The sequence below is a fragment of the Chiloscyllium punctatum genome, chromosome 22 (genome assembly GCF_047496795.1).
Source record: "Chiloscyllium punctatum isolate Juve2018m chromosome 22, sChiPun1.3, whole genome shotgun sequence".
Lineage (NCBI taxonomy): Eukaryota > Metazoa > Chordata > Chondrichthyes > Orectolobiformes > Hemiscylliidae > Chiloscyllium > Chiloscyllium punctatum.
Genome location: NC_092760.1, coordinates 11435033 through 11507121, shown reverse-complemented (window position 1 = coordinate 11507121; position 72089 = coordinate 11435033).

Genomic DNA, 72089 nt, shown 5'->3' with positions numbered 1-72089 from the left:
CAGACACACACACTCACACTCACACTCACACTCACACACACACTCACACACACTCACTCTCACACACACTCACACACAGACACTCACACACAGACACTCACACACAGACACTCACACACACTCACGCTCACACACACTCACACACACACTCAAAGTCACACACACACTCACTCACACACTCACACTCACACAGACATAGACACTCACAAACACACTCACACACACTCACACAGACACATACACACATACTCACTCACACATACACACACACTTACTCACACACACACTCACACACACTCTCACACTCTCACACACTCATACTTACACACACTCACACACTCACTCTCACTCACACACAGTCACACTCACACACACACTCCTACTCACACACATTCACACTCACACACACACATACTCACACTTGCACACACACTCACACTCTCACACACACTCACACACAGACACGCACGCCTACACTCACACACACACTCACACACTCACACACACATACTTACACTCACACACTCACTCACTCTCACACACACAGACACACACACTCACACATACTCACACTCACACACACACAAACTCTCACACACACTCACACACAGACACACACACTCGCACAAACACACACACACTCACACACTCACACACAGACACACACACTCACACTCACACACACACGCGCACACACACACTCACAAACATACTCACACTTAAACACTCTCACACACTCATACTTACACACACTCACACACTCTCACACACAGTCACACTCACACACACACTCATACTCACACACATTCACACTCACACACACATACTCACACTTGCACACACACTCACACTCTCACACACACTCACACAGAGACACGAACGCCTACACTCACACACACACTCACACACTCACACACACTCACACACATACTCACACTCACACACACACACTCACACTCACACTATCACACACACTCACACTCACACACACACTCACACTCACACACACTCACTCTCACACACACTCACACACAGACACTCACACACAGACACTCACACACACTCACGCTCACACACACTCACACACACACTCAAAGTCACACACACACTCACTCACACACACACTCACACTCACACAGACATAGACACTCACAAACACACTCACACACACTCACACAGACACATACACACGCTCACACTCACACACACACACTCACACACTGGCACACATGCACACACCCACACACTCACACTCACACATACACTCACACTAACATACAGTAACACTCACACACACTCACACAGACTCATACACACACACTCACTCTCACATGCACACACACTTACTCACACATAAACTCACACACACTCACACTCACACACACTCAGACTCACCCTCACACACACTCATGCTCACACTCATAAAAACACACACAACTTACACTCACACACTCACACTCACTCACAGACACACACACACTCACAATCACACTCACACACACTCACTTACACACAGACACACACTCACACTGACACGCACAGACACACACACACTCACACTCACTCACACACACAGACACACACACACAAACACATCACACTCACACTCACACACACATTCTCACTCACACACACACACTCACACTCACACTATCACACACACTCACACTCACACACACACTCACACTCACACACACTCACTCTCACACACACTCACACACAGACACTCACACACAGACACTCACACACACTCACGCTCACACACACTCACACACACACTCACTCTCACACACACAGACACACACACTCACACATACTCACACTCACACACACACAAACTCTCACACACACTCACACACAGACACACACACTCGCACAGACATAGACACTCACAAACACATACACACGCTCACACACACAGACACAGACACACTCACACTCACACACTCACACACATGCACACACCCACACACTTACACTCACTCTCACACTCACACTAACACACAGTAACACTCACACACACTCACACAGACTCATACACACACACTTACTCGCACATAAACTCACACATACTCACACACTCACACACACTCACACACAGACACAAACGCCTACACTCACACACACACACTCACACACACTCACAAACAAACTCACACTCACACTCATACTATCACATATCACTCACACTCACACACACACTCACACACACACTCTCTCACATACACACTCACACACAGATGCACACACTCACACACACACTAACACACACACTCTCACGCACACACACTCATGCACACTCACACTCACACACACAGAGACACTCACACTCACAGACACACACACTCGCACGCACACTCACACACACACATACTCACACAAACACACAGACACTCACACTCACAGACACACACACCCGCGCACACACACACTTACTCACACACACACTCAAACCTTCTCACTCACACTCACTCACATAAACACACACTCACACTCACACACCCTCACTCACTCTCACACACACACTCACACACTCACACTCTCTCACACACTCACACAGACTCACACACATTCACACTCGCATACAAACTCACAGACTCACTCTCACACACAAACTCACACACACACTCATACTTACACACACTCACACACTCACTCTCACTCATACAGTCACACTCATACACACACTCATACTCACACACATTCACACTCACACACACATACTCATACTCACACACACACTCACTCTCACACACACAGACACACACACTCACACATACTCACACTCACACACACACAAACTCTCACACACACTCACACACAGACACACACACTCGCACAGACATAGACACTCACAAACACATACACACGCTCACACACACAGATACAGACACACTCACACTCACACACTCACACACATGCACACACCCACACACTTACACTCACTCTCACACTCACACTAACACACAGTAACACTCACACACACTCACACAGACTCATACACACACACTTACTCGCACATAAACTCACACATACTCACACACTCACACACACTCACACACAGACACAAACGCCTACACTCACACACACACACTCACACACACTCACAAACAAACTCACACTCACACTCATACTATCACATATCACTCACACTCACACACACACTCACACACACACTCTCTCACATACACACTCACACACAGATGCACACACTCACACACACACTAACACACATACTCACACTCACACACACTCATGCACACTCACACTCACACACACAGAGACACTCACACTCACAGACACACACACTCGCACGCACACTCACACACACACATACTCACACAAACACACAGACACTCACACTCACAGACACACACACCCGCGCACACACACACTTACTCATACACACACTCAAACCTTCTCACTCACACTCACTCACATAAACACACACTCACACTCACACACCCTCACTCACTCTCACACACACACTCACACACTCACACTCTCTCACACACTCACACAGACTCACACACATTCACACTCGCATACAAACTCACAGACTCACTCTCACACACAAACTCACACACACACTCATACTTACACACACTCACACACTCACTCTCACTCATACAGTCACACTCATACACACACTCATACTCACACACATTCACACTCACACACACATACTCATACTCACACACACACTCACTCTCACACACACTCACACTCAGACACACACACTCACACTCACAAACACACTAACACACACAATCTCACACACACTCACACACAGACACACACACTCACACTCACACACACACTAACACACACACACTCACAAGCACACACGATCACACACGCACTCAAAGTCACACACACTCACACAGACATAGACACTCACAAACACATACACACGCTCACACACACAGACACAGACACACTCACACTCACACACTCACACACATGCACACACCCACACACTCACACTCACGCATACACTCACACTAACACACAGTAACACTCACACACACTCACACAGACCGTGCACACACACTTACTCACACATAAACTCACACATACTCACACACTCACACACACTCACACACAGAAACACACGCCTACACTCACACACACACACACACACACTCACAAACACACTCACACTCACACACACGCACTCACACTCACACTCATACTATCACATACACACTCACACTCACACACACACTCACACACACTCTCTCACATACACACTCACACACAGACGCACACACTCACACACACTAACACACACACTCTCACGCACACACACTCACACACACATTCTCTCACATACACACTCACACACAGACACACACACTCACACTCACACTCACACACACACTCACACTCAAACATTCTCACACACTCTCATACTTACACACACTCACACACTCACTCTCACTCACACACAGTCACACTCACACACACACTCCTACTCACACACATTCACACTCACACACACACATACTCACACTCACACACACACTCACTCTCACACACACAGACACACACACTCACACATACTCACACTCACACACACACAAACTCTCACACACACTCACACACAGACACACACACTCGCACAGACATAGACACTCACAAACACATACACACGCTCACACACACAGACACAGACACACTCACACTCACACACTCACACACATGCACACACCCACACACTTACACTCACTCTCACACTCACACTAACACACAGTAACACTCACACACACTCACACAGACTCATACACACACACTTACTCGCACATAAACTCACACATACTCACACACTCACACACACTCACACACAGACACAAACGCCTACACTCACACACACACACTCACACACACTCACAAACAAACTCACACTCACACTCATACTATCACATATCACTCACACTCACACACAAACACACACACACTCTCTCACATACACACTCACACACAGATGCACACACTCACACACACACTAACACACACACTCTCACGCACACACACTCACACACACACACTCACACACACTCACACTCAAACATTCTCACACACTCTCATACTTACACACACTCACACACTCACTCTCACTCACACACACACTCACACACACTCACACACACACACACTCACACACACTCACACTCAAACATTCTCACACACTCTCATACTTACACACACTCACACACTCACTCTCACTCACACACAGTCACACTCACACACACACTCCTACTCACACACATTCACACTCACACACACACTTACTTACACTCACACACACACACACTCACACACACTCACACTCAAACATTCTCACACACTCTCATACTTACACACACTCACACACTCACTCTCACTCACACACAGTCACACTCACACACACACTCCTACTCACACACATTCACACTCACACACACACTTACTTACACTCACACACACACTCACTCTCACACACACAGACACACACACTCACACATACTCACACTCACACACACACAAACTCTCACACACACTCACACACAGACACACACACTCGCACAAACACACACACACTCACACACTCACACATACTCACACACAGACACACACACTCACACTCACACACACACTCGCACACTCACACACACTCACACTTACACTCACACACAGACACACACACTCACACATGCACTCGCACACTCACACACACTCACAAACACACTCACACTTAAACACTCTCACACACTCATACTTACACACACTCACACACTCTCACACACAGTCACACTCACACACACACTCATACTCACACACATTCACACTCACACACACACATACTCACACTTGCACACACACTCACACTCTCACACACACCCACACACAGACACCCACGCCTACACTCACACACACACTCACACACATACTCACACTCACACACACACACTCACACTCACACTATCACACACACTCACACTCACACACACACACTCACACACACTCACACACAGACACTCGCACACACAGACACTCACACACACACTCACACCCACACACACTGACACACAGACACTCACACACACACACACACTCACACACACTCACACTCAAACATTCTCACACACTCTCATACTTACACACACTCACACACTCACTCTCACTCACACACAGTCACACTCACACACACACTCCTACTCACACACATTCACACTCACACACACACTTACTTACACTCACACACACACTCACTCTCACACACACAGACACACACACTCACACATACTCACACTCACACACACACAAACTCTCACACACACTCACACACAGACACACACACTCGCACAAACACACACACACTCACACACTAAAACACACTCACACACAGACACACACACTCACACTCACACACACACTCGCACACTCACACACACTCACAAACACACTCACACTTACACACACTCACACACAGACACACACACTCACACATGCACTCGCACACTCACACACACTCACAAACACACTCACACTTAAACACTCTCACACACAGTCACACTCACACACACACTCATACTCACACACATTCACACTCACACACACATACTCACACTTGCACACACACTCACACTCTCACACACACCCACACACAGACACCCACGCCTACACTCACACACACACTCACACACACTCACACACATACTCACACTCACACACACACTCACACTCACACTATCACACACACACTCACACTCACACACACACACTCACACACACTCACACACAGACACTCGCACACACAGACACTCACACACACACTCACACCCACACACACTGACACACAGACACACACACTCACACATACTCACTCACACTCAAAGACAAACTCACACACTCACACACACACTCACAAGCACACACGATCACACACGCACTCAAAGTCACACACACTCTCACAGACATAGACACTCACAAACACATACACAGGCTCACACACACAGACACAGACACACTCACACTCACACACTCACACACATGCACACACCCACACACTCACACTCACACATACACTCACACCAACACACAGTAACACTCACACACACTCACACAGACTCGTACACACACACTTACTCACACATAAACTCACACATACTCACACACTCACACACACTCACACACAGAAACACACGCCTACACTCACACACACACACACACTCACACACACTCACAAACACACTCACACTCATACTATCGCATACACACTCACACTCACACACACACACACACACACTCTCTCACATACACACTCACACACAGACGCACACACTCACACACACACTAACACACACACTCTCACGCACACACACTCACACACACTCTCTCACATACACACTCACACTCACACTCACACACACACACACTCACACACACTCACACTCAAACATTCTCACACACTCTCATACTTACACACACTCACACACTCACTCTCACTCACACACAGTCACACTCACACACACACTCCTACTCACACACATTCACACTCACACACACACATACTCACACTTGCACACACACTCACACTCTCACACACACTCACACACAGACACGCACGCCTACACTCACACACACACTCACACACTCACAGACATACTCACACTCACACACACACATACTTACACTCACACACTCACTCACTCTCACACACACAGACACACACACTCACACATACTCACACTCACACACACACAAACTCTCACACACACTCACACACAGACACACACACTCGCACAAACACACACACACTCACACACTCACACACACTCACACACAGACACACACACTCACACTCACACACACACGCGCACACACACACTCACAAACACACACACATAAACACTCTCACACACTCATACTTACACACACTCACACACACTCACACACATATACTCACGCTCACACACACACACTCACACTCACACTATCACACACACACTCACACTCACACACACACTCACACTCACACACACTCACACACAGACACTCACACACACAGACACTCACACACACACTCACACCCACACACACTGACACACAGACACACACACTCACACACACTCACTCACACTCAAAGACAAACTCACACACTCACACACACACTCACAAGCACACACGATCACACACGCACTCAAAGTCACACACACTCTCACAGACATAGACACTCACAAACACATACACACGCTCACACACACAGACACAGACACACTCACACTCACACACTCACACACATGCACACACCCACACACTCACACTCACACATACACTCACTCTAACACACAGTAACACTCAAACACACTCACACAGACTCGTACACACGCACTTACTCACACATAAACTCACATATACTCACACACTCACACACAGACACACACGCCTACACTCACACACACTCACAAACACACTCACACTCACACACACGCACTCACACTCACACTCATACTATCACATACACACTCACACTCACACACACACTCACACACACACTCTCTCACATACACACTCACACACAGACGCACACACTCACACACACACTAACACACACACTCTCACGCACACACACTCACACACACATTCTCTCACATACACACTCACACACAGACACACACACACTCACACTCACACTCACACACACACACACACTCACACACACTCACACTCAAACATTCTCACACACTCTCATACTTACACACACTCACACACTCACTCTCACTCACACAGTCACACTCATACACACACTCCTACTCACACACATTCACACTCACACACAAACATACTCACACTTGCACACACACTCACACTCTCACACTCACTCACACACAGACACGCACGCCTACACTCACACACACACTCACACACTCACACACACTCACACACATACTCACACTCACACACACACATACTTACACTCACACACACACTCACTCTCACACACACAGACACACACACTCACACATACTCACACTCACACACACACAAACTCTCACACACACTCGCACACTCACACACACTCACAAACACACTCACACGCACACACACTCACACACAGACACACACACTCACACTCACACATGCACTCGCACACTCACACACACTCACAAACACACTCACACTTAAACACTCTCACACACTCATACTTACACATACTCACACACTCTCACACACAGTCACACTCACACACACACTCATACTCACACACATTCACACTCACACACACACATACTCACACTTGCACACACACTCACACTCTCACACACACCCACACACAGACACCCACGCCTACACTCACACACACACTCACACACACTCACACACATACTCACACTCACACACACACACTCACACACTGGCACACATGCACACACCCACACACTCACACTCACACATACACTCACACTAACATACAGTAACACTCACACACACTCACACAGACTCATACACACACACTCACTCTCACATGCACACACACTTACTCACACATAAACTCACACACACTCACACTCACACACACTCAGACTCACCCTCACACACACTCATGCTCACACTCATAAAAACACACACAACTTACACTCACACACTCACACTCACTCACAGACACACACACACTCACAATCACACTCACACACACTCACTTACACACAGACAAACACTCACACTGACACGCACAGACACACACACACTCACGCTCACTCACACACACAGACACACACACACAAACACATCACACTCACACACACATTCTCACTCACACACACACGCACATATTCACACTCACACACACTCATGCACACTCACACTCACACACACAGAGACACTCACACTCACAGACACACACACTCGCACGCACACTCACACACACACATACTCACACTCACACTCACACAAACACACAGACACTCACACTCACAGACACACACACCCGCGCACACACACACACTTACTCACACACACACTCAAACCTTCTCACTCACACTCACTCACATAAACACACACTCACACTCACACACCCTCACTCACTCTCACACACACACTCACACACTCACACTCTCTCACACACTCACACAGACTCACACACATTCACACTCGCATACAAACTCACAGACTCACTCTCACACACAAACTCACACACACACACTCATACTTACACACACTCACACACTCACTCTCACTCACACAGTCACACTCATACACACACTCATACTCACACACATTCACACTCACACACACATACTCATACTCACACACACACTCACTCTCACACACACTCACACACAGACACACACACTCACACTCACAAACACACTAACACACACAATCTCACACACACTCACACACAGACACACACACTCACACTCACACACACACTAACACACACACACTCACAAGCACACACGATCACACACGCACTCAAAGTCACACACACTCACACAGACATAGACACTAACAAACACATACACATGCTCACACACACAGACACAGACACACTCACACACATGCACACACCCACACACTCACACTCACACATACACTCACACTAACACACAGTAACACTCACACACACTCACACAGACTCGTACACACACACTTACTCACACATAAACTCACACATACTCACACACTCACACACATTCACACACAGAAACACACGCCTACACTCACACACACACACACACTCACACACACTCACAAACACACTCACACTCACACACACGCACTCACACTCACACTCATACTATCACATACACACTCACACTCACACACACACTCACACACACTCACACACATACTCACACTCACACACACACACTCACACTCACTATCACACACACTCTCACACTCACACACACACTCACACTCACACACACTCACACACAGACACTCGCACACACAGACACTCACACACACACTCACACGCACACACACTGACACACAGACACACACACTCACACACACTCACTCACACTCAAAGACAAACTCACACACTCACACACACACTCACAAGCACACACGATCACACACGCACTCAATGTCACACACACTCACACAGACATAGACACTCACAAACACATACACAGGCTCACACACACAGACACAGACACACTCACACTCACACACTCACACACATGCACACACCCACACACTCGCACTCACACATACACTCACACTAACACACAGTAACACTCACACACACTCACACAGACTCGTACACACACACTTACTCACACATAAACTCACACATACTCACACACTCACACACAGACACACACGCCTACACTCACACACACACACACACTCACACACACTCACAAACACACTCACACTCACACACACGCACTCACACTCATACTATCACATACACACACACTCACACACACACTCACACACACATTCTCTCACATACACACTCACACACAGACGCACACACTCACACACACACTAACACACACACTCTCACGCACACACACTCACACACACATTCTCTCACATACACACTCACACACAGACACACACACACTCACATTCACACTCACACACACACACACACTCACACACACTCACACTCAAACATTCTCACACACTCTCATACTTACTCACACTCACACACTCACTCTCACTCACACACAGTCACACTCACACACACACTCCTACTCACACACATTCACACTCACACACACACATACTCACAATCACACACACACTCATTCTCACACACAGACACACACACTCACACATACTCACACTCTCACACACACACACACTCTCACACACACTCACACACAGACACACACACTCGCACAAACACACACACACTCGCACACTCACACACACTCACAAACACACTCACACTTACACACACTCACACACTCACACACACACTCTCTCACATACACACTCACACACAGACACACACACACTCACACTCACACACACACTCGCACACTCACACACACTCACAAACACACTCACACTTACACACTCTTACACACTCATACTTACTCACACTCACACACAGTCACACTCACACACACACTCATACTCACACACATTCACACTCACACACACACATACTCACACTCACACACACACTCACTCTCACACACACACACAGACACACACACTCACACACTCTCTCACATACACTCTCACATACTAACACACACTCACACACAAACACACTCACGCACACACTCTCTCACATACACACTCACACACAGACACACACACACTCACACTCTCACACACACACTCAAACTCTCACACACACTCACACAAACTCACACTCACACTCACACACCCTCACCCTCACACTCTCACTCACACACACTCACTCACTCTCACACACACACTCACACACTCACACTCTCACATACTCACACACTCACACACACACTCACACAGACTCACACACATTCACACTCGCACACAAACTCACAGACTCACACTCACACACACACTCACACACTCACACACTCATACTTACACACTCACACACTCACTCTTACTCACACACAGTCACACTCATACACACACTCATACTCACACACATTCACACTCACACACACATACTCACACTCACACACACACTCACACATACTCACAAACACACTCACACTTACACTCACCCACACACTCACACACACACTCTCTCACATACACACTCACACACAGACACACACACTCACACTCACACACACACTCGCACACTCACACACACTCACAAACACACTCACACTTACACACTCTCACACACTCATACTTACACACACTCACACACTCTCACACACACAAACACTCACAGTCACACACACAGTCACACTCACACTTACACACACACACACTCACACACAGTCACACTCACACACACATTCACATTCACACATACACACACAAACACACACACACACACACTCACACACACACACAAACACACACACTCACACTCACACACACACTAACACACACACTCACACTCACACACACTCACACTCACACACACTCACACACAGACACTCACACACAGACACACACACACAGACACTCACACACAGACACTCACACACACTCACGCTCACACACACTCACACACACACTCAAAGTCACACACACACTCACTCACACACACACTCACACTCACACAGACATAGACACTCACAAACACACTCACACACACTCACACAGACACATACACATGCTCACACTCACACTCACACACACACACTCACACACTGGCACACATTCACACACCCACACACTCACACTCACACATACACTCACACTAACATACAGTAACACTCACACACACTCATACACACACACTCACTCTCACATGCACACACACTTACTCACACATAAACTCACACACACTCACACTCACACACTCAGACTCATCCTCACACACACTCATGCTCACACTCATAAAAACACACACAACTTACACTCACACACTCACACTCACTCACAGACACACACACACTCACAATCACACTCACACACACTCACTTACACACAGACACACACTCACACTGACACGCACAGACACACACACACTCACACTCACTCACACACAGACTCACACACACTCACACACACACAAACACATCACACTCACACTCACACACACATTCTCACTCACTCACACACGCACATACTCCCACTCACACTCACACACACTCATGCACACTCACACTCACACACACAGAGACACTCACACTCACAGACACACACACTCGCACGCACACTCACACACACACACATACTCACACTCACACTCACACAAACACACAGACACTCACACTCACAGACACACACACCCGCACACACACACACACACACTTACTCACACACACACTCAAACCTTCTCACTCACACTCACTCACATAAACACACACTCACACTCACACACCCTCACTCACTCTCACACACACACTCACACTCTCTCACACACTCACACAGACTCACACACATTCACACTCGCATACAAACTCACAGACCCACTCTCACACACAAACTCACACACTCACACACTCATACTTACACACACTCACACACTCACTCTCACTCACACAGTCACACTCATACACACACTCATACTCACACACATTCACACTCACACACAAATACTCATACTCACACACACACTCACTCTCACACACAGACACACACACTCACACTCACACACACACTAACACATAAATCTCACACACACTCACACACAGACACACACACTCACACTCACACACACACAATAACACACACACACTCACAAGCACACACGATCACACACGCACTCACACTCACACTCATACTATCACATACACACTCACACTCACACACACACTCACACACACTCTCTCACATACACACTCACACACAGACGCACACACTCACACACACACTAACACACACACTCTCACGCACACACACTCACACACGCATTCTCTCACATACACACTCACACACAGACACACACACACTCACACTCACACTCACACACACTCACACACACTCACACTCAAACATTCTCACACACTCTCATACTTACACACACTCACACACTCACTCTCACTCACACACAGTCACACTCACACACACACTCCTACTCACACACATTCACACTCACACACACACATACTCACACTCACACACACACTCACTCTCACACACACAGACACACACACTCACACATACTCACACTCACACACACACAAACTCTCACACACACTCACACACAGACACACACACTCACACAGACATAGACACTCACAAACACATACACACGCTCACACACACAGACACAGACACACTCACACTCACACACTCACACACATGCACACACCCACACACTTACACTCACTCTTACACTCATACTAACACACAGTAACACTCACACACACTCACACAGACTCATACACACACACTTACTCACACATAAACTCACACATACTCACACACTCACACACAGACACACACGCCTACACTCACACACACACACTCACAAACACACTCACACTCACACACACACTCACACACACTCTCTCACATACACACTCACACACAGGCACACACACTCACACACACACTAACACACACACTCTCACGCAGACACACTCACACACACACTCTCTCACATACACACTCACACACAGACACACACACACTCACACTCACACTCACACTCACACACACACATACTCTCACACACGCACACTCACACACACTCTCACACTCACACACACAGACACACACACTCACACTCACACTCACACTCACACACACACTCACACACACTCACTCTCACACACACTCACACACAGACACTCACACACAGACACTCACACACAGACACTCACACACACTCACGCTCACACACACTCACACACACACTCAAAGTCACACACACACTCACTCACACACTCACACTCACACAGACATAGACACTCACAAACACACTCACACACACTCACACAGACACATACACACATACTCACTCACACATACACACACACTTACTCACACACACACTCACACACACTCTCACACTCTCACACACTCATACTTACACACACTCACACACTCACTCTCACTCACACACAGTCACACTCACACACACACTCCTACTCACACACATTCACACTCACACACACACATACTCACACTTGCACACACACTCACACTCTCACACACACTCACACACAGACACGCACGCCTACACTCACACACACACTCACACACTCACACACACATACTTACACTCACACACTCACTCACTCTCACACACACAGACACACACACTCACACATACTCACACTCACACACACACAAACTCTCACACACACTCACACACAGACACACACACTCGCACAAACACACACACACTCACACACTCACACACAGACACACACACTCACACTCACACACACACGCGCACACACACACTCACAAACATACTCACACTTAAACACTCTCACACACTCATACTTACACACACTCACACACTCTCACACACAGTCACACTCACACACACACTCATACTCACACACATTCACACTCACACACACACATACTCACACTTGCACACACACTCACACTCTCACACACACTCACACAGAGACACGAACGCCTACACTCACACACACACTCACACACTCACACACACTCACACACATACTCACACTCACACACACACACTCACACTCACACTATCACACACACTCACACTCACACACACACTCACACTCACACACACTCACTCTCACACACACTCACACACAGACACTCACACACAGACACTCACACACACTCACGCTCACACACACTCACACACACACTCAAAGTCACACACACACTCACTCACACACACACTCACACTCACACAGACATAGACACTCACAAACACACTCACACACACTCACACAGACACATACACACGCTCACACTCACACACACACACTCACACACTGGCACACATGCACACACCCACACACTCACACTCACACATACACTCACACTAACATACAGTAACACTCACACACACTCACACAGACTCATACACACACACTCACTCTCACATGCACACACACTTACTCACACATAAACTCACACACACTCACACTCACACACACTCAGACTCACCCTCACACACACTCATGCTCACACTCATAAAAACACACACAACTTACACTCACACACTCACACTCACTCACAGACACACACACACTCACAATCACACTCACACACACTCACTTACACACAGACACACACTCACACTGACACGCACAGACACACACACACTCACACTCACTCACACACACAGACACACACACACAAACACATCACACTCACACTCACACACACATTCTCACTCACACACACACACTCACACTCACACTATCACACACACTCACACTCACACACACACTCGCACACTCACACACACTCACAAACACACTCACACTTACACACTCTCACACACTCATACTTACACACACTCACACACTCTCACACACACAAACACTCACAGTCACACACACAGTCACACTCACACTTACACACACACACACTCACACACAGTCACACTCACACACACATTCACATTCACACATACACACACAAACACACACACACACACACTCACACACACACACAAACACACACACTCACACTCACACACACACTAACACACACACTCACACTCACACACACTCACACTCACACACACTCACACACAGACACTCACACACAGACACACACACACAGACACTCACACACAGACACTCACACACACTCACGCTCACACACACTCACACACACACTCAAAGTCACACACACACTCACTCACACACACACTCACACTCACACAGACATAGACACTCACAAACACACTCACACACACTCACACAGACACATACACATGCTCACACTCACACTCACACACACACACTCACACACTGGCACACATTCACACACCCACACACTCACACTCACACATACACTCACACTAACATACAGTAACACTCACACACACTCATACACACACACTCACTCTCACATGCACACACACTTACTCACACATAAACTCACACACACTCACACTCACACACTCAGACTCATCCTCACACACACTCATGCTCACACTCATAAAAACACACACAACTTACACTCACACACTCACACTCACTCACAGACACACACACACTCACAATCACACTCACACACACTCACTTACACACAGACACACACTCACACTGACACGCACAGACACACACACACTCACACTCACTCACACACAGACTCACACACACTCACACACACACAAACACATCACACTCACACTCACACACACATTCTCACTCACTCACACACGCACATACTCCCACTCACACTCACACACACTCATGCACACTCACACTCACACACACAGAGACACTCACACTCACAGACACACACACTCGCACGCACACTCACACACACACACATACTCACACTCACACTCACACAAACACACAGACACTCACACTCACAGACACACACACCCGCACACACACACACACACACTTACTCACACACACACTCAAACCTTCTCACTCACACTCACTCACATAAACACACACTCACACTCACACACCCTCACTCACTCTCACACACACACTCACACTCTCTCACACACTCACACAGACTCACACACATTCACACTCGCATACAAACTCACAGACCCACTCTCACACACAAACTCACACACTCACACACTCATACTTACACACACTCACACACTCACTCTCACTCACACAGTCACACTCATACACACACTCATACTCACACACATTCACACTCACACACAAATACTCATACTCACACACACACTCACTCTCACACACAGACACACACACTCACACTCACACACACACTAACACATAAATCTCACACACACTCACACACAGACACACACACTCACACTCACACACACACAATAACACACACACACTCACAAGCACACACGATCACACACGCACTCACACTCACACTCATACTATCACATACACACTCACACTCACACACACACTCACACACACTCTCTCACATACACACTCACACACAGACGCACACACTCACACACACACTAACACACACACTCTCACGCACACACACTCACACACGCATTCTCTCACATACACACTCACACACAGACACACACACACTCACACTCACACTCACACACACTCACACACACTCACACTCAAACATTCTCACACACTCTCATACTTACACACACTCACACACTCACTCTCACTCACACACAGTCACACTCACACACACACTCCTACTCACACACATTCACACTCACACACACACATACTCACACTCACACACACACTCACTCTCACACACACAGACACACACACTCACACATACTCACACTCACACACACACAAACTCTCACACACACTCACACACAGACACACACACTCACACAGACATAGACACTCACAAACACATACACACGCTCACACACACAGACACAGACACACTCACACTCACACACTCACACACATGCACACACCCACACACTTACACTCACTCTTACACTCATACTAACACACAGTAACACTCACACACACTCACACAGACTCATACACACACACTTACTCACACATAAACTCACACATACTCACACACTCACACACAGACACACACGCCTACACTCACACACACACACTCACAAACACACTCACACTCACACACACACTCACACACACTCTCTCACATACACACTCACACACAGGCACACACACTCACACACACACTAACACACACACTCTCACGCAGACACACTCACACACACACTCTCTCACATACACACTCACACACAGACACACACACACTCACACTCACACTCACACTCACACACACACATACTCTCACACACGCACACTCACACACACTCTCACACTCACACACACAGACACACACACTCACACTCACACTCACACTCACACACACACTCACACACACTCACTCTCACACACACTCACACACAGACACTCACACACAGACACTCACACACAGACACTCACACACACTCACGCTCACACACACTCACACACACACTCAAAGTCACACACACACTCACTCACACACTCACACTCACACAGACATAGACACTCACAAACACACTCACACACACTCACACAGACACATACACACATACTCACTCACACATACACACACACTTACTCACACACACACTCACACACACTCTCACACTCTCACACACTCATACTTACACACACTCACACACTCACTCTCACTCACACACAGTCACACTCACACACACACTCCTACTCACACACATTCACACTCACACACACACATACTCACACTTGCACACACACTCACACTCTCACACACACTCACACACAGACACGCACGCCTACACTCACACACACACTCACACACTCACACACACATACTTACACTCACACACTCACTCACTCTCACACACACAGACACACACACTCACACATACTCACACTCACACACACACAAACTCTCACACACACTCACACACAGACACACACACTCGCACAAACACACACACACTCACACACTCACACACAGACACACACACTCACACTCACACACACACGCGCACACACACACTCACAAACATACTCACACTTAAACACTCTCACACACTCATACTTACACACACTCACACACTCTCACACACAGTCACACTCACACACACACTCATACTCACACACATTCACACTCACACACACACATACTCACACTTGCACACACACTCACACTCTCACACACACTCACACAGAGACACGAACGCCTACACTCACACACACACTCACACACTCACACACACTCACACACATACTCACACTCACACACACACACTCACACTCACACTATCACACACACTCACACTCACACACACACTCACACTCACACACACTCACTCTCACACACACTCACACACAGACACTCACACACAGACACTCACACACACTCACGCTCACACACACTCACACACACACTCAAAGTCACACACACACTCACTCACACACACACTCACACTCACACAGACATAGACACTCACAAACACACTCACACACACTCACACAGACACATACACACGCTCACACTCACACACACACACTCACACACTGGCACACATGCACACACCCACACACTCACACTCACACATACACTCACACTAACATACAGTAACACTCACACACACTCACACAGACTCATACACACACACTCACTCTCACATGCACACACACTTACTCACACATAAACTCACACACACTCACACTCACACACACTCAGACTCACCCTCACACACACTCATGCTCACACTCATAAAAACACACACAACTTACACTCACACACTCACACTCACTCACAGACACACACACACTCACAATCACACTCACACACACTCACTTACACACAGACACACACTCACACTGACACGCACAGACACACACACACTCACACTCACTCACACACACAGACACACACACACAAACACATCACACTCACACTCACACACACATTCTCACTCACACACACACACTCACACTCACACTATCACACACACTCACACTCACACACACACTCACACTCACACACACTCACTCTCACACACACTCACACACAGACACTCACACACAGACACTCACACACACTCACGCTCACACACACTCACACACACACTCACTCTCACACACACAGACACACACACTCACACATACTCACACTCACACACACACAAACTCTCACACACACTCACACACAGACACACACACTCGCACAGACATAGACACTCACAAACACATACACACGCTCACACACACAGACACAGACACACTCACACTCACACACTCACACACATGCACACACCCACACACTTACACTCACTCTCACACTCACACTAACACACAGTAACACTCACACACACTCACACAGACTCATACACACACACTTACTCGCACATAAACTCACACATACTCACACACTCACACACAGACACAAACGCCTACACTCACACACACACACTCACACACACTCACAAACAAACTCACACTCACACTCATACTATCACATATCACTCACACTCACACACACACTCACACACACACTCTCTCACATACACACTCACACACAGATGCACACACTCACACACACACTAACACACACACTCTCACGCACACACACTCATGCACACTCACACTCACACACACAGAGACACTCACACTCACAGACACACACACTCGCACGCACACTCACACACACACATACTCACACAAACACACAGACACTCACACTCACAGACACACACACCCGCGCACACACACACTTACTCACACACACACTCAAACCTTCTCACTCACACTCACTCACATAAACACACACTCACACTCACACACCCTCACTCACTCTCACACACACACTCACACACTCACACTCTCTCACACACTCACACAGACTCACACACATTCACACTCGCATACAAACTCACAGACTCACTCTCACACACAAACTCACACACACACTCATACTTACACACACTCACACACTCACTCTCACTCATACAGTCACACTCATACACACACTCATACTCACACACATTCACACTCACACACACATACTCATACTCACACACACACTCACTCTCACACACACAGACACACACACTCACACATACTCACACTCACACACACAAACTCTCACACACACTCACACACAGACACACACACTCGCACAGACATAGACACTCACAAACACATACACACGCTCACACACACAGACACAGACACACTCACACTCACACACTCACACACATGCACACACCCACACACTTACACTCACTCTCACACTCACACTAACACACAGTAACACTCACACACACTCACACAGACTCATACACACACACTTACTCGCACATAAACTCACACATACTCACACACTCACACACACTCACACACAGACACAAACGCCTACACTCACACACACACACTCACACACACTCACAAACAAACTCACACTCACACTCATACTATCACATATCACTCACACTCACACACACACTCACACACACACTCTCTCACATACACACTCACACACAGATGCACACACTCACACACACACTAACACACATACTCACACTCACACACACTCATGCACACTCACACTCACACACACAGAGACACTCACACTCACAGACACACACACTCGCACGCACACTCACACACACACATACTCACACAAACACACAGACACTCACACTCACAGACACACACACCCGCGCACACACACACTTACTCATACACACACTCAAACCTTCTCACTCACACTCACTCACATAAACACACACTCACACTCACACACCCTCACTCACTCTCACACACACACTCACACACTCACACTCTCTCACACACTCACACAGACTCACACACATTCACACTCGCATACAAACTCACAGACTCACTCTCACACACAAACTCACACACACACTCATACTTACACACACTCACACACTCACTCTCACTCATACAGTCACACTCATACACACACTCATACTCACACACATTCACACTCACACACACATACTCATACTCACACACACACTCACTCTCACACACACTCACACTCAGACACACACACTCACACTCACAAACACACTAACACACACAATCTCACACACACTCACACACAGACACACACACTCACACTCACACACACACTAACACACACACACTCACAAGCACACACGATCACACACGCACTCAAAGTCACACACACTCACACAGACATAGACACTCACAAACACATACACACGCTCACACACACAGACACAGACACACTCACACTCACACACTCACACACATGCACACACCCACACACTCACACTCACGCATACACTCACACTAACACACAGTAACACTCACACACACTCACACAGACTCGTGCACACACACTTACTCACACATAAACTCACACATACTCACACACTCACACACACTCACACACAGAAACACACGCCTACACTCACACACACACACACACACACTCACAAACACACTCACACTCACACACACGCACTCACACTCACACTCATACTATCACATACACACTCACACTCACACACACACTCACACACACTCTCTCACATACACACTCACACACAGACGCACACACTCACACACACTAACACACACACTCTCACGCACACACACTCACACACACATTCTCTCACATACACACTCACACACAGACACACACACTCACACTCACACTCACACACACACTCACACTCAAACATTCTCACACACTCTCATACTTACACACACTCACACACTCACTCTCACTCACACACAGTCACACTCACACACACACTCCTACTCACACACATTCACACTCACACACACACATACTCACACTCACACACACACTCACTCTCACACACACAGACACACACACTCACACATACTCACACTCACACACACACAAACTCTCACACACACTCACACACAGACACACACACTCGCACAGACATAGACACTCACAAACACATACACACGCTCACACACACAGACACAGACACACTCACACTCACACACTCACACACATGCACACACCCACACACTTACACTCACTCTCACACTCACACTAACACACAGTAACACTCACACACACTCACACAGACTCATACACACACACTTACTCGCACATAAACTCACACATACTCACACACTCACACACACTCACACACAGACACAAACGCCTACACTCACACACACACACTCACACACACTCACAAACAAACTCACACTCACACTCATACTATCACATATCACTCACACTCACACACACACTCACACACACACTCTCTCACATACACACTCACACACAGATGCACACACTCACACACACACTAACACACACACTCTCACGCACACACACTCACACACACACACTCACACACACTCACACTCAAACATTCTCACACACTCTCATACTTACACACACTCACACACTCACTCTCACTCACACACACACTCACACACACTCACACACACACACACTCACACACACTCACACTCAAACATTCTCACACACTCTCATACTTACACACACTCACACACTCACTCTCACTCACACACAGTCACACTCACACACACACTCCTACTCACACACATTCACACTCACACACACACTTACTTACACTCACACACACACACACTCACACACACTCACACTCAAACATTCTCACACACTCTCATACTTACACACACTCACACACTCACTCTCACTCACACACAGTCACACTCACACACACACTCCTACTCACACACATTCACACTCACACACACACTTACTTACACTCACACACACACTCACTCTCACACACACAGACACACACACTCACACATACTCACACTCACACACACACAAACTCTCACACACACTCACACACAGACACACACACTCGCACAAACACACACACACTCACACACTCACACATACTCACACACAGACACACACACTCACACTCACACACACACTCGCACACTCACACACACTCACACTTAAACTCACACACAGACACACACACTCACACATGCACTCGCACACTCACACACACTCACAAACACACTCACACTTAAACACTCTCACACACTCATACTTACACACACTCACACACTCTCACACACAGTCACACTCACACACACACTCATACTCACACACATTCACACTCACACACACACATACTCACACTTGCACACACACTCACACTCTCACACACACCCACACACAGACACCCACGCCTACACTCACACACACACTCACACACACTCACACACATACTCACACTCACACACACACACTCACACTCACACTATCACACACACTCACACTCACACACACACACTCACACACACTCACACACAGACACTCGCACACACAGACACTCACACACACACTCACACCCACACACACTGACACACAGACACTCACACACACACACACACTCACACACACTCACACTCAAACATTCTCACACACTCTCATACTTACACACACTCACACACTCACTCTCACTCACACACAGTCACACTCACACACACACTCCTACTCACACACATTCACACTCACACACACACTTACTTACACTCACACACACACTCACTCTCACACACACAGACACACACACTCACACATACTCACACTCACACACACACAAACTCTCACACACACTCACACACAGACACACACACTCGCACAAACACACACACACTCACACACTAAAACACACTCACACACAGACACACACACTCACACTCACACACACACTCGCACACTCACACACACTCACAAACACACTCACACTTAAACACTCTCACACACAGTTACACTCACACACACACTCATACTCACACACATTCACACTCACACACACACATACTCACACTTGCACACACACTCACACTCTCACACACACCCACACACAGACACCCACGCCTACACTCACACACACACTCACACACACTCACACACATACTCACACTCACACACACACACTCACACTCACACTATCACACACACACTCACACTCACACACACACACTCACACACACTCACACACAGACACTCGCACACACAGACACTCACACACACACTCACACCCACACACACTGACACACAGACACACACACTCACACATACTCACTCACACTCAAAGACAAACTCACACACTCACACACACACTCACAAGCACACACGATCACACACGCACTCAAAGTCACACACACTCTCACAGACATAGACACTCACAAACACATACACAGGCTCACACACACAGACACAGACACACTCACACTCACACACTCACACACATGCACACACCCACACACTCACACTCACACATACACTCACACCAACACACAGTAACACTCACACACACTCACACAGACTCGTACACACACACTTACTCACACATAAACTCACACATACTCACACACTCACACACACTCACACACAGAAACACACGCCTACACTCACACACACACACACACTCACACACACTCACAAACACACTCACACTCATACTATCGCATACACACTCACACTCACACACACACTCACACACACACTCTCTCACATACACACTCACACACAGACGCACACACTCACACACACACTAACACACACACTCTCACGCACACACACTCACACACACTCTCTCACATACACACTCACACTCACACTCACACACACACACTCACACACACTCACACTCAAACATTCTCACACACTCTCATACTTACACACACTCACACACTCACTCTCACTCACACACAGTCACACTCACACACACACTCCTACTCACACACATTCACACTCACACACACACATACTCACACTTGCACACACACTCACACTCTCACACACACTCACACACAGACACGCACGCCTACACTCACACACACACTCACACACTCACACACACTCACAGACATACTCACACTCACACACACACATACTTACACTCACACACTCACTCACTCTCACACACACAGACACACACACTCACACATACTCACACTCACACACACACAAACTCTCACACACACTCACACACAGACACACACACTCGCACAAACACACACACACTCACACACTCACACACACTCACACACAGACACACACACTCACACTCACACACACACGCGCACACACACACTCACAAACACACACACATAAACACTCTCACACACTCATACTTACACACACTCACACACACTCACACACATATACTCACGCTCACACACACACACTCACACTCACACTATCACACACACACTCACACTCACACACACACTCACACTCACACACACTCACACACAGACACTCACACACACAGACACTCACACACACACTCACACCCACACACACTGACACACAGACACACACACTCACACACACTCACTCACACTCAAAGACAAACTCACACACTCACACACACACTCACAAGCACACACGATCACACACGCACTCAAAGTCACACACACTCTCACAGACATAGACACTCACAAACACATACACACGCTCACACACACAGACACAGACACACTCACACTCACACACTCACACACATGCACACACCCACACACTCACACTCACACATACACTCACTCTAACACACAGTAACACTCACACACACTCACACAGACTCGTACACACACACTTACTCACACATAAACTCACATATACTCACACACTCACACACAGACACACACGCCTACACTCACACACACTCACAAACACACTCACACTCACACACACGCACTCACACTCATACTATCACATACACACTCACACTCACACACACACTCACACACACACTCTCTCACATACACACTCACACACAGACGCACACACTCACACACACACTAACACACACACTCTCACGCACACACACTCACACACACATTCTCTCACATACACACTCACACACAGACACACACACACTCACACTCACACTCACACACACACACACACTCACACACACTCACACTCAAACATTCTCACACACTCTCATACTTACACACACTCACACACTCACTCTCACTCACACAGTCACACTCATACACACACTCCTACTCACACACATTCACACTCACACACAAACATACTCACACTTGCACACACACTCACACTCTCACACTCACTCACACACAGACACGCACGCCTACACTCACACACACACTCACACACTCACACACACTCACACACATACTCACACTCACACACACACATACTTACACTCACACACACACTCACTCTCACACACACAGACACACACACTCACACATACTCACACTCACACACACACAAACTCTCACACACACTCACACACAGACACACGCACTCGCACAAACACACACACACTCACACACTCACACACAATCACACACAGAAACACACACTCACACTCACACACACACTCGCACACTCACACACACTCACAAACACACTCACACGCACACACACTCACACACAGACACACACACTCACACTCACACATGCACTCGCACACTCACACACACTCACAAACACACTCACACTTAAACACTCTCACACACTCATACTTACACATACTCACACACTCTCACACACAGTCACACTCACACACACACTCATACTCACACACATTCACACTCACACACACACATACTCACACTTGCACACACACTCACACTCTCACACACACCCACACACAGACACCCACGCCTACACTCACACACACACTCACACACACTCACACACATACTCACACTCACACACACACACTCACACACTGGCACACATGCACACACCCACACACTCACACTCACACATACACTCAAACTAACATACAGTAACACTCACACACACTCACACAGACTCATACACACACACTCACTCTCACATGCACACACACTTACTCACACATAAACTCACACACACTCACACTCACACACACTCAGACTCACCCTCACACACACTCATGCTCACACTCATAAAAACACACACAACTTACACTCACACACTCACACTCACTCACAGACACACACACACTCACAATCACACTCACACACACTCACTTACACACAGACAAACACTCACACTGACACGCACAGACACACACACACTCACACTCACTCACACACACAGACACACACACACAAACACATCACACTCACACACACATTCTCACTCACACACACACGCACATATTCACACTCACACACACTCATGCACACTCACACTCACACACACAGAGACACTCACACTCACAGACACACACACTCGCACGCACACTCACACACACACATACTCACACTCACACTCACACAAACACACAGACACTCACACTCACAGACACACACACCCGCGCACACACACACACTTACTCACACACACACTCAAACCTTCTCACTCACACTCACTCACATAAACACACACTCACACTCACACACCCGCACTCACTCTCACACACACACTCACACACTCACACTCTCTCACACACTCACACAGACTCACACACATTCACACTCGCATACAAACTCACAGACTCACTCTCACACACAAACTCACACACACACACTCATACTTACACACACTCACACACTCACTCTCACTCACACAGTCACACTCATACACACACTCATACTCACACACATTCACACTCACACACACATACTCATACTCACACACACACTCACTCTCACACACACTCACACACAGACACACACACTCACACTCACAAACACACTAACACACACAATCTCACACACACTCACACACAGACACACACACTCACACTCACACACACACTAACACACACACACTCACAAGCACACACGATCACACACGCACTCAAAGTCACACACACTCACACAGACATAGACACTAACAAACACATACACATGCTCACACACACAGACACAGACACACTCACACACATGCACACACCCACACACTCACACTCACACATACACTCACACTAACACACAGTAACACTCACACACACTCACACAGACTCGTACACACACACTTACTCACACATAAACTCACACATACTCACACACTCACACACATTCACACACAGAAACACACGCCTACACTCACACACACACACACACTCACACACACTCACAAACACACTCACACTCACACACACGCACTCACACTCACACTCATACTATCACATACACACTCACACTCACACACACACTCACACACACTCTCTCACATACACACTCACACACAGACGCACACACTCACACACACTAACACACACACTCTCACGCACACACACTCACACACACATTCTCTCACATACACACTCACACACAGACACACACACACTCACACTCACACTCACACACACACACTCACACACACTCACACTCAAACATTCTCACACACTCTCATACTTACACACACTCACACACTCACTCTCACTCACACACAGTCACACTCACACACACACTCCTACTCACACACATTCACACTCACACACACACATACTCACACTCACACACACACTCACTCTCACACACACAGACACACACACTCACACATACTCACACTCACACACACACAAACTCTCACACACACTCACACACAGACACACACACTCGCACAAACACACACACACTCACACAGACATAGACACTCACAAACACATACACACGCTCACACACACAGACACAGACACACTCACACTCACACACTCACACACATGCACACACCCACACACTTACACTCACTCTCACACTCACACTAACACACAGTAACACTCACACACACTCACACAGACTCGTACACACACACTTACTCGCACATAAACTCACACATACTCACACACTCACACACACTCACACACAGACACACACGCCTACACTCACACACACACACACTCACACACACTCACAAACAAACTCACACTCACACACACGCACTCACACTCACACTCATACTATCACATACACACTCACACTCACACACACACTCACACACACACTCTCTCACATACACACTCACACACAGACGCACACACTCACACACACACTAACACACACACTCTCACGCACACACACTCACACACACACACTCACACACACTCACACTCAAACATTCTCACACACTCTCATACTTACACACACTCACACACTCACTCTCACTCACACACACACTCACACACACTCACACACACACACACTCACACACACTCACACTCAAACATTCTCACACACTCTCATACTTACACACACTCACACACTCACTCTCACTCACACACAGTCACACTCACACACACACTCACTCTCACACACACAGACACACACACTCACACATACTCACACACACACACACAAACTCTCACACACACTCACACACAGACACACACACTCGCACAAACACACACACACTCACACACACTCACACACAGACACACACACTCACACTCACACACACACTCGCACACTCACACACACTCACAAACACACTCACACTTACACACACTCACACACAGACACACACACTCACACATGCACTCGCACACTCACACACACTCACAAACACACTCACACTTAAACACTCTCACACACTCATACTTACACACACTCACACACTCTCACACACAGTCACACTCACACACACACTCATACTCACACACATTCACACTCACACACACACATACTCACACTTGCACACACACTCACACTCTCACACACACCCACACACAGACACCCACGCCTACACTCACACACACACTCACACACACTCACACACATACTCACACTCACACACACACACTCACACTCACACTATCACACACACACACTCACACTCACACACTCACACACACTCACACACAGACACTCGCACACACAGACACTCACACATACACTCACACCCCACACACTGACACACAGACACACACACTCACACACACTCACTCACACTCAAAGACAAACTCACACACTCACACACACACTCACAAGCACACACGATCACACACGCACTCAAAGTCACACACACTCTCACAGACATAGACACTCACAAACACATACACAGGCTCACACACACAGACACAGACACACTCACACTCACACACTCACACACATGCACACACCCACACACTCACACTCACACATACACTCACACCAACACACAGTAACACTCACACACACTCACACAGACTCGTACACACACACTTACTCACACATAAACTCACACATACTCACACACTCACACACAGACACACACGCCTACACTCACACACACACACACTCACACACACTCACACACACACACGCACTCACACTCATACTATCACATACACACTCACACTCACACACACACTCACACACACACTCTCTCACATACACACTCACACACAGACGCACACACTCACACACACACTAACACACACACTCTCACGCACACACACTCACACACACTCTCTCACATACACACACACACAGACACACACACACTCACACTCACACTCACACACACTCTCTCACATACACACTCACACACAGACACACACACACTCACACTCACACACACACACACACTCACACACACTCACACTCAAACATTCTCACACACTCTCATACTTACACACACTCACACACTCACTCTCACTCACACACAGTCACACTCACACTCCTACTCACACACATTCACACTCACACACACACATACTCACACTTGCACACACACTCACACTCTCACACACACTCACACACAGACACGCACGCCTACACTCACACACACACTCACACACTCACACACTCACAGACATACTCACACTCACACACACACATACTTACACTCACACACTCACTCACTCTCACACACACAGACACACACACTCACACATACTCACACTCACACACACACAAACTCTCACACACACTCACACACAGACACACACACTCGCACAAACACACACATACTCACACACTCACATACACTCACACACAGACACACACACTCACACTCACACACACACGCACACACACACTCACAAACACACACACTTAAACACTCTCACATACTCATACCTACACACACCCACACACTCTCACACACAGTCACACTCACACACACACTCATACTCACACACATTCACACTCACACACACACATACTCACACTTGCACACACACTCACACTCTCACACATACCCACACACAGACACCCACGCCTACACTCACACACACTCACACACACTCACATACATATACTCACACTCACACACACTCACACTCACACTATCACACACACACTCACACTCACACACACACTCACACTCACACACACTCACACACAGACACTCGCACACACAGACACTCACACACACACTCACACCCACACACACTGACACACAGACACACACACTCACACACACTCACTCACACTCAAAGACAAACTCACACACTCACACACACACTCACAAGCACACACGATCACACACGCACTCAAAGTCACACACACTCTCACAGACATAGACACTCACAAGCACATACACAGGCTCACACACACAGACACAGACACACTCACACTCACACACTCACACACATGCACACACCCACACACTCACACTCACACATACACTCACACTAACACACAGTAACACTCACACACACTCACACAGACTCGTACACACACACTTACTCACACATAAACTCACACATACTCACACACTCACACACAGACACACACGCGTACACTCACACACACACACTCACACACACTCACAAACACACTCACACTCACTCACACGCACTCACACTCATACTATCACATACACACTCACACTCACACACACACTCACACACACACTCTCTCACATACACACTCACACACAGACGCACACACTCACACACACACTAACACACACACTCTCACGCACACACACTCACACACACATTCTCTCACATACACACTCACACACAGACACACACACACTCACACTCACACTCACACACACACACACTCACACACACTCACACTCAAACATTCTCACACACTCTCATACTTACACACACTCACACACTCACTCTCACTCACACACAGTCACACTCACACACACACTCCTACTCACACACATTCACACTCACACACACACATACTCACACTCACACATACTCACACTCTCACACACACACACACTCTCACACACACTCACACACAGACACACACACTCGCACAAACACACACACACTCGCACACTCACACACACTCACAAACACACTCACACTTACACACACTCACACTCACACACACACTCTCTCACATACACACTCACACACAGACACACACACACTCACACTCACACACACACTCGCACACTCACACACACTCACAAACACACTCACACTTACACACTCTTACACACTCATACTTACTCACACTCACACACAGTCACACTCACACACACACTCATACTCACACACATTCACACTCACACACACACATACTCACACTCACACACACACTCACTCTCACACACAAACACAGACACACACACTCACACACTCTCTCACATACACTCTCACATACTAACACACACTCTCACACACACACACACACTCACACACAGACTCACACACACTCACACTCTCACACACACACTCAAACTCTCACACACACTCACACAAACTCACACTCACACTCACACACCCTCACCCTCACACTCTCACTCACACACACTCACTCACTCTCACACACACACTCACACACTCACACTCTCACATACTCACACACTCACACACACACTCACACAGACTCACACACATTCACACTCGCACACAAACTCACAGACTCACACTCACACACACACTCACACACTCATACTTACACACTCACACACTCACTCTTACTCACACACAGTAACACTCATACACACACTCATACTCACACACATTCACACTCACACACACATACTCACACTCACACACACACTCACACACACTCACACTCACACACACACTCGCACACTCACACACACTCACAAACACACTCACACTTACACACTCTCACACACTCACACTCACACACACACTCGCACACTCACACACACTCACAAACACACTCACACTTACACACTCTCACACACTCATACTTACACACACTCACACACTCTCACACACACAAACACTCACAGTCACACACACACTCACACTCACACTTACACACACACACACACTCACACACAGTCACACTCACACACACATTCACACTCACACATACACACACAAACACTCACACACACACACACTCACACACACACAAACACACACACTCACACTCACACACACACTAACACACACACTCACACTAACACACACACTCACACTCACACACACTCACTCTCACACACACTCACACACAGACACTCACACACAGACACACACGCACAGACACTCACACACAGACACTCACACACACTCACGCTCACACACACTCACACACACACTCAAAGTCACACACACACTCACTCACACACACACTCACACTCACACAGACATAGACACTCACAAACACACTCACACACACTCACACAGACACATACACACGCTCACACTCACACACACACACTCACACACGGGCACACATTCACACACCCACACACTCACACTCACACATACACTCACACTAACATACAGTAACACTCACACACACTCACACAGACTCATACACACACACTCACTCTCACATGCACACACACTTACTCACACATAAACTCACACACACTCACACTCACACACTCAGACTCATCCTCACACACACTCATGCTCACACTCATAAAAACACACACAACTTACACTCACACACTCACACTCACTCACAGACACACACACACTCACAATCACACTCACACACACTCACTTACACACAGACACACACTCACACTGACACGCACAGACACACACACACTCACACTCACTCACACACACAGACACACACACACTCACACACACACAAACACATCACACTCACACTCACACACACATTCTCACTCACTCACACACGCACATACTCCCACTCACACTCACACACACTCATGCACACTCACACTCACACACACAGAGACACTCACACTCACAGACACACACACTCGCATGCACACTCACACACACACATACTCACACTCACACAAGCACACAGACACTCACACTCACAGACACACACACCCGCACACACACACACACACACTTACTCACACACACACTCAAACCTTCTCACTCACACTTACTCACATAAACACACACTCACACTCACACACCCTCACTCACTCTCACACACACACTCACACACTCACACTCTCTCACACACTCACACAGACTCACACTCACACAGACATAGACACTCACAAACACACTCACACACACTCACACAGACACATACACATGCTCATACTCACACACACACACTCACACACTGGCACACATTCACACACCCACACACTCACACTCACACATACACTCACACTAACATACAGTAACACTCACACACACTCACACAGACTCATACACACACACTCACTCTCACATGCACACACACTTACTCACACATAAACTCACACACACTCACACTCACACACTCAGACTCATCCTCACACACACTCATGCTCACACTCATAAAAACACACACAACTTACACTCACACACTCACACTCACTCACAGACACACACACACTCACAATCACACTCACACACACAGACACACACTCACACTGACACGCACAGACACACACACACTCACACTCACTCACACACAGACTCACACACACTCACACACACACAAACACATCACACTCACACTCACACACACATTCTCACTCACTCACACACGCACATACTCCCACTCACACTCACACACACTCATGCACACTCACACTCACACACACAGAGACACTCACACTCACAGACACACACACTCGCACGCACACTCACACACACACACATACTCACACTCACACTCACATAAACACACAGACACTCACACTCACAGACACACACACCCGCACACACACACACACACACTTACTCACACACACACTCAAACCTTCTCACTCACACTCACTCACATAAACACACACTCACACTCACACACCCTCACTCACTCTCACACACACACTCACACTCTCTCACACACTCACACAGACTCACACACATTCACACTCGCATACAAACTCACAGACTCACTCTCACACACTCACACACTCATACTTACACACACTCACACACTCACTCTCACTCACACAGTCACACTCATACACACACTCATACTCACACACATTCACACTCACACACACATACTCATACTCACACACACACTCACTGTCACACACAGACACACACACTCACACTCACACACACACTAACACACACAATCTCACACACACTCACACACAGACACACACACTCACACTCACACACACACACTAACACACACACACTCACAAGCACACACGATCACACACGCACTCAAAGTCACAAACACTCACACAGACATAGACACTCACAAACACATACACACGCTCACACACACAGACACAGACACACTCACACTCACACACTCACACACATGCACACACCCACACACTCACACTCACACATACACTCACACTAACACACAGTAACACTCACACACACTCACACAGACTCGTACACACACACTTACTCACACATAAACTCACACATACTCACACACTCACACACACTCACACACAGACACACACGCCTACACTCACACACACACATACTCACACTCACACACACACACTCACTCTCACACACACAGACACACACACTCACACACTCGCACAAACACACACACACTCACACATTCACACACACTCACACACAGACACACACACTCACACTCACACACACACTCGCACACTCACACACACTCACAAACACACTCACACTTACACACACTCACACACAGACACACACACTCACACTCACACATGCACTCGCACACTCACACACACTCACAAACACACTCACACTTAAACACTCTCACACTCATACTTACACACACTCACACACTCTCACACACAGTCACACTCTCACACACACACACACACAGACACCCACGCCTACACTCACACACACACTCACACACTCACACACAGACACACATACTCACACTCACACACACACACTCACACTCACACTATCACACACACACTCACACTCACACACACTCACACACACTCACACACAGACACTCGCACACACAGACACTCACACACATACTCACACCCACACACACTGACACACAGACACACACACTCACTCACACTCAAAGACAAACTCACACACTCACACACACACTCACAAGCACACACGATCACACACGCACTCAAAGTCACACACACTCACACAGACACTCACAAACACATACACACGCTCACACACACAGACACAGACACACTCACACTCACGCACTCACACACATGCACACACCCACACACTCACACTCACACATACACTCACACTAACACACAGTAACACTCACACACACTCACACAGACTCGTACACACACACTTACTCACACATACACACTCACACACACTCACACACAGACACACACGCCTACACTCACACACACACACACTCACACACACTCACAAACACACTCACACTCACACACACGCACTCACACTCACACTCATACTATCACATACACACTCACACTCACACACACACTCACACACACACTCTCTCACATACACACTCACACACAGACGCACACACTCACACACACACTAACACACACTCTCACACACAGACACACTCACACACACATTCTCTCACATACACACTCACACACAGACACACACACACTCACACTCACACTCACACACACACACTCGCACACACTCACACTCAAACATTCTCACACACTCTCATACTTACACACACTCACACACTCACTCTCACTCACACACAGTCACACTCACACACACACTCCTACTCACACACATTCACACTCACACACACACACACACATACTCACACTCACCCACACACTCACTCTCACACACACAGACACACACACTCACACATACTCACACTCACACACAAACTCTCACACACACTCACACACAGACACACACACTCGCACAAACAAACACACACTCGCACACACACACACACTCAAACACACTCACACTTACACACACTCACACACACACTCTCTCAAATACACACTCACACACAGACACACACACACTCACACTCACACACACACTCGCACGCTCACACACACTCACAAACACACTCACACACTAACACACACACTCACACACACACACACACACACTCTCTCACATACACACTCACACACAGACACACACACACTCACACTCTCACACACACACTCAAACTCTCACACACACTCACACAAACTCACACTCACACTCACACACCCTCACACTCTCACTCACACACACTCACTCACTCTCACACACACACTCACACTCTCACATACTTACACACTCACATACACACTCACGCTCAAACTCTCACACACACTCACACAGACTCACACACATTCACACTCGCATACAAACTCACAGACTCACACTCACACACACACTCACACTCTCACATACTCATACTTACACACACTCACACACTCACTCTCACTCACACACAGTCACACTCACACACACACTCATACTCACACACATTCACACTCACACACACATACTCACACTCACACACACACTCACTCACACACACTCACACACAGACACACACTCACACACACTCATGCACACTCACACTCACACACAGACACACACTCACACACACTCATGCACACTCACACACAGAGAGACACACACACTCACACACACACTCACAAGCACACACGCTCACACACGCACTCAAAGTCACACACACTCACACAGACATAGACACTCACAAACACATACACACGCTCACACACAGACACACACACACTCACACACATGCACACACCCACACACTCACACTCACACATACACTCACACTAACTCACAGTAACACTCACACACACTCACACAGACTCATACACACACACTTTATCACACATAAACTCACACATACTCACACACTCACACACATTCACACACAGACACACACGCCTACACTCGCACACACACACACTCACACACACTCACAAACACACTCACACTCACACACACGCACTCACACTCACACTCATACTATCACATACACACTCACACTCACACACTTTCTCACATACACACTCACACACAGACACACACACTCACACACACACTAACACACACACTCTCACGCACACACACTCACACACACACTCTCTCACATACACACTCACACGCAGACACACACACACTCACACACACATACTCTCACACATGCACACTCACACACACTCTCACACTCACACACAGACACACAAACTCACACTCACACACATACTCACACTCACACACACACTCACACTCACACTCACACACACTCCGACACACTCTCACACTCACACACCCTCACCCTCACCCTCTCACGCACACACACTCACTCTCTCACACACACTCACACACTCACACTCTCACATCCTCACACACACTCACACTCAAAGTCTCACACACGCGCTCACACAGACTCACACACATTCACACTCGCACACAAATTCACAGACTCACACTCACACACACACTCACACTCACACACACACTCACGCACACCCACAAACACACTCACACTCACACACACACTCACTCTCACACTCACTCACACACAGACACACACGCCAACACTCACACACACACTCACACACACTCACACACATACTCACACTCACACACACACACTCACACTCACACTATCACACACACACTCACACTCACAAACACACTCACACTCACACACACACTCACACTCACACACACTCACACACAGACACTCGCACACACAGACACTCACACACACACTCACACCCACACATACTGACACACAGACACACACACTCACACACACACACTCACACTCAAAGAAAAACTCACAAACTCACACACACACTCACAAGCACACACGCTCACACACGCACTCAAAGTCACACGCACTCACACTCGCACACAAACTCACAGACTCACACTCACACACACACTCACACTCTCACACACTCATGCTTACACACACTCACACACTCACTCTCACTCACACACAGTCACAATCACACACACACTCATACTCACACACATTCACACTCACACACACACATACTCAAACTCACTCACACACTCACACACTCACACACACTCACACACAGACACACACGCCTACACTCACACACACACACTCACAAACACACTCACACTCACACACACACTCACACACACTCTCTCACATACACACTCACACACAGGCACACACACTCACACACACACTAACAAACACACTCTCACGCACACACTCACACACACACTCTCTCACATACACACTCACACACAGACACACACACACTCACACTCACACTCACACACACACATACTCTCACACACGCACACTCACACACACTCTCACACTCACACACACAGACACACACACTCACACTCACACTCACACACACACTCACACACACTCACACACACTCACACAGACTCATACACACATACTCACTCACACATACACACACACACTTACTCACACACACACTCACACACACTCACACTCACACACACTCTCACACTCTCACACACTCATACTTACACACACTCACACACTCACTCTCACTCACACAGTCACACTCACACGCACACTCATACTCACACACATTCACACACACACACATACTCACACTCACACACACACTCACTCTCACACACACACAGACACTCACACTCACACATACCCACACTCACACACACACACTCACACACAGACACACACACTCACACTCACACACACACTCGCACACTCACACACACTCACAAACACACTCACACTTACACGCACTCAAACACAGACACACACACTCACACTCACACATGCACTCGCACACTCACACACACTCACAAACACACTCACACTTAAACACTCTCACACACTCATACTTACACACACTCAACACTCTCACACACAGTCACACTCACACACACACTCATACTCACACACATTCACACTCACACTCACACATACTCACACTTGCACACACACTCACACTCTCACACACACTCACACACAGACACCCACGCCTACACTCACACACACACTCACACACTCACACACACTCACACACATACTCACACTCAAACACACACACTCACACTCACACTATCACACACACACTCACACTCACACACACACTCACACTCACACACAGACACTCGCACACACAGTCACTCACACACACACTCACACCCACACACACTGACACACAGACACACACACTCACACACACTCACTCACACTCAAAGACAAACTCACACACACACACACTCACAAGCACACACGATCACACACGCACTCAAAGTCACACACACTCACACAGACATAGACACTCACAAACACATACACACGCTCACACACACAGACACAGACACACTCACACTCACACACTCACACACATGCACACACCCACACACTCACACTCACACATACACTCACACTAACACACAGTAACACTCACACACACTCACACAGACTCGTACACACACACTTACTCACACATAAACTCACACATACTCACACACTCACACACACGCCTACACTCACACACACACACACTCACACACACTCACAAACACACTCACACTCACACACACGCACTCACACTCACACTCATACTATCACATACACACACACGCTCACACACACACTCAAACTCTCACACACACTCACACAAACTCACACTCACACTCACACACCCTCACCCTCACACTCTCACTCACACACATTCACTCACTCTCACACACACACTCACACACTCACACTCTCACATACTCACACACTCACACACACACTCGCACTTGCAGACTCACAGACACTCACACAGACTCACACACATTCACACTCGCACACAAACTCACAGACTCACACTCACACACACACTCACACTCTCACACACTCATACTTACACACACTCACACACTCACTCTCACTCACACACAGTCACACACACACACACTCATACTCACACACATTCACACTCACACACACATACTCACACTCACACACGCACTCACTCACACACACTCACACACACACTCACACATACTCACAAACACACTCACACTTACACACACTCACACACAGACACACACACTCGCACTCACACACACACTCGCACACGCACACAGACTCACAAACACACTCACACGTACACACTCTTACACACTCATACTTACTCACACTCACACACTCTCACACACAGTCACACTCACACACACACTCCTACTCACACACATTCACACTCACACACACACATACTCACACTCACACACACACTCACTCTCACACACACTCACACACAGACAAACACACTCACACACTCTCTCACATACACTCTCACACACTAACACACACACTCACACACACACACTCACACACACACTCTCTCACATACACACTCACTCACAGACACACACACACTCACACTCTCACACACACACTCAAACTCTCACACACATTCACACAAACTCACACTCACAATCACACACCCTCACACTCTCACTCACACACACTCACTCACTCTCTCACACACACTCACACACTCACACTCTCACATAGTTACACACTCACATACACACTCACACTCAAACTCTCACACACACTCACACAGACTCACACACATTCACACTCGCACACAAACTCACAGACTCACACTCACACACACACTCACACTCTCACATACTCATACTTACACACACTCACACACTCACTCTCGCTCACACACAGTCACACTCACACACACACTCATACTCACACACATTCACACTCACACACACATACTCACACTCACACACGCACTCACTTACACACACTCACACACAGACACACACTCACACACTCACACACACTCATGCACACTCACACTCACACACAGACACACACTCACACACACACTCATGCACACTCACACTCACACACAGAGAGACACACACACTCACACACACACTCACAAGCACACACGCTCACACACACACTCAAAGTCACACACACTCACACAGACATAGACACTCACAAACACATACACACGCTCACACACAGACACACACACACTCACACACATGCACACACCCACACACTCACACTCACACATACACTCACACTAACTCCACAGTAACACTCACACACACTCACACAGACTCATACAAACACACTTTATCACACATAAACTCACACATACTCACACACTCACACACATTCACACACAGACACACACGCTTACACTCGCACACACACACACTCACACACACTCACAAACACACTCACAGTCACACACACACGCACTCACACTCACACTCATACTATCACATACACACTCACACTCAAACACTTTCTCACATACACACTCACACACAGACACACACACTCACACACACACTAACACACACACTCTCACGCACGCACACTCACACACACACTCTCTCACATACACACTCACACACAGACACACACACACACTCACACACACACATACTCTCACACACGCACACTCACACACACTCTCACACTCACACACACAGACACACAAACTCACACTCACACACATACTCACACTCACACACACACTCACACTCACACTCACACACCCTCACCCTCACCCTCTCATGCACACACACTCACTCTCTCACACACACTCACACACTCACACTCTCACATACTCACACACACTCACACTCAAAGTCTCACACACACGCTCACACAGACTCACACACATTCACACTCGCACACAAATTCACAGACTCACACTCACACACACACTCACACTCACACACACACTCACGCACACTCACAAACACACTCACACTCACACACACACTCACACTCACACTCACTCACACACAGACACACACGCCAACACTCACACACACACTCACACACACTCACACACATACTCACACTCACACACACACACACTCACACTCACACTATCACACACACACTCACACTCACACACACACACTCACACTCACACACACACTCACACTCACACACACACTCACACTCACAAACACTCACACACACAGACACTCGCACACACAGACACTCACACACACACTCACACACACTTACTCACACATACACTCACACACACTCACACTCACACACACTCTCACACTCTCACACACTCATACTTACACACACTCACACACTCACTCTCACTCACACAGTCACACTCACACGCACACTCATACTCTCACACATTCACACACACACACACATACTCACACTCACACACTCACTCACTCTCTCACACACACAGACACTTACACTCACACATACCCACACTCACACACACACACTCACACACACTCACACACATACACACACACTCACACTCACACACACACTCGCACACTCACACACACTCACAAACACACTCACACTTACACGCACTCAAACACAGACACACACACTCACACTCACACATGCACTCGCACACTCACACACACTCACAAACACACTCACACTTAAACACTCTCACACACAGTCACACTCACACACACACTCATACTCACACACATTCACACTCACACTCACACATACTCACACTTGCACACACACTCACACTCTCACACACACTCACACACAGACACGCACGCCTACACTCACACACACACTCACACACACTCACACACATACTCACACTCACACACACACACTCACACTCACACTATCACACACACACTCACACTCACACACACTCACACTCACACACAGACACTCGCACACACAGACACTCACACACACTCACACCCACACACACTGACACACAGACACACACACTCACACACACTCACTCACACTCAAAGACAAACTCACACACACACACACACTCACAAGCACACACGATCACACACGCACTCAAAGTCACACACACTCACACAGACATAGACACTCACAAACACATACACACGCTCACACACACAGACACGGACACACTCACACTCACACACTCACACACATGCACACACCCACACACTCACACTCACACATACACTCACACTAACACACAGTAACACTCACACACACTCACACAGACTCGTACACACACACTTACTCACACATAAACTCACACATACTCACACACTCACACACACGCCTACACTCACACACACACATACTCACACACACTCACAAACACACTCACACTCACACACACGCACTCACACTCACACTCATACTATCACATACACACTCACACTCACACACACACTCACACACACACTCTCTCACATACACACTCACACACAGACACACACACTCACACACACACTAATACACACACTCTTACGCACACACACTCACACACATTCTCTCTCACACACACTCACACACACACACACTCACACTCAAACATTCTCACACACTCTCACACACTCATACTTACACACACTCACACACTCACTCTCACTCACACACAGTCACACTCACACACACACTCCTACTCACACATATTCACACTCACACACACATACTCACACTCACACACACACTCACTCTCACACACTCAGACACACACACTCACACATACTCACACTCACACACACACTCTCACACACACTCACACACAGACACACACACTCACACAAACACACACACACTCGCACACTCACACACACTCACATACACGCTCACACTTACACACTCACACACTCACACATACACTCTCTCACGTACACACTCACACACAGACACAGACACTCACACTCACACACACACTCGCACACTCACACACACTCACAAGCAAACTCACACTTACACACTCTTACACACTCATACTTACTCACACTCACACACTCTCACACACAGTCACACTCACACACACACTCATACTCACACACATTCACACTCACACACACACATACTCACACTCACACACACACTCACTCTCACACACACTCACACACAGACACACACACACTCACACACTCTCTCACATACACTCTCACACACTAACACACACACTCACACACACACTAACAAACACACTCTCACGCACACACTCACACACACACTCTCTCACATACACACTCACACACAGACACACACACACTCACACTCACACTCACACACACACACATACTCTCACACACGCACACTCACACACACTCTCACACTCACACACACAGACACACACACTCACACTCACACTCACACACACACTCACACACACTCACACACACTCACACAGACTCATACACACATACTCACTCACACATACACACACACACTTACTCACACACACACTCACACACACTCACACTCACACACACTCTCACACTCTCACACACTCATACTTACACACACTCACACACTCACTCTCACTCACACAGTCACACTCACACGCACACTCATACTCACACACATTCACACACACACACACATACTCACACTCACACACACACTCACTCTCACACACACACAGACACTCACACTCACACATACCCACACTCACACACACACACTCACACACAGACACACACACTCACACTCACACACACACTCGCACACTCACACACACTCACAAACACACTCACACTTACACGCACTCAAACACAGACACACACACTCACACTCACACATGCACTCGCACACTCACACACACTCACAAACACACTCACACTTAAACACTCTCACACACTCATACTTACACACACTCAACACTCTCACACACAGTCACACTCACACACACACTCATACTCACACACATTCACACTCACACTCACACATACTCACACTTGCACACACACTCACACTCTCACACACACTCACACACAGACACCCACGCCTACACTCACACACACACTCACACACTCACACACACTCACACACACACACTCACACTCACACTATCACACACACACTCACACTCACACACACACTCACACTCACACACAGACACTCGCACACACAGTCACTCACACACACACTCACACACACTGACACACAGACACACACACTCACACACACTCACTCACACTCAAAGACAAACTCACACACACACACACTCACAAGCACACACGATCACACACGCACTCAAAGTCACACACACTCACACAGACATAGACACTCACAAACACATACACACGCTCACACACACAGACACAGACACACTCACACTCACACACTCACACACATGCACACACCCACACACTCACACTCACACATACACTCACACTAACACACAGTAACACTCACACACACTCACACAGACTCGTACACACACACTTACTCACACATAAACTCACACATACTCACACACTCACACACACGCCTACACTCACACACACACACACTCACACACACTCACAAACACACTCACACACACACACGCACTCACACTCACACTCATACTATCACATACACACACACGCTCACACACACACTCAAACTCTCACACACACTCACACAAACTCACACTCACACTCACACACCCTCACCCTCACACTCTCACTCACACACATTCACTCACTCTCACACACACACTCACACACTCACACTCTCACATACTCACACACTCACACACACACTCGCACTTGCACACTCACAGACACTCACACAGACTCACACACATTCACACTCGCACACAAACTCACAGACTCACACTCACACACACACTCACACTCTCACACACTCATACTTACACACACTCACACACTCACTCTCACTCACACACAGTCACACACACACACACTCATACTCACACACATTCACACTCACACACACATACTCACACTCACACACGCACTCACTCACACACACTCACACACACACTCACACATACTCACAAACACACTCACACTTACACACACTCACACACAGACACACACACTCGCACTCACACACACACTCGCACACGCACACAGACTCACAAACACACTCACACGTACACACTCTTACACACTCATACTTACTCACACTCACACACTCTCACACACAGTCACACTCACACACACACTCCTACTCACACACATTCACACTCACACACACACATACTCACACTCACACACACACTCACTCTCACACACACTCACACACAGACAAACACACTCACACACTCTCTCACATACACTCTCACACACTAACACACACACTCACACACACACACTCACACACACACTCTCTCACATACACACTCACTCACAGACACACACACACTCACACTCTCACACACACACTCAAACTCTCACACACATTCACACAAACTCACACTCACAATCACACACCCTCACACTCTCACTCACACACACTCACTCACTCTCTCACACACACTCACACACTCACACTCTCACATACTTACACACTCACATACACACTCACACTCAAACTCTCACACACACTCACACAGACTCACACACATTCACACTCGCACACAAACTCACAGACTCACACTCACACACACACACTTACTCTCACACTCACTCACACACAGACTCACACGCCAACACTCACACACACACACACACACACTTACTCACACATACACTCACACACACTCACACTCACACACACTCTCACACTCTCACACACTCATACTTACACACACTCACACACTCACTCTCACTCACACAGTCACACTCACACGCACACTCATACTCTCACACATTCACACACACACACACATACTCACACTCACACACTCACTCACTCTCTCACACACACAGACACTTACACTCACACATACCCACACTCACACACACACACTCACACACACTCACACACATACACACACACTCACACTCACACACACACTCGCACACTCACACACACTCACAAACACACTCACACTTACACGCACTCAAACACAGACACACACACTCACACTCACACATGCACTCGCACACTCACACACACTCACAAACACACTCACACTTAAACACTCTCACACACAGTCACACTCACACACACACTCATACTCACACACATTCACACTCACACTCACACATACTCACACTTGCACACACACTCACACTCTCACACACACTCACACACAGACACGCACGCCTACACTCACACACACACTCACACACACTCACACACATACTCACACTCACACACACACACTCACACTCACACTATCACACACACACTCACACTCACACACACTCACACTCACACACAGACACTCGCACACACAGACACTCACACACACTCACACCCACACACACTGACACACAGACACACACACTCACACACACTCACTCACACTCAAAGACAAACTCACACACACACACACACTCACAAGCACACACGATCACACACGCACTCAAAGTCACACACACTCACACAGACATAGACACTCACAAACACATACACACGCTCACACACACAGACACGGACACACTCACACTCACACACTCACACACATGCACACACCCACACACTCACACTCACACATACACTCACACTAACACACAGTAACACTCACACACACTCACACAGACTCGTACACACACACTTACTCACACATAAACTCACACATACTCACACACTCACACACACGCCTACACTCACACACACACATACTCACACACACTCACAAACACACTCACACTCACACACACGCACTCACACTCACACTCATACTATCACATACACACTCACACTCACACACACACTCACACACACACTCTCTCACATACACACTCACACACAGACACACACACTCACACACACACTAATACACACACTCTTACGCACACACACTCACACACATTCTCTCACACACACACTCACACACACACACACTCACACTCAAACATTCTCACACACTCTCACACACTCATACTTACACACACTCACACACTCACTCTCACTCACACACAGTCACACTCACACACACACTCCTACTCACACATATTCACACTCACACACACATACTCACACTCACACACACACTCACTCTCACACACTCAGACACACACACTCACACATACTCACACTCACACACACACTCTCACACACACTCACACACAGACACACACACTCACACAAACACACACACACTCGCACACTCACACACACTCACATACACGCTCACACTTACACACTCACACACTCACACATACACTCTCTCACGTACACACTCACACACAGACACAGACACTCACACTCACACACACACTCGCACACTCACACACACTCACAAGCAAACTCACACTTACACACTCATACTTACTCACACTCACACACTCTCACACACAGTCACACTCACACACACACTCATACTCACACACATTCACACTCACACACACACATACTCACACTCACACACACACTCACTCTCACACACACTCACACACAGACACACACACACTCACACACTCTCTCACATACACTCTCACACACTAACACACACACTCACACACCCACACTCACACACACGCTCTCTCACATACACACTCACACACAGACACACACACACTCACACGCTCACACACACACTCAAACTCTCACACACACTCACACAAACTCACACTCACACTCACACACCCTCACCCTCACACTCTCACTCACACACATTCACTCACTCTCACACACACACTCACACACTCACACTCTCACATACTCACACACTCACACACACACTCGCACTTGCACACTCACACACACTCACACAGACTCACACACATTCACACTCGCACACAAACTCACAGACTCACACTCACACACACACTCACACTCTCACACACTCATACTTACACACACTCACACACTCACTCTCACTCACACACAGTCACACACACACACACTCATACTCACACACATTCACACTCATACACACATACTCACACTCACACACGCACTCACTCACACACACTCACACACACACTCACACATACTCACAAACACACTCACACTTACACGCACTCACACACAGACACACACACTCGCACTCACACACACACTCACACACTCACACAGACTCACAAACACACTCACACGTACATACTCTTACACACTCATACTTACTCACACTCACACACTCTCACACACAGTCACACTCACACACACACTCATACTCACACACATTCACACTCAAACACACACATACTCACACTCACACACACACTCACTCTCACACACACTCACACACAGACAAACACACTCACACACTCTCTCACATACACTCTCACACACTAACACACACACTCACGCACACACACACTCACACACACACTCTCTCACATACACACTCACTCACAGACACACACACACTCACACTCTCACACACACACTCAAACTCTCACACACACTCACAATCACACTCACACACCCTCACACTCTCACTCACACACACTCACTCACTCTCACACACACACTCACACACTCACACTCTCACATACTTACACACTCACATTCACACTCACACTCAAACTCTCACACACACTCACACAGACTCACACACATTCACACTCGCACACACATACTCACACTCACACACGCACTCACTCACACACACTCACACACAGACACACACTCACACACTCACACACACTCATGCACACTCACACTCACACACAGACACACACTCACACACACTCATGCACACTCACACTCACACACAGAGAGACACACACACTCACACACACACTCACAAGCACACACGCTCACACACGCACTCAAAGTCACACACACTCACACAGACATAGACACTCACAAACACATACACACGCTCACACACAGACACACACACACTCACACACATGCACACACCCACACACTCACACTCACACATACACTCACACTAACTCACAGTAACACTCACACACACTCACACAGACTCATACACACACACTTTATCACACATAAACTCACACATACTCACACACTCACACACATTCACACACAGACACACACGCCTACACTCGCAAACACACACACTCACACACACACTCACAAACACACTCACACTCACACACACGCGCTCACACTCACACTCATACTATCACATACACACTCACACTCACACACTTTCTCACATACACACTCACACACAGACACACACTCACACACACACTAACACACACACTCTCACGCACACACACTCACACACACACTCTCTCACATACACACTCACACACAGACACACACACACTCACACTCACACTCACACTCACACACACACTCACACCCACACACACTGACACACAGACACACACACTCACACTCAAAGACAAACTCACAAACTCACACACACACTCACAAGCACACACGCTCACACACGCACTCAAAGTCACACGCACTCACACTCGCACACAAACTCACAGACTCACACTCACACACACACTCACACACACACTCACACACACACTCACACTCTCACACACTCATGCTTACACACACTCACACACTCACTCTCACTCACACACAGTCACAATCACACACACACTCATACTCTCACACATTCACACTCACACACACACATACTCACACTCACTCACACACTCACACACTCACACACACTCACACACAGACACACACGCCTACACTCACACACACACACTCACAAACACACTCACACTCACACACACACTCACACACACTCTCTCACATACACACTCACACACAGGCACACACACTCACACACACACTAACACACACACTCTCACGCACACACACTCACACACACACTCTCTCACATACACACTCACACACAGACACACACACACTCACACTCACACTCACACTCACACACACACATACTCTCACACACGCACACTCACACACACTCTCACACTCACACACACAGACACACACACTCACACTCACACTCACACACACACTCACACACACTCACACACTCACACAGACTCATACGCACATACTCACACACACTTACTCACACACACACTCACACACACTCACACTCACACACACTCTCACACTCTCACACACTCATACTTACACACACTCACACACTCACTCTCACTCACACAGTCACACTCACACGCACACTCATACTCACACACATTCACACACACACACACATACTCACACTCACACACACACTCACTCTCACACACACACAGACACTCACACTCACACATACCCACACTCACACACACACACTCACACACACTCACACACATACACACACACTCACACTCACACACACACTCGCACACTCACACACACTCACAAACACACTCACACTTACACGCACTCAAACACAGACACACACACTCACACTCACACATGCACTCGCACACTCACACACACTCACAAACACACTCACACTTAAACACTCTCACACACAGTCACACTCACACACACACTCATACTCACACACACTCTCTCTCACATACACACTCACACACAGACACACACACACTCACACTCACACACACACATACTCTCACACACGCACACTCACACACACTCTCACACTCACACACACAGACACACACACTCACACTCACACTCACACACACACTCACACACACTCACACAGACTCATACACACATACTCACTCACACATACACACACACACTTACTTACACACACACTCACACACACTCACACTCACACACACTCTCACACTCTCACACACTCATACTTACACACACTCACACACTCACTCTCACTCACACAGTCACACTCACACGCACACTCATACTCACACACATTCACACACAGACACTCATACTCACACTCACACACACACTCAAACTCTCACACACACACAGACACTCACACTCACACATACCCACACTCACACACACACACTCACACACACTCACACAAACTCACACTCACACACACACCCTCACCCTCACACTCTCACTCACACACAGACACACACACTCACACTCACACACACACACTCACACTCTCACATACTCACACACTCACACACACACTCGCACTTGCACACTCACAGACACTCACACAGACTCACACACATTCACACTCGCACACAAACTCACAGACTCACACTCACACACACACTCACACTCTCACACACTCATACTTACACACACTCACACACTCACTCTCACTCACACACAGTCACACACACACACACTCATACTCACACACATTCACACTCACACACACATACTCACACTCACACACGCACTCACTCACACACACTCACACACACACTCACACATACTCACAAACACACTCACACGTACACACTCTTACACACTCATACTTACTCACACTCACACACTCTCACACACAGTCACACTCACACACACACTCATACTCACACACATTCACACTCACACACACACATACTCACACTCACACACACACTCACTCTCACACACACTCACACACAGACAAACACACTCACACACTCTCTCACATACACTCTCACACACTAACACACACACTCACACACACACTCACACACACACTCTCTCACATACACACTCACTCACAGACACACACACACTCACACTCTCACACACACACTCAAACTCTCACACACATTCACACAAACTCACACTCACACTCACACACCCTCACACTCTCACTCACACACACTCACCCACTCTCACACACACACTCACACACTCACACTCTCACATACTTACACACTCACATACACACTCACACTCAAACTCTCACACACACTCACACAGACTCACACACATTCACACTCGCACACAAACTCACAGACTCACACTCACACACACACTCACACTCTCACATACTCATACTTACACACACTCACACTCTCACTCTCGCTCACACACAGTCACACTCACACACACACTCATACTCACACACATTCACACTCACACACACATACTCACACTCACACACGCACTCACTTACACACACTCACACACAGACACACACTCACACACTCACACACACTCATGCACACTCACACTCACACACAGACACACACTCACACACACACTCATGCACACTCACACTCACACACAGAGAGACACACACACTCACACACACACTCACAAGCACACACGCTCACACACACACTCAAAGTCACACACACTCACACAGACATAGACACTCACAAACACATACACACGCTCACACACAGACACACACACACTCACACACATGCACACACAGACACACACACACTCACACTCACACACACACATACTCACACACACACTCACACTTACACTCACCCACACACTCACACACACTCACACAGACTCATACACACACACTCACTCACACAGACACACACACGTAGTCACACACACTCACACACACTCACACTCACACACACTCTCACACTCTCACACACTCATACTTACACACACTCACGGACTCACTCTCACTCACACAGTCACACTCACACACACACTCATACTCACACAGACACACACACGTACTCACACACACTCACACACACTCACACTCACACACACTCTCACACTCTCACACACTCATACTTACACACACTCACGGACTCACTCTCACTCACACAGTCACACTCACACACACACTCACTCTCACACACACACAGACACACACACTCACACTCACGCATACTCACACTCACACACACACACTCACACACACTCACACACAGACACACGCACTCACACTCACACACACACTCGCACACTCACACACACTCACAAACACACTCACACTTACACGCACTCACACACAGACACACACACTCACACTCACACATGCATTCGCACACTCACACACACTCACAAACACACTCACACTTAAACACTCTCACACAGTCATACTTACACACACTCACAGACTCTCACACACAGTCACACTCACACACACACTCATACTCACACACATTCACACTCACACACACATACTCACACTTGCACACACACTCACACTCTCACACACACTCACACACAGACACGCACGCCTACACTCACACACACACTCACACACAGTCACACACATACTCACACTCTCACACACTCACTCACACTCAAAGACAAACTCACACACTCACACACACACTCACAAGGACACACGATCACACACGCACTCAAAGTCACACACACTCACACAGACATAGACACTCACAAACACATACACATGCTCACACACACAGACACAGACACACTCACACTCATGCACTCACACACCTGCACACACCCACACACTCACACTCACACATACACTCACACTAACACACAGTAACACTCACACACACTCACACAGACTCGTACACACACACTTACTCACACATAATCTCACACATACTCACACACTCACACACAGACACACACGCCTACACTCACACACACACTCACACACACTCACAAACACACTCACACTCACACACACGCACTCACACTCACACTCATACTATCACATACACACTCACACTCACACACACACTCACACACAGACTCTCTCACATACACACACACACAGACACACACACTCACACACACACTCTCACGCACACACACTCACACACACATTCTCTCACATACACACTCACACACAGACACACACACACTCACACTCACACACACACACACTCACACACACTCACAGTCAAATATTCTCACACAGTCTCACACACTCATACTTACACACACTCACACACAGTCACACTCACACACACACTCCTACTCACACACATTCACACTCACACACACACATACTCACACTCACACACACACTCACTCTCACACACACTCACACATACTCACAAACACACTCAAACTTACACACACCAACACACTCACACACAATCTCTCACATACACACTCACACACAGACACACACACACTCACACTCACACACACACTCGCACACTCACACACACTCACAAACACACTCACACTTACACACTCTTACACACTCATACTTACTCACACTCACACACTCACACACAGTCACACTCACACACACACTCATACTCACACACATTCACACACACACATACTCACACTCACACTCGCACTAACTCTCTCACACACACACAGACTCACACACTCACACTCACACATACTCACACTCACACACACACACACATTCATCCTCACACACACACATACTCACACTCACACACACACTCACTCTCACACACACTCACACACAGACACACACTCACACACCCTCACCCTCACACTCTCACTCACACACACTCACTCACTCTCACACACACACTCACACACTCACACTCTCACATACTCACACACTCACACACACACTCACACTCAAACTCTCACACACACTCACACAGTCTCACACACATTCACACTCACACACAAACTCACAGACTCACACTCACACACACACTCACACTCTCACACACTCATCCTTACACACACTCACACACTCACTCTCGCTCACACACAGTCACACTCACACACACACACTCACACACACTCATGCACACTCACACTCACACACAGAGAGACACACACACTCACACACACACTCACAAGCACACACGGTCACACACGCACTCAAAGTCACACACACTCTCACAGACATAGACACTCACAAACACATACACACGCTCACACACAGACACACACACACTCACACACATGCACACACCCACACACTCACACTCACACATACACTCACACTAACTCACAGTAACACTCACACACACTCACACAGACTCATACACACACACTTACTCACACATACTCACACACTCACACACACTCACACACAGACACACACGCCTACACTCACATACACACACACTCACACACACTCACAAACACACTCACACTCACACACACGCACTCACACTCACACTCATACTATCACATACACACTCACACTCACACACTTTCTCACATACACACTCACACACAGACACACACACTCACACACACACTAACACACACACTCACGCACACACACTCACACACACACTCTCTCACATACACACTCACACACGGACACACACACACTCACACACACACATACTCTCACACACGCACACTCACACACACTCTCACACTCACACACACAGACACACAAACTCACACTCACACACACATACTCACACTCACACACACACTCACACTCACACTCACACACTCCGACACACTCTCACACTCACACACCCTCACCCTCACCCTCTCACGCACACACACTCACTCACTCTCTCACACACACGCACACACTCACACTCTCACATACTCACACACGCTCACACACACTCACACTCAAAGTCTCACACACACGCTCACACAGACTCACACACATTCACACTCGCACACAAATTCACAGACTCACACTCACACACACACTCACACTCACACACACACTCATGCACACTCACAAACACACTCACACTCACACACACACTCTCACACTCACTCACACACAGACACACACGCCAACACTCAAACACACACACACACTCACACTCACACACACACTCACACACACTCACACTCACACACACTCTCACACTCTCACACACTCATACTTACACACACTCAAACACTCACTCTCACTCACACAGTCACACTCACACACACACACACACACTCACACACATGCACACACCCACACACTCACACTCACACTCACACATACACTCACACTAACTCACTGTAACACTCACACACACTCACACAGACTCATACACACACACTTTATCACACATAAACTCACACATACTCACACACTCACACACATTCACACACAGACACACACGCCTACACTCACACACACACACACTCACACACACTCACAAACACACTCACACTCACACACACGCACTCACACTCACACTCATACTATCACATACACACTCACACTCACACACTTTCTCACATACACACTCACACACAGACACACACACTCACACACACACTAACACACACACTCACGCACACACACTCACACACACACTCTCTCACATACACACTCACACACGGACACACACACACTCACACACACACATACTCTCACACACGCACACTCACACACACTCTCACACTCACACACACAGACACACAAACTCACACTCACACATACATACTCACACTCACACACACACTCACACTCACACTCACACACATTCACTCACTCTCACACACACACTCACACACTCACACTCTCACATACTCACACACTCACACACACACTCGCACTTGCACACTCACACACACTCACACAGACTCACACTCATTCACACTCGCACACAAACTCACAGACTCACACTCACACACACACTCACACTCTCACACACTCATACTTACACACACTCACACACTCACTCTCACTCACACACAGTCACACTCACACACACACTCATACTCACACACATTCACACTCATACACACATACTCACACTCACACACGCACTCACTCACACACACTCACACACACACTCACACATACTCACAAACACACTCACACTTACACGCACTCACACACAGACACACACACTCGCACTCACACACACACTCACACACTCACACAGACTCACAAACACACTCACACGTACACACTCTTACACACTCATACTTACTCACACTCACACACTCTCACACACAGTCACACTCACACACACACTCATACTCACACACATTCACACTCAAACACACACATACTCACACTCACACACACACTCACTCTCACACACACTCACACACAGACAAACACACTCACACACTCTCTCACATACACTCTCACACACTAACACACACACTCACGCACACACACACTCACACACACACTCTCTCACATACACACTCACTCACAGACACACACACACTCACACTCTCACACACACACTCAAACTCTCACACACACTCACAATCACACTCACACACCCTCACACTCTCACTCACACACACTCACTCACTCTCACACACACACTCACACACTCACACTCTCACATACTTACACACTCACATACACACTCACACTCAAACTCTCACACACACTCACACAGACTCACACACATTCACACTCGCACACACATACTCACACTCACACACGCACTCACTCACACACACTCACACACAGACACACACTCACACACTCACACACACTCATGCACACTCACACTCACACACAGACACACACTCACACACACTCATGCACACTCACACTCACACACAGAGAGACACACACACTCACACACACACTCACAAGCACACACGCTCACACACGCACTCAAAGTCACACACACTCACACAGACATAGACACTCACAAACACATACACACGCTCACACACAGACACACACACACTCACACACATGCACACACCCACACACTCACACTCACACATACACTCACACTAACTCACAGTAACACTCACACACACTCACACAGACTCATACACACACACTTTATCACACATAAACTCACACATACTCACACACTCACACACATTCACACACAGACACACACGCCTACACTCGCAAACACACACACTCACACACACACTCACAAACACACTCACACTCACACACACGCGCTCACACTCACACTCATACTATCACATACACACTCACACTCACACACTTTCTCACATACACACTCACACACAGACACACACTCACACACACACTAACACACACACTCTCACGCACACACACTCACACACACACTCTCTCACATACACACTCACACACAGACACACACACACTCACACTCACACTCACACTCACACACACACTCACACCCACACACACTGACGCACAGACACACACACTCACACTCAAAGACAAACTCACAAACTCACACACACACTCACAAGCACACACGCTCACACACGCACTCAAAGTCACACGCACTCACACTCGCACACAAACTCACAGACTCACACTCACACACACACTCACACACACACTCACACACACACTCACACTCTCACACACTCATGCTTACACACACTCACACACTCACTCTCACTCACACACAGTCACAATCACACACACACTCATACTCTCACACATTCACACTCACACACACACATACTCACACTCACTCACACACTCACACACTCACACACACTCACACACAGACACACACGCCTACACTCACACACACACACTCACAAACACACTCACACTCACACACACACTCACACACACTCTCTCACATACACACTCACACACAGGCACACACACTCACACACACACTAACACACACACTCTCACGCACACACACTCACACACACACTCTCTCACATACACACTCACACACAGACACACACACACTCACACTCACACTCACACTCACACACACACATACTCTCACACACGCACACTCACACACACTCTCACACTCACACACACAGACACACACACTCACACTCACACTCACACACACACTCACACACACTCACACACTCACACAGACTCATACGCACATACTCACACATACACACACACACTTACTCACACACACACTCACACACACTCACACTCACACACACTCTCACACTCTCACACACTCATACTTACACACACTCACACACTCACTCTCACTCACACAGTCACACTCACACGCACACTCATACTCACACACATTCACACACACACACACATACTCACACTCACACACACACTCACTCTCACACACACACAGACACTCACACTCACACATACCCACACTCACACACACACACTCACACACACTCACACACATACACACACACTCACACTCACACACACACTCGCACACTCACACACACTCACAAACACACTCACACTTACACGCACTCAAACACAGACACACACACTCACACTCACACATGCACTCGCACACTCACACACACTCACAAACACACTCACACTTAAACACTCTCACACACAGTCACACTCACACACACACTCATACTCACACACACTCTCTCTCACATACACACTCACACACAGACACACACACACTCACACTCACACACACACATACTCTCACACACGCACACTCACACACACTCTCACACTCACACACACAGACACACACACTCACACTCACACTCACACACACACTCACACACACTCACACAGACTCATACACACATACTCACTCACACATACACACACACACTTACTTACACACACACTCACACACACTCACACTCACACACACTCTCACACTCTCACACACTCATACTTACACACACTCACACACTCACTCTCACTCACACAGTCACACTCACACGCACACTCATACTCACACACATTCACACACACACACACATACTCACACTCACACACACACTCACTCTCACACACACACAGACACTCACACTCACACATACCCACACTCACACACACACACTCACACACACTCACACACATACACACACACTCACACTCACACACACACTCGCACACTCACACACACTCACAAACACACTCACACTTACACGCACTCAAACACAGACACACACACTCACACTCACACATGCACTCGCACACTCACACACACTCACAAACACACTCACACTTAAACACTCTCACACACAGTCACACTCACACACACACTCATACTCACACACACTCTCTCTCACATACACACTCACACACAGACACACACACACTCACACTCACACACACACATACTCTCACACACGCACACTCACACACACTCTCACACTCACACACACAGACACACACACTCACACTCACACTCACACACACACTCACACACACTCACACAGACTCATACACACATACTCACTCACACATACACACACACACTTACTTACACACACACTCACACACACTCACACTCACACACACTCTCACACTCTCACACACTCATACTTACACACACTCACACACTCACTCTCACTCACACAGTCACACTCACACGCACACTCATACTCACACACATTCACACACAGACACTCATACTCACACTCACACACACACTCAAACTCTCACACACACACAGACACTCACACTCACACATACCCACACTCACACACACACACTCACACACACTCACACAAACTCACACTCACACACACACACCCTCACCCTCACACTCTCACTCACACACAGACACACACACTCACACTCACACACACACACTCACACTCTCACATACTCACACACTCACACACACACTCGCACTTGCACACTCACAGACACTCACACAGACTCACACACATTCACACTCGCACACAAACTCACAGACTCACACTCACACACACACTCACACTCTCACACACTCATACTTACACACACTCACACACTCACTCTCACTCACACACAGTCACACACACACACACTCATACTCACACACATTCACACTCACACACACATACTCACACTCACACACGCATTCACTCACACACACTCACACACACACTCACACATACTCACAAACACACTCACACGTACACACTCTTACACACTCATACTTACTCACACTCACACACTCTCACACACAGTCACACTCACACACACACTCATACTCACACACATTCACACTCACACACACACATACTCACACTCACACACACACTCACTCTCACACACACTCACACACAGACAAACACACTCACACACTCTCTCACATACACTCTCACACACTAACACACACACTCACACACACACTCACACACACACTCTCTCACATACACACTCACTCACAGACACACACACACTCACACTCTCACACACACACTCAAACTCTCACACACATTCACACAAACTCACACTCACACTCACACACCCTCACACTCTCACTCACACACACTCACTCACTCTCACACACACACTCACACACTCACACTCTCACATACTTACACACTCACATACACACTCACACTCAAACTCTCACACACACTCACACAGACTCACACACATTCACACTCGCACACAAACTCACAGACTCACACTCACACACACACTCACACTCTCACATACTCATACTTACACACACTCACACTCTCACTCTCGCTCACACACAGTCACACTCACACACACACTCATACTCACACACATTCACACTCACACACACATACTCACACTCACACACGCACTCACTTACACACACTCACACACAGACACACACTCACACACTCACACACACTCATGCACACTCACACTCACACACAGACACACACTCACACACACACTCATGCACACTCACACTCACACACAGAGAGACACACACACTCACACACACACTCACAAGCACACACGCTAACACACACACTCAAAGTCACACACACTCACACAGACATAGACACTCACAAACACATACACACGCTCACACACAGACACACACACACTCACACACATGCACACACAGACACACACACACTCACACTCACACACACACATACTCACACACACACTCACACTTACACTCACCCACACACTCACACACACTCACACAGACTCATACACACACACTCACTCACACAGACACACACACGTAGTCACACACACTCACACACACTCACACTCACACACACTCTCACACTCTCACACACTCATACTTACACACACTCACGGACTCACTCTCACTCACACAGTCACACTCACACACACACTCATACTCACACAGACACACACACGTACTCACACACACTCACACACACTCACACTCACACACACTCTCACACTCTCACACACTCATACTTACACACACTCACGGACTCACTCTCACTCACACAGTCACACTCACACACACACTCACTCTCACACACACACAGACACACACACTCACACTCACGCATACTCACACTCACACACACACACTCACACACACTCACACACAGACACACGCACTCACACTCACACACACACTCGCACACTCACACACACTCACAAACACACTCACACTTACACGCACTCACACACAGACACACACACTCACACTCACACATGCATTCGCACACTCACACACACTCACAAACACACTCACACTTAAACACTCTCACACAGTCATACTTACACACACTCACAGACTCTCACACACAGTCACACTCACACACACACTCATACTCACACACATTCACACTCACACACACATACTCACACTTGCACACACACTCACACTCTCACACACACTCACACACAGACACGCACGCCTACACTCACACACACACTCACACACAGTCACACACATACTCACACTCTCACACACTCACTCACACTCAAAGACAAACTCACACACTCACACACACACTCACAAGGACACACGATCACACACGCACTCAAAGTCACACACACTCACACAGACATAGACACTCACAAACACATACACATGCTCACACACACAGACACAGACACACTCACACTCATGCACTCACACACCTGCACACACCCACACACTCACACTCACACATACACTCACACTAACACACAGTAACACTCACACACACTCACACAGACTCGTACACACACACTTACTCACACATAATCTCACACATACTCACACACTCACACACAGACACACACGCCTACACTCACACACACACTCACACACACTCACAAACACACTCACACTCACACACACGCACTCACACTCACACTCATACTATCACATACACACTCACACTCACACACACACTCACACACAGACTCTCTCACATACACACACACACAGACACACACACTCACACACACACTCTCACGCACACACACTCACACACACATTCTCTCACATACACACTCACACACAGACACACACACACTCACACTCACACACACACACACTCACACACACTCACAGTCAAATATTCTCACACAGTCTCACACACTCATACTTACACACACTCACACACAGTCACACTCACACACACACTCCTACTCACACACATTCACACTCACACACACACATACTCACACTCACACACACACTCACTCTCACACACACTCACACATACTCACAAACACACTCAAACTTACACACACCAACACACTCACACACAATCTCTCACATACACACTCACACACAGACACACACACACTCACACTCACACACACACTCGCACACTCACACACACTCACAAACACACTCACACTTACACACTCTTACACACTCATACTTACTCACACTCACACACTCACACACAGTCACACTCACACACACACTCATACTCACACACATTCACACACACACATACTCACACTCACACTCGCACTAACACTCTCACACACACACAGACTCACACACTCACACTCACACATACTCACACTCACACACACACACACATTCATCCTCACACACACACATACTCACACTCACACACACACTCACTCTCACACACACTCACACACAGACACACACTCACACACCCTCACCCTCACACTCTCACTCACACACACTCACTCACTCTCACACACACACTCACACACTCACACTCTCACATACTCACACACTCACACACACACTCACACTCAAACTCTCACACACACTCACACAGTCTCACACACATTCACACTCACACACAAACTCACAGACTCACACTCACACACACACTCACACTCTCACACACTCATCCTTACACACACTCACACACTCACTCTCGCTCACACACAGTCACACTCACACACACACACTCACACACACTCATGCACACTCACACTCACACACAGAGAGACACACACACTCACACACACACTCACAAGCACACACGGTCACACACGCACTCAAAGTCACACACACTCACACAGACATAGACACTCACAAACACATACACACGCTCACACACAGACACACACACACTCACACACATGCACACACCCACACACTCACACTCACACATACACTCACACTAACTCACAGTAACACTCACACACACTCACACAGACTCATACACACACACTTACTCACACATACTCACACACTCACACACACTCACACACAGACACACACGCCTACACTCACATACACACACACTCACACACACTCACAAACACACTCACACTCACACACACGCACTCACACTCACACTCATACTATCACATACACACTCACACTCACACACTTTCTCACATACACACTCACACACAGACACACACACTCACACACACACTAACACACACACTCACGCACACACACTCACACACACACTCTCTCACATACACACTCACACACGGACACACACACACTCACACACACACATACTCTCACACACGCACACTCACACACACTCTCACACTCACACACACAGACACACAAACTCACACTCACACACACATACTCACACTCACACACACACTCACACTCACACTCACACACTCCGACACACTCTCACACTCACACACCCTCACCCTCACCCTCTCACGCACACACACTCACTCACTCTCTCACACACACGCACACACTCACACTCTCACATACTCACACACGCTCACACACACTCACACTCAAAGTCTCACACACACGCTCACACAGACTCACACATATTCACACTCGCACACAAATTCACAGACTCACACTCACACACACACTCACACTCACACACACACTCATGCACACTCACAAACACACTCACACTCACACACACACTCTCACACTCACTCACACACAGACACACACGCCAACACTCAAACACACACACACACTCACACTCACACACACACTCACACACACTCACACTCACACACACTCTCACACTCTCACACACTCATACTTACACACACTCAAACACTCACTCTCACTCACACAGTCACACTCACACACACACACACACACTCACACACATGCACACACCCACACACTCACACTCACACTCACACATACACTCACACTAACTCACTGTAACACTCACACACACTCACACAGACTCATACACACACACTTTATCACACATAAACTCACACATACTCACACACTCACACACATTCACACACAGACACACACGCCTACACTCACACACACACACACTCACACACACTCACAAACACACTCACACTCACACACACGCACTCACACTCACACTCATACTATCACATACACACTCACACTCACACACTTTCTCACATACACACTCACACACAGACACACACACTCACACACACACTAACACACACACTCACGCACACACACTCACACACACACTCTCTCACATACACACTCACACACGGACACACACACACTCACACACACACATACTCTCACACACGCACACTCACACACACTCTCACACTCACACACACAGACACACAAACTCACACTCACACACACATACTCACACTCACACACACACTCACACTCACACTCACACACTCCGACACACTCTCACACTCACACACCCTCACCCTCACCCTCTCACGCACACACACTCACTCACTCTCACACACACACTCACACACTCACACACGCTCACACACACTCACACTCAAAGTCTCACACACACGCTCACACAGACTCACACACATTCACACTCGCACACAAATTCACAGACTCACACTCACACACTCACTCACTCTCACACACACACTCACACACTCACACTCTCACATACTTACACACTCACATACACACTCACACTCAAACTCTCACACACACTCACACAGACTCACACACATTCACACTCGCACACAAACTCACAGACTCACACTCACACACACACTCACACTCTCACATACTCATACTTACACACACTCACACTCTCACTCTCGCTCACACACAGTCACACTCACACACACACTCATACTCACACACATTCACACTCACACACACATACTCACACTCACACACGCACTCACTTACACACACTCACACACAGACACACACTCACACACTCACACACACTCATGCACACTCACACTCACACACAGACACACACTCACACACACACTCATGCACACTCACACTCACACACAGAGAGACACACACACTCACACACACACTCACAAGCACACACGCTCACACACACACTCAAAGTCACACACACTCACACAGACATAGACACTCACAAACACATACACACGCTCACACACAGACACACACACACTCACACACATGCACACACAGACACACACACACTCACACTCACACACACACATACTCACACACACACTCACACTTACACTCACCCACACACTCACACACACTCACACAGACTCATACACACACACTCACTCACACAGACACACACACGTAGTCACACACACTCACACACACTCACACTCACACACACTCTCACACTCTCACACACTCATACTTACACACACTCACGGACTCACTCTCACTCACACAGTCACACTCACACACACACTCATACTCACACAGACACACACACGTACTCACACACACTCACACACACTCACACTCACACACACTCTCACACTCTCACACACTCATACTTACACACACTCACGGACTCACTCTCACTCACACAGTCACACTCACACACACACTCACTCTCACACACACACAGACACACACACTCACACTCACGCATACTCACACTCACACACACACACTCACACACACTCACACACAGACACACACACTCACACTCACACACACACTCGCACACTCACACACACTCACAAACACACTCACACTTACACGCACTCACACACAGACACACACACTCACACTCACACATGCATTCGCACACTCACACACACTCACAAACACACTCACACTTAAACACTCTCACACAGTCATACTTACACACACTCACAGACTCTCACACACAGTCACACTCACACACACACTCATACTCACACACATTCACACTCACACACACATACTCACACTTGCACACACACTCACACTCTCACACACACTCACACACAGACACGCACGCCTACACTCACACACACACTCACACACAGTCACACACATACTCACACTCTCACACACTCACTCACACTCAAAGACAAACTCAGACACTCACACACACACTCACAAGGACACACGATCACACACGCACTCAAAGTCACACACACTCACACAGACATAGACACTCACAAACACATACACATGCTCACACACACAGACACAGACACACTCACACTCATGCACTCACACACCTGCACACACCCACACACTCACACTCACACATACACTCACACTAACACACAGTAACACTCACACACACTCACACAGACTCGTACACACACACTTACTCACACATAATCTCACACATACTCACACACTCACACACAGACACACACGCCTACACTCACACACACACTCACACACACTCACAAACACACTCACACTCACACACACGCACTCACACTCACACTCATACTATCACATACACACTCACACTCACACACACACTCACACACAGACTCTCTCACATACACACACACACACAGACACACACACTCACACACACACTCTCACGCACACACACTCACACACACATTCTCTCACATACACACTCACACACAGACACACACACACTCACACTCACACACACACACACTCACACACACTCACAGTCAAATATTCTCACACAGTCTCACACACTCATACTTACACACACTCACACACAGTCACACTCACACACACACTCCTACTCACACACATTCACACTCACACACACACATACTCACACTCACACACACACTCACTCTCACACACACTCACACATACTCACAAACACACTCAAACTTACACACACCAACACACTCACACACAATCTCTCACATACACACTCACACACAGACACACACACACTCACACTCACACACACACTCGCACACTCACACACACTCACAAACACACTCACACTTACACACTCTTACACACTCATACTTACTCACACTCACACACTCACACACAGTCACACTCACACACACACTCATACTCACACACATTCACACACACACATACTCACACTCACACTCGCACTAACTCTCTCACA